Source organism: Neopelma chrysocephalum, unplaced genomic scaffold (assembly GCF_003984885.1).
Source record: "Neopelma chrysocephalum unplaced genomic scaffold, ASM398488v2 Primary Assembly neopelma1_122, whole genome shotgun sequence".
NCBI classification, from domain to species: Eukaryota; Metazoa; Chordata; class Aves; order Passeriformes; family Pipridae; genus Neopelma; species Neopelma chrysocephalum.
In genome coordinates, this window is record NW_020897784.1 from 427,792 (window position 1) to 495,247 (window position 67,456).

Below are 67,456 nucleotides of genomic sequence, written 5' to 3' on the forward strand. Positions count from 1 at the left end.
CCAGCACAGCCCTGTGCTAGCACAGGGGGGAGGCTGCACACGAGGGGATCAGAGGGACCTCGGGGGTCCCCCCGCAGCCCCTGCCCGCGCCCCGCTCGCCCGCCCTCCTCCTCGGCTTCCAGGGCAGATGTTCCTCCTGGAGATCCCCGCTAGATGGGCCCCGCGGCCTTGCGGGAGAGGCTCTTCTGCACAGGCAGCAGCGGGAATGCGGCTCCTGGCTTTCGCTTAGGGTTTAGAGTGGGAGCGAGGGTAAGGGAGAAGTGCGAACACACGTGGACCTGCCTCACAAGGAGACAGGGCTGGACTTCGCAGCAGAAATTCTTTGACTTTGCACAAAATGCAAGAGTGGTGTAGGAGGGGGCATATTCCTAATTTAACCCTAGTGGAAGGTGCCCCTGCCCATGGCAGGGGAGTTGGGACAAGATGATCTTAAAGGTTCCTGCTAACCCAAACCATTCCGTGATTCTATGAACCCCTTTAAGCCGAGGTCACCCTCCTCCAAAGTGCAGCAAAACTGGCTGGAGCAGCTGCAGGAGTTGCTCTCCCATGGGCAGGGATCAGCTCGCTCTCTGGTCACTCCCTCCTGGCCCTCAGCACAGCTGGCTGCACACCTGGGAAGTCGTTTCCCTCCCCAGTGGAATGGGGAGCAAAGCAAAATGGGGAACAAAGCAAAGGAGAGGAAGCTGTGAGGGAAGCAGCGTGGTGCCCAGCACCCTGGGATGCACGGGGTCGAGTGGGTCAGTCCCACCAGCTGTAACATCTGTAGGACCATTTACTGTGGGACATTAATGCAAGTAATTAGATCGCTGCAGTTATTTTGCTGACAGTCTAGGAAACACCAGGAAAACCCCCAGGAACAACACTTCCTCCTGCTTCAGTCCCCTGCTGTGAAAGGTGCTGATAACTTGCCTCTCTCCTTGCCTCAGCTCAGGAGTTACTGTACCTATTCATGCCATTCATCCAGTTGGTCTTTCCCAAACCCAGCTTGACTTGCCAGGACACAATCCAGCCCAGGCTTGTGGGGTTCCTGCATCCCCTGGCATCCTCCATATCCTGTGTGCAGGACTTACCCCTGCAAGGCTGAGCAAGGGGTTGTTTGAGTGACCGGTGTCAGCCAAGGGTTTCCTCTGTGCCTCCAGAAAAACAAACCACAGCAGTTTTTGGACTTACCACGATTTCATAGAGCTCTGAGACTGGGGTCTTCAGTCAGTGAAATGGACCCAGCCCCAAAGGCCAGTGATCACATGGTCTGGGGCTTGGGTGAGCTGTGTGCACCAAGTGAAGGTGAAATCCTGCAGAGAGGGGGCTGATCGGATTGGGGGGCAAACTGTCTTTGGGAACCGGCCAGAGCTGGGTTCTCCATCTCACCCCTAACAGTGTGATTCAGTAAATGCACATTGCTTCCCAGTGCAGGCCAGGAAAGCCAGGGGAAAGCCTGGGGAACTGGGGAGAGAGCTGACGTGGGACACAGGCACTTCTCTCTCGGGGACCGTGTGCCCAGCGCTGGGCAGCCCGTCCCACCCCCAGCCCAGGCAGCGGCACGCAAAGCACTCACCCGGCTCCCCATGTGTTGGGTAAAGAGGCAACAGCTGCAGGGGCCCTTCTGCTGCCTCAGGAGCTGGGACAGCACCCAGAGCCAGGCCGGGATCTAAATTTAACCTCGTGCTGTGTGTGTTTGGACATGCGAGTGCAGGCTCCAGCCCCCAGTCCCCCACCGCCTGCCCCGTCGCACGGAGGAGACGGGGACCCAGCGGGGCTCCAGCTGGCTGGGACCTGAGGAAGAGGGGCTCGGCCGTGGGGCAGGAGGGGCAGAAACGGCTGGGGGAGCAACACCATGGAGCCTGCTTCTCCCCAGGATGACATGAAGAAGAGGCAACAGAAGGAGAAGTCCAAGAAGCCGGTGCCGCCAGTAGCCCCTCGGCCCCCCAGGGCTCTGTTCTGCCTGACCCTGGAGAACCCGCTGCGGAAGGCCTGCATCAGCATCGTGGAGTGGAAGTATCCTCTGGCTGCAGGCACCTGGGAGCACATGTGTGTGTGCCTGTGAGCAGGGTGCTGGGTGTGGGTGCTGGGCATCAGGAGAGCTGTCAACCTGCTTCAAGCCCGTGCTGGGTGTCTCATCGGGTCTGTAAAAGGCAGCAAGGCGCTCAGGGAGCCCTGGTAGGATGTGTTGGCTGTGCAAATTGGGGCATGAGTAGGCTGGTGGGGAGAGCTGGGGCTGAGGAGTGGGTCAGGCCACGGGGACCTTCGGTGGGGTGGTGCAGGGACAGGCAGGGACAGCCTGGGGAGAAGGGACAGAACATGCTGTGTGCTGGGGAGAAACGGGACAGCTCGCTGGGAGGGGAGGGCATTTGGTGCGTGAGGAGGGGTTTGGTGGGTGAGGAGGGGGCACAGTGCCCATCCTGGGGTGGGGATGGGGTCAGGCTGGGGGAGCTGAGGGTGGAGCTGGGTCACAGGTCACCTGGGGAGAGAGGTTTGGGGTGGGTAACGAGACCCTGGCAGGTTGCTTGGGATGACTCTTTGTGTGTGTCACCTCCTGCCTGATCCCACAGCTGTGCTCTGCACTGAGGGGGGGCCTGGCCAGTATCCCCCATATCCTTGCTGACACCATTGCCCTCTCAGCTCCCCTTCCCACCCCTCCCTGGCACTCCTGTCACAGGGTGAAGGCTTTTGTGGGTGATACTGCTCAGAGGGAGAGTCCCTCTGTGTGTCTTTGACTAAATGGAGGGATGGGGTTTGGGTGTTGCTTTTTGATCTTTTCACTGGGGCATTGTAGCTCAAAAATACCAAAATGCCATATTTCTGCCATGCATCCAGGAATTATTGCTTTGTTCACCTATATTTTGTGTAAGGGAAGAAAACAGGAAATGAAACACTTTGATTTCAGCAAAACATTCAGGCTCAAGCAAAATGATGGACTCTGGGAAATGGAATCAAGTTCTTCCACCATGATTTTCTCATTTCAGTTGCCGAAACTTATCTGTGTGTTCCTGGCCTTGGTGGGATGATCCCAGCCCTGGCCAGACTTTACTCCTCTTGGAGGTGGCTTGGTCATCTTAGGCTGGCTGTGTTGCTGTGCACACAGTGCTATGGGGACACCAAAACCATGCCCAGGGAGTGGCTGGCAGGTATGAGGGCATGCTCACAGCTCTGCTGGTGCTGGAGTTTGAGCCCTTGTTCCTTTACTGCAAAGGGACTCTCTGTCCCCTCTCCTTCAAAGGAGCAGGGGCAGAGCCAAAATTGGGGAATTCTCATTTTCTGTTTCTCTAGAAAAAGAACTGGGCTGTTCTACGAGCCCGTGGAAGGGAACTGTGCCTGTGTCTTAAATAGGCACTGAGTAGGGAAGAAACTTCTGCATCCTCCCAAGTGGCAGGGGAAGAGCTGGAAATAGGACTTACATCTTCCAGCTCGGTCCAACACATTCCTCCCCCTGGGCCAGCACATGCCAGAGCCAGTGCATAGCACACTGGGGGTCTTTCCCACATCAGTGCTCTGGAAGGGGAGAGGGGAGGGGAGAGGTGGGTGTCCCACCAGAAAGGTGGCACGTGCAGGTGGTTCTGACCTGTGCAGGACAAATGGTCCAGGGAATCAGGTTTCTCCAGCGCCCTGGCTGTATTTATACCCCGATCACCTGGCTGCCCTCGCTCAGGGATCAGGGTGTGCGAGGCACGGCAGGGTCGTTCCAGTTCCTGGGGGTTGTTGTGGTCTGCGGGGCCAGGCAGGCTGCCAAGGGGAGATTAGCTGTGACCATCTTCTGTGGGGATACCTGGCCCCCGGGTTCAGCCATTGCTGCTGAATAGCTGCTGCTATCAGAGCACAAAGCTGAGCCACAGCACTGGGACAGGGTCTTTTTCAGGCAGTTGGAGGGCGGGGAGTGTCGCTCCACTCAGCCCAGGGCGGGTGAAAGCCAGACTGGCTTGAAGCAGAGTGGGTTTTATGCTGAAATTTACTCACATCTCAAAAAACATGTTTGTTAGAACAAGAAAATCTGTGTGTTCTGCAGCTTAATGGGTATTGTGTGCACAACAGCTAGTCCAGCACCTCGACAGTTATTGGGACATGTGATGTCACCCAGGAGTTCCAGGTCATTTTGCAAGCAGGAGGACTTCAAGGCAGATGGGTGAGGAGCCTGGGGACCCTGGGGGACCACAGAGCTGCAAGACACCAAGGCCTAATTCCCTCTGCAAGGGAGATATGGGGACCCTTGAATGCTTTGTGGTGGGAGACTGTTGGAGAGGAAGAAATGAGATTGCAGGACAAGTGGATGAGGGGGATGCTGAGGCTCTGGCTCAGTGGCAGGAGGCAGAGACACTGTGCCTGGTGACACTACATGCCTCTCTTTTTGGTTAAGTCTGTCCCACTGCATTTCTACCTAATAACAGTGCCAGACTCACAGAGTCATAAGCAACAAGTGGATTCCAGCTCCAGTTACAATTGAGGTCACCCTTCAAGGAGAGCTCGTCTCACCCTGTCCGAGCAGGCAGGGAACCTTCCAACCCCCGGGCTCTCCCCCAGTGCCTGGAACACAAAGGAGAGCAGCTTTTCCATCTGACTTCAGTTTTTAAAGTGTCATCAGGTTGATGGATAGAAAAGTTCAGAAAAGGAAAAAAGCCTGAGGTGACACCTGGCAGCACTCAGCCAGCTCAGCAGGCTGGTATGGATACAATGCTCCCCCAGGTGCCCCTTGCCCTGTGATGCTGGATTGGACACTGGTGTGGCCACCACAGCCCAAGGCAGGCCTCAGGGAAGGATCCTGGGGAAACAGAGAGTGGGGGTCCCTGGAGTGAGAGTCTGACTGCAAATAAGGTCCTGAAGCCAGAGTTTGAGCTCTCTGGGGGCTTTAGGAAGGTGGTAGCTGGAGCTTGATTGTGAGGTTTCAGTGGCCCAAGCAGAGCAGTGACAGCAGCAGGAGCCTGGGAGTGACCAAGACCCAGGGTCTTCACAGGGAAGTAGCAAGTCACCCCATTTGTTCTGAGATGTCATGGGGCCCAAACAGCACAGTTCCACCTTGAAGGGAGTGGCACAGTCTTCAGGCTGAGCACTGTTCACTCCCAGCCCCTGGCACTCCCGGGGACAGCCACAGAAGCACTGCCTGCACTGGTGCAGTGAGGCTGTAGGGACACCTGGGGATGTTCTGCTGGAGGAGACCCTGCCCCTGGATACCTGCCAGTCAGGGACACACAGCCCACCTGAGACCTGAGCAGCAGGTGCTGCTCTGCAGTGTCTCCCTCATGGATGCTGAGTGCAGAGGGAGCCAGGGCCAGCACGCTCCAGAGGGGGATGCTTTGGTTCAAGGCCTACGTTATGCAAAAGGGTCCTGACCCTTCAGGATGATTTATTGAAGGATGAGGAGGGGGAAGCTGCCAGCTCTCCCATCCCTTTGTTATTCCTCCAGAGCAGCCTTTTGGTTTGTGCTCCCTCCCTGTGTGTCCTGTGCCAAAGCTGCCCCTCTGGGCTGTCTCCCAGCCCTGCAGCACCCGAGGGTGAGCTGAGGGTGAGCTCTGAGTGCTCTCTCTGTGCTCTGCCCTGGAGGGAGGTCGGTTCCCCACACACACCCAGGCAGGGCAGGGTTGCACCTGCTGTTTCTTTCCTGTCTCCTCTCCTTAACACTTCCTCTCAGACCCTTCGAGATCATCATCCTCCTCACCATCTTTGCCAACTGTGTTGCCCTGGCCATTTACCTGCCCATGCCTGAAGATGACACCAACGTCGCCAACTCCAGTCTGGTAAGGGACAGCCCTTTCTACTGTCCTGGGCAGCTGAGGGCTCCTTTTGAGGGCTCTGCAGGCTCTGCAGGGCTGGTCTCTTGCTGTGACATGGGTGCAAGGTGGGCAATACCTGTGGTGAGGGCACCTGGGGCTGCAGTCAGACAGTGCTGGTCCAGCCAGAGCTGCTGCAGAGTCAGAGGGAGGCAGTGTGGGGGGAGAAGTGACTGCAAAATGGGTTTTCAGAGGGGCTGAAACCGCCTCTGGGTTGAGATCAAAGGCAGCAGAGTGAGTGAAGTGCACAGGAAGGAAGAATTGATGCCAATGAAAGAAAAAAATTCCCTCTGTTGTTTTTCATTGTGGCACTTTGAAAAGGAAACACCCTGTTCCAGAAAGGCTCAGATGGTTTGTTTCAGCATTTATGCAATAAATTTTTCTGACCTTTCCTTTCAAAACTGTATTTTAGTTTTGTTACTTTATGAGGGAAAAAAAACCATTTCTGTTAAGCAGAAAGGTCACTCCAATCATTATTCTGTTTTTTTCCTCAGTCACTCCAGTTTGCCTGGAATATGTTGTTTTGATGTGGTACAAATCAATAGTTTGCTCTATTTTTGATTTGCCAGCCCTTTCCACTCTTCAGATCTCCACTGTGGTTCAATCCACATTGATTTCCATTGAGAGACTGAGTTTGGTGACTGAATCAAAACATCTAAATGCACCTTTTTAATGACATGTTCTCTCCTGCTGCTTTTGGGACTCCTCAGGGTAAATCCCCGTGGAGGGTTAATTCCTGGGGTGTTCTTTCATCCTCCTGGCCTGTCTGACCATCTTCCCTAATCCCTGTGGACTGAGGAACACTGGTTTTGGTTTCTTCCCTGGCCAAGGGGGCATAACATGGTTTGGAAGGTGCAGTTATCTCAGGTGAGAGGTTAAAGAGGCAAAGCAAAGCTGTGGCAGGTTGACCACGGGAAGCAGGAGATGAGGACAGTGGGGATGGGGAGAGGGTTTGGAATGTGGCTCAGACCAAGCACATGTGAGGGCAGAGCTGGGGGAAGCCCAGCAGTGGGTGGCACTGTGGCATGAGGGGGGGATGGAGTGGCACTGGCCTCACAGGGCTCCCAGACAGGGGCTGGTGCTGCCCGAGGACCACCAGCCTTTTCCATGAGTGCCAGGCAGGTGGGAAAGGACTGAGCTCTGTCATGTGTAAATGAAATCCCTTCTATTTCTACTTATTGTGTATTAGATTACTTATGTTATACCTTATTGGGGGATTTTTCAGCCTGTTGCCATGCCAACAGCCCTTGGTATCAGGAGCCTGGCAGCCCCAGGCTGCTCTTCTTTCATCCCTGCTTGTGTGTGTCCCTTTGTCACCAAGTTCTGGTGGCTTTGTGTGAGCAAACCCAGCTGAGAGCTGAGCCCCATCACCTGGGGCATCAGGCTGTGCTTGGCACGGGCCTGCAGGGAGCGAACAAAGGCTTGTTGAGGCATTTTTCCTGCAGCAGAGAGGTGCTGTGATGCATTTAATCTCTCCCTGACCCTTTTTGAATTGTCTCCGTTGCCCAGTCCTCTCTGGAGAGGGTCGAGTTTATATAAAAACCCTGAAATCATTGAGGAGGCAAAATGTGTGAGGGAAAACTGAGTCAGGGCAGCGAGGACATTGGCCCACAATGTTTGTGTAGAGCAGGATTGGGGCTCTAAAGCTGAGGGGCTCCAGCAAGCAGAGTCTCAGGAAGAGGGGATTCCTGGGAGACCTCTGCTGCCACTTCCTTCCTGCAAGGTTGGAAAATGTGGAGAGCTCTGTCTTTCCACAGCCAGCAAGGGAAGATTTGCAAACAGAGTTTGCACTAGGTTTGGAATTAGTCTCATGAAAGCTTGATTAATCAGAATTTACTTTGGGGGGTGAAAAAATGATATTTATTAATCTGTAAATCTTTTAAGAATCCATTTTTCTTTATCCTGGAAGAAATACAGTTGTTTAATTTCAACATATTTCATTATTATTCTTTTTAGATTAGATTTCTCCTGATCCAGAAGATTTTTTTTTTTGTAAAGCTGTTTTCACCTAATTTTGTCTCTTTCTAATGGAATCAAAATATTTTCTTCAACCCCGACAAAATTATTTTGAATTTTTGACTTGTTCAATAATTCACACCATTTATTTTCACTTTTACTCGAGTTTCCAGAATTATCAGTGAGTTTCCAATCTCACTGTTTTTCACTGGAAGCCTTGCTCCAGGAGCAAGCAGGTTCACAGTGTGTTTAGCAAGGTAGGTTATTCAGGGGGATTCACCCAAGAAAATACAGATGTCTGCATGTGAGCTGGTTGCCCATCCTCTATTTATTGACAATGGAGAAATAAAGGCAAATTTAGAGCAGAGTTTGTCTCCCAGGGCAGTTGGTCCTCTCCTGGGTGGTGTTTGACATGCTGCACACACTGAAATACGTGGTTTTTGTAGAATCATAAAATTATAGGATGGTTTCCATTGGAAGAGACCTTAAAGCTCATCTCATTCCACCCCCTGCCATGGCCAGGGACACCTTCCACTAGCCCAGGTTGCTCCAAGCCCTGTCCAACCTGGCCTTGGACACTTCCAGGGATGGGGCAGCCACAGCTTCTCTGGGCAACCTGTGCCAGGGCCTCCCCACCCTCACAGGGAAGAATTTCTTCCTAATATTTAATTTAAACCTACTCTCTGTCAGTTAAAGCCAACTCTCTTTTCAGTCTGAAGTTTTTCCCCACAAGTGCGACCCAAGGGTGACTGCTCAGAGGGAGGCCACCCTTTCAGAGCACCCAAAGCAGCTGTGCTGAGTCCCAGGGGCTTTATAAGAGCATCAGGTAGGACATGGGCCCAGTGAGTGGGGGACAGAGCTGGAGCTCAGGCCGTCAAGAAGACAATTTAAATAACACAGGTAATGTCCTCTGTGTAGGCACTCTGCTGGTATCACAGATAATGGCTTTATGTTTAGGTAGAATGAATGTTTGATGTCAAGGAGTATGCTTCTGAAAATCCCACCATTTTGGGTTGTATCTCAGCCCTGGGATTAAGGAATTTCTGTGTTTTAAAATGTGAACACAGCCTCAGGCACAATTCAGGGAATCAGGCCCGTGGGAACATGGGCATCTGATGTGGGGTCAGGAGTCCCACCCCTCCACCTGCTCTGGAGGGCTGTGACTGCCTGTGAGTCCTGTGGAACGTGTGTCACTCCAGGACTGTCTCATGAGCACTGAAAACAGCAATGTTTGGGCATCCCCACAGTCCTTGAGCAGAGATTGCTGGTCCAGTGCTGGCTTTGAAGAGCTGTTGGGGTCTGTGCCCGCAGGCTGGCACAGGACACTTGCTGCAGGAGAGTCCTGATTGCATGTGGCTTTCCTAGAGCCTGGGGTCACCCTTGAACTCCTGGAGTCCTCTAACAGCTGTGAGAACAGGGCACTGTACACCTGCATGCACTGACTCGATGCTTGGGACCACAGAAACTGCTGCTGCTCAGGTACCTGGCACCTGGAGGGGTGCAGATGCATCTGTATGAGCTGCCCCTGCCTCTGTCCTCCTCCTCATTCTGGGATGGGGCCGCTGGCAAGGGCTGGCACCCTGCCCAGCTTGTGGCTTTGCCACCTCTGTGGCCACCCTGGCATTTTGGGTAGGCAGATGAGCCAGGCTCCTCTCATCTCACCCTTCGGGGGGGCCAGCAGAGCTCACTGCTCACTCATCCTGAATGCCCCGCTCAGGTGGGACCCCACCCTGCAGTGCTGCCTCCAGCTCTGGAGTTCCCAGCAGGAGAAGGACACTGTGACCTGTTGGAGTGGGTCCAGAGAAGGCCACAAGGATGCTCCAAGGGCTGGAGCCCCTGTTCTGTGGAGACAGGCTGGGAGAGCTGTGGGTGTTCAGCCTGGAGAAGAGAAGGCTCTGAGGAGAAGACATATTGCAGTCTTCCAGTGCTTGAAGGGGGCTTACAAGAAAGATGGGGACAAACTTTTTAGCAGAGTCTGTTGCAATAGGACAGGGGGTGATGGTTTTAAACTGAAGGAGGGTAGATTTAGATTATCTATAAGAAAAAATTTTATACACTGAGGTTAGTGAGGCTCTGGCACAAGTTGCCCAGAAAAGCTGTGGCTGCTCCACCCCTGGAAGTGTTCAAGGCCACGTTGGACAGAGCCCTGAGCAACCTGGGCTAATGGAAGGTGTCCCTGCCTGTGGCAGGGGGTTGGACTAGGTGACCTGTAAAGGTCCCTTCCAATCCAAGCCAGTCTGTGATTCTGTGATTCTTTGAAGTCTGCAGCTGCACATAACACTGGGAGAATCCAGAGAGTGCCACGACCTGTCCCACTGACAGGCTGCACCACCTCAGCCCACTGATGAAGATACCAGTGGAGTGTCTTCCTGGCCAGGGGCCTGTCTCCTCTTGCTCTGGTGACACCAATGCCCACTTTACAGCCAGATGAGCTGGGGGAACTGGGCCCACAACTGTAGAACAAGTGATGGGGATCCCTCCAGCAAGCACTGATGGATTGCTGTATAGAACCTTTCTACTGGCCATGTCAAGAGTTTCCCTTGTACTACAGGGGCTACCCCAGCAGGACAGACCAGGATAATCCAGCTCCATGGATGTGGCCGTGTCTGCAGAGCACAGCACTGAGCTGGTGCCATGAGGGAATGAACCATTGTGCCTCCTCCCAGGCTGGGGGAGCATGGCCAGGGGCAGGGGGCTGCCTGCTGGCTCTTCCCTGGCCCAGGTTTGAACCTTGCTGGCCAGACCCAGTGGGCAAATCCCCTTGGAGCTGGCCAAGGCACTGTTCATCTGCCGTGGGCTTCTCGAAGAGACCCTCCAAGGAATGGCAAGTCACCTGATTCTGGGCAAGGAGTTTTCAGAGAAAGATCCTGATAGTCAGAGACCCTGAAGCCTGAGTCTGTCCTGCTGGAAAATCAGGGCATGGAATTGGCTTTGGCAGTGCTGGATCCTGGCACTCACCAGCCTCAGCAGCTGTAGCTTGCAGTGAGCTTGCAGTGAGCTTCCTTGTTTCTCCTCCTCTGTTTGCAGCTGGGGAGACACCCCACCACAGCAGTGGCTGCTGGAATGGCTCTGCAGCCTCTCTGTACCTGAAATGATCCTCATGACAGTTGTATTTGCATGGGGTTGCAAGGGCAGGCTTTGGGGAACAGCCCAGGTGGCATCTGTCATTGAGAAAGGGTGGGAGGTGAGCAGTGTTGAGTTGCCCTAGTGAAAACCTTAAAGACAGAGGCAGTGCCAAGGTCTTTGCTCTTCCCATGGCTGCCCCCAGATGCAAAAGGAACTGGTACTCCTGTGGGTGACAGTCATATGGGGGCACTTGGCACAGCCACTGCTTTTGAGTATGTTAATTGAGCAAGTAATGCTTCTGTCTGAGCCCTGACTCCAGCTTAAAAGGAGAAGATTTTCCATTTGGCAGGGCATGGGGACCTTGGGAAGAAGGTGTGTTTGCAGCCCTGCAGCATTCCCCTGGGGGAGACCCAGTCCTTGTTTGGTCTCAGAGACATGTTTCTGCTTTTCTGGAGGCAATTCCCTGGAGACCCCAAGCAGGGATGCTCCTTGCCCTTCAGGGGGTGTAGGCTGAAGAGAGAGACCATGGAACATCAGAAATATAAATAGCTTTATGCAACTGGCTGCTTCTGAGGGCTTTTAATCCCAGTGTGGAAGGGCCACTGGCAGCAAGGGCAGTGATGGCAGTGACAGGCAGAGCCAGATGGGCACAGGCAGCTCTTGGCTTCGCTCCAGGGACACATGAGCTGTCCTGGCTCTGCGTCTGCAGGGCCATGCCGAGCCCCTGCAGGGGGGGTGCCAGGTCCTGCCTGGAAGGGGGTGCAGCACCTCTGCCCAGTGAGACCCCAGGCCCATTTCTAGCAGCTCACTTTGCCAGGAAGATGTCTGGCCTCAATTCCCTGGGAGCTTCCCTAAGACCCCAGGCACAAGGGGAGCCTGGCGTGTCCCATGGGGACTGTGTGGGGTCTCCAGGATGGAGCCAGCGAGCCCTCAGCTGGAGAGGGTGAGGAGGTGTCAGTGCTGCCTGCAGGAGGAAGGTTGTGGTGGAGTGTGAGGGTGAGCAGCAGGGAGGAGAGCCAGAGAGGAGCAGTGCCCTGGGCCGGGCACCTTTGGGTGTGGGGTTGGGAAGCAGTGGCTGTGCTGGAGCAATTTGTAAGAACAGGTACCCACAGCTGCGGGGCAGGGTCCTGGCAGGGGGCCACTGAAGGGGTGAGGGGATGGTGCTGCAGGCCAGGAAGTGGCATGTGGTGACACAGCATGCCACCCCTCCTGCCCAGGGCAGCCACGGTGCTGCCTGGTGCTCATGGGGGATCACAGACGGGTTGGCAGCAGGGACTGATCCGGAGTCAGGCCGTGCACAGTGGGGACACCAGGGGAGGTGACAGTCTGCTCTAACAGAGCATCCTCTTCTGCTTGCCTTTGCAATCCCCAGGAGAAGATCGAATACGCCTTCCTGATCTTCTTTGCCATCGAGGCGATGCTCAAGATAATCGCCTATGGCTTTCTGTTCCACACGGACGCCTACCTCCGAAACGGCTGGAACGTGCTTGACTTTTCCATCATAACTCTAGGGTAAGGGAAAGATGGGAGGCTGCTGCTTGTTCAGCTTGTGTCAGGCCTGTTTCACAGCCCATCAGGGACACCATTTTTTCTAATGGCTGCAGGGGGCAACTCCTCGACTCAGTTTATGGCCTTCTCCCCTTTTCCTGCCCTGACATCCACTGAAATCCTCTCTAACTCCTGTTTCTTCCTGTCTGACTCCTTCATGCCTCTTAGATCTCCTTGCCCTGGAGAATGGGGGTGGCATGGGATCCTCCAGGGTTTGCACACAGGGGGTGGGAGGGCCCCAGCTCTCAGCAGTAGAGCTGTGCCTGGGAGCTGGACTTGGCCAAGCGCTGCTCCCTGGCTGAGGCCGAGCGCATCTGGGACTCTAAATCCTCTAGCTCAGATTTCTCGGTGTCTATTCTCATGCCCTTCTCTTTTTCCCTGTCCTTTCTTCTGCTTCTCCTCCTTCCTTCCCTGTGCCCTGGCTCTTTCAGGCTCGTCACCATGACCCTGGAGCAGGTCAATGCCAAGCAGGGAGGGACTTCGGGGGGCAAAGGCGGCTTTGACGTGAAGGCCCTGCGAGCGTTCCGTGTGCTGAGACCCCTGCGCCTGGTGTCTGGAGTGCCGAGTGGGTGCTGGGTGCCCTGGCCATCAGGAAGGGCTGGAGGGTGGATGGAACCCCTGGCCAGGGTGGGGGAGCCAAGGGATGGGCTTCTTGTCATTGCTGGATCAAGCCCACCCACAAAGCAGGTGTAGAGGAACCACAGGTTCTTGCTCGTCCCTACGACTGGCAGTTGTCAGCCCTGGGGATCTGCAGGTTGGCACACATCTAGCTGCCTCCATGGCTCAGTGTCAGCACCTTTGGATGGATGGTGTGAAAGGGGCCAGGACATTGCTCTAGTTTCTGAGGGCTGGGATCTCCTTCTTCTGTAACTCATGTGAGTACAGCCTGGATGAGTGCAGCAGAACAAATGGAGGGGCATGAAGCAGCCTCCAGCACTACCTGGCTCTGCTGAGCTCTTCCACGTGCTTGTATGGTGGGTAGAGAAAGGATTTCTTCCTTCAGAGATGTCAGTCCCACCCCACCAGGGCCTCTCTTCCCTTGGCACGGGACATTTCAAAGGCTGCTTGTCAGTGGGGCTGGCAGGGATGCAAGGTGCACACAAAGCTGTTTAGGAAGTGGTTGACCTCCTCTCCCTTCTGCTGTTGCAGGCCTTCAGGTCGTCCTGAACTCCATCATCAAGGCCATGGTGCCCCTGCTCCACATCGCCTTGCTGGTCCTCTTCATGATCATCATCTACGCCATCGTCGGGCAGGAGCTCTTCAAGGGCAGGATGCACAAGACCTGCTACTACCTCGGGACAGGTGGAGCTGTGTCGGGGGGGAAATTTGGCAGGGATGTCTCTGTGTGGCTGGTGGGACTGAAGGATGTTTGATACAGCACCCAGCTGGCTGTGAGGGGCTGGTGCAACGGGCCCCTTTTGCAAGGCTGCTGCTGGAAGGCGGGGTGTGGGGTGGGTGGAGGCTGCTCTGTTTGGCCTGACCTGCTGCTCACAGCGTGGCTTTGCCCCTCAGATGTGATTGCCACGGTGGGATCAGAGAAGCCAGCCCCGTGCACCAGCTCGGGCCACGGGCGGCACTGCTCCATCAACGGCACCGAGTGCCGCGGCGGCTGGCCAGGGCCCAACAACGGCATCACACACTTCGACAACTTTGGCTTTGCCATGCTCACTGTCTACCAGTGCATCACCATGGAGGGATGGACCGAAGTCCTCTACTGGGTAGGCTCCAGCGCCTGGGCTCGGTGCTCAGCTTGGCAGAGCTGATGCTGGCCTTGCCTCAGGGCAGGGAGTGCCCTCCTGGACACAGGACCCCATGGCGGGGCTCAGACTCCCTGCCAGTGAAAGACAACCTGCCCCACCAACCTTCTTGCTGTGATGCACATCCCAGAACACACCAGGCATGTCTCTGCATCCCTGCAGGCACTGCCTAAACTGTCCTTGCTGTTCAGGTGGACAGGAGACTGCTCCAGGTCCCACCTTTGTGAAGGGGTGTGGGCCAGGCACAGCAAAGGCTGGTGGGTGCCCCTGCAGCAAAGCCCCATGTTTCACAGTCCTTGGGAGACTGTCATGCTGAGGCTTGGGCTTGGGGCTGATGTTTAAATCTGCTCCCCACATGCTTGGGTCTGGCTTTACCTCTGCTAAAACCAGATACAGAGTTCTAAGCAGCCAGGGCTTGGAGCCAGATTTGTGTGCCACCCATCCCAAGCACTCCCTTCGGGGGGGCAAAGATCATGGAGGGTGTTGAGCGGCCCTAAGGGGACACAGCAGGAAGTGCCCTCAGAATGCTTCACCTGCATCTCTCCTTGCCAGGTAAATGATGCCATGGGGAATGAATGGCCCTGGATTTACTTTGTCAGCCTTATCTTGCTTGGCTCCTTCTTCGTGCTCAACCTGGTGCTGGGGGTGCTCAGTGGGTAAGTGTCACCCTACCCTTTCTCTTCCAGCAAAGGAGCTTTAACTGGTTTGAACTATACAAGGAAAAGCCTGGGAAAATTCTGATCCTTTTCTTCCCTCATTCCTCTCCCCTTTCTATTTTTGCATGCTTAGAGAACCTGATCAGTGAGTTACTTTTTTGTTAGTGTCCATGAGTGCCTGAGGTTTCAGCTCAACTCCCAGCACAGAAATCTTTTCCCTGTGGCACAAGCAACTGTCAGCAAGCCCAGCTTTGGAGCACATGGTTTGGGGATCGTGTTGTGTTCTGCCAGCACACCCAGCAAACAAAGCTGAGTGGGGAGCAGTCATCACCCCATGGCTGTGGGTCTGGACACTCCTCACTGGTACCCCCAGCTGCCATCCTGCTGTGAGCACACATGATTTGTGTGCTTATGGCCACCCTAAGGAGGGCTTCTTTAAAGAGTGTGAGGGATCCAAGAGAATGATTGTTAGTCTAATTAATGCTTCAGCAGTCTTGCAAATACACCAACGAGCTGTCGTCAGTCTGTTATAATGATTGTAGCACTTCAAGGCCAAACTCAATAAGTGCTAATTCCCCCAGTAGTACAGTTAAATACCTGAGATGTGATACTCAACCTACCGTGCATTGCTGTGTGGCAATTTTGTTTCTGGGAAGTGTGTGTTGTCCTTGGGAGTAAGGGGGGCTTTTCTCCTCAGGTCTGTGTAGGGTAAGAGTCTGTTTTATATGTTTCAGTCCTGCATGTGGAAGTGGATCACACTCATCTTCTCTATTAGTTCACAGGGTCAATTATACCCTAATTACTTGGATTGGTTAGGCCTCTTCTATGGCAAGCACCATACAACTGCAAGGTTAAAACAAACTGGATATTACTATAAATAAAACAGGTTTAAAAGCACAAGGTAGACCACAGGAACATGAGTCTTGTGTGGAGTTAGCTGTAACAGCAGGACAAGCTGGACTGTAGTCATCTGATCCTGGAGTAAGCTGTAGGCACAGCAAAGGTTCTGAAATATTTCTGCAAATATAGCAAAATTATGCTTGAGATCAGGAAAATTACTGTTATAGTGCCTGATACCTATTAACACATGGCAACACCAGCATGGCTGGGCAGCAGCCCTACAGTCCTTCCAGATAGCAGGAGAGAAAAGAATTTAATTGAAACAGAATGAGAAGAGAGGGCAAGGACATTGGCAAACCTGCCCTTTCCATGTTACCATGAAGAGTGTCCTGTTCACCTGCCATGTGATGAGCTCACCTTCCCCACATGGAGAGCTTGAGGCAGGTTTCTGCCCCCCCCGATGGGTGAGACCCCACTCTGATCCTTGGCAGGGCTGGGGAGCTGCCCCAGCCTCCAACATCTGGTGTCAGTTGGCTTTTCCAGCTGTAGGTCCCAAAGAGCAGCAGTGGTGGGGAAGAAACCTTGCCTGTCATCAGGCATCAGGTGATGGTCTTGCATTGTGGAGCAGAGCCAAGAAAGGGAAAAGTCACTGGAGCAGTCTAGGCAGGGGATTTCAGGATTTCAGCTTTCCACAAGGCCTGGCCTGGCACAGAGCTGTGGTACCTGACCTCCACCATGTCCCCTCCTGAGTCTCCCTCTGCTGCTTCCCTTGTCCCAGGGAGTTCACCAAGGAGCGGGAGAAGGCCAAGTCCCGGGGCACGTTCCAGAAGCTGCGGGAGAAGCAGCAGCTGGAGGAGGATCTGAAGGGCTACATGGACTGGATCACCCACGCTGAGGTCATGGACAGCGATCGGGCCCGGGGAGAAGGTACCAGCTCTGCTTGGTTACAGACCCTTAGTGGGAGGGTTGGGTTCCTAACACCATCCTAGAGAGGCAATGTGGAAACCTTTGGAGGAGTCACAAAGACTTGTTTTGCTTGAAAACCCATGAAACAAAAAGCTTTGACTTCTGGAGAACGGTTTCCTCCCTCTTTTTCTTTTTTCTTTCCCCAATCATTTTGTTGAATCTGACCCAAACTAGCAATATCTTGGTCCTGATGCTAAATCTACCCCTCAACTGCTGTATTTAATATTTGCAGACTACAAGCAAGGCCTGAGTCTCCTTTGGCAAAGAGGGACTTGAAATGGCCATGAGGAGCATGAGGAGTGTGTGCCCTTGGTGTGCAGGGACACAGGGTCATGAGCTCACACACCAACAGATGCATGAATTTCTTGCCATCACTTGAAAATTTCGAGGGATTAGAAGTGGCTCAGGAAAGGAGGTGGATATACAGGCATCTAGATGAAAGCTCAGCAATGCCTGGGGGGCTCTAGCACAGAGCTGCAGTGTCTGCCATGCCACCCTGCCTGGTGAAAGCACCTTTGGTGCCTCAAGCTGAGTGATCCATGTGTGCAAAGAGCTTTGGGAAACAATGGGACTGACAAAACACCTCTTCCACAGGCATGGCCTGTGTTCTTACAAACCCCTGTTGTTCAGCCTGTGCTCAGATCACAACTGGCCCCAGTTTTCTCTGTACTGGAGTCCCTGCTGCTGTCCCTGTCTGGGCTGCAGCTGCTCTTGCTGCAGGGCAGGTGCTCCTGGTGCCTCCTGCTTGGTTTGCTCCTGACCCTCAAAGCCTTCTGCCCAAACTTTAAATGCTGGCTCCCTGGGATGGCACTGCTTGAGTTCACTTCTGGTAGGGAAGCTCTTCCTGGTGTGCTCCTGGAGGAGGTTCCCTCCCACGTGTTCTTCCCAAGGGTTCCAAGAAAAGCATGGAATGTCATTCCCTCCTAGGTATGATGCCATCGGATGAAGGAGGGTCAGAGACAGAGAGCTTGTATGAAATCGAGGGCATGAACAAGTGGATTCTCTTCTTGTAAGTATGCTCTGGCTGAACCACCTGCTGCTCTGCACAGGGCCAGGCCTTCCTGGTCAGCCACTGGTTTCTGGGAGAGAGCCAGGGGGTGGGGCTCAGGTGAAGGTGCAAACATCAGGGCAGCAAACAGGGAATTTTGCTGTGGTGCTGGCAAAAAGCGCTTCAGGGTGAACATCTGCTGTGGGACCAGGCTCCAAGCATCCCCTCATGGCCCGTGCAGCACAGCAGGTAGTTTAGGAGCTGTGCCTGTAGCCCCCAACCAGAGGTGCTGAAACCCAAAATGAAGCCAGGAGGTGTTTGTGTGAATGAACTGCAGTGCCTGAGTGAATGCACTGAGTTCCAGGGGCAGGTTATGGTCCTCATCCCTTTTCAGGGAAGACCCCTGGGAGAGGGAGCAGGGGTGGATTTGCCCTGCAGGCACAGCCCAAGGATGTGGGGCTGGCCTGCTGGCTGGCCCTGCTGATCCTTTGCCGTCTCTCCAGCCGTCAGTGGAGGCGTTGGAACCGGATGTTTCGTAGGAGGTGCAGGGATGTGGTGAAGTCCAAGTTCTTCTACTGGCTTGTCATCCTGATGGTGGCACTGAACACCCTCTCCATCGCCTCTGAGCACCACATGCAGCCAGACTGGTTGACAGTTGTGCAAGGTAAGCAAAGAGCCTGAGAGAGAGGGAGGGCCCAGGATACCCTGCTGCCTGGAGACGTGTGAACTCTTTGCTGTGCATGCAAAGCCACACTGGCATGGCACAGAGGCTGTTAAACACACACACACACACACACACAGAGCCTGAACACAGTGTGTGTGCACCATCCTCACTTCACTGTCACACAGCTCACACCGAACATACACAGTGTGTGTGCTCTTAGGGACGTGAGTTTGCATGGGGAACACACAGAGAGTGTAGATTGTACCATAAACACACGTGGCAAACACTCATGCAGTGCAGCCACACTGCCTGCACCTCCACCCACACATACACACAGAGGCACATGGAGCACAGGGGTGCACACACGTGCACACACCCAGTCCACGTGCCCGCTGTGCACAGACATCACCCCTCTCCTCATCCTCCTCTCCTGTGTGCTCCCCGAAAAACAGCTTGATGGGCAGAGCAGCACGACCCTCCTTCCCTGCCTGCCCTGCCCGTGCTGGGATTGAGGTTGTATCTCCCTCCCCAGACAACTCCAACCGGCTGCTGCTCGCCCTCTTCGTGGCCGAGATGCTGCTGAAGATGTACGCGCTGGGGCTGCGCCAGTACTTCATGTCGCTCTTCAACCGCTTCGACTGCTTCGTGGTGTGCTCGGGGTTCCTGGAGATCATCCTGGTGGAGCTGGGCACCCTGTCCCCCCTCGGCATCTCCGTGCTGCGCTGCATCCGCCTCCTCCGCATCTTCAAGATCACCAGGTTGGGGAGGGAGCTCTGTGGGCACTGGCAGCTCACGGTGCCCCGGCATCACTCACGGTCCCTGGACAGCACTGGCCCTGTACCCATGGAGGGCTGCAGCTCAGAGCAGAGCTGGTAGCTCCTGGGTGGAGCAACGAGGCCAAGCTGGGGGTTTCTGTCTCCAGGACATGGTTTGTCTCTGGGAGTGGTGAGAACAGAGCTGAGGTCCCGCTCTACCTCTGGGTTCTGGGATGTTGTAAATGGGGGTGCCCCAGCCAGGGCTCCTGGCTTCTCTTTCTGGCCCCAACCAACTGTGTGTTCACCCCTCTTCCCACCCTGCCTGCTGGTGCCCTGTGCAGGCAGCAGTGTATCTTGCCTGTCACACCACAGCTGCAGCTTCATTGCTTCTTCCTGGGGCCTGGCTGGAGCAGTCCCAGTGCCCAGCCTGGGTCCAGAGTCCCTCTTGCTGGGCTGCTGGCACATCCCCTTGGGCCAGTTGGTCTGTTCCCTCTGCCTGCCTGTTCCTGCCCACAGCCTTCCCCACTCTTTCACCTCCCACACACTCCTGTCTCTCCTCTCCCCAGGTACTGGACATCACTGAGCAACTTGGTGGCCTCCCTGCTCAACTCAGTCCGCTCTATTGCCTCTCTGCTCCTCCTCCTCTTCCTCTTCATCATCGTTTTTGCCCTGCTGGGCATGCAGCTCTTTGGGGGCAAGTTTGATTTCGAGGACATGGAAGTGCGGCGCAGCACGTTCGACAACTTCCCCCAGGCCCTCATCAGTGTCTTCCAGGTTTGGGGCTGCAGGAAGGGCAGTGGGGGGCTGGAGGGCAGGGGACTGGGAGTCTCACCTGTCTCCAGGCAGGAGCTGGGTCTCAGGGGGATGTGGGTTTGTGGGGGTGATGTGGCTTTCAGACACGAGCAGGGAAATGCAACTGGAGTCAAAAGCAGTAGTTCAGGTTCAGGGCTGAGCAGGGAAGAGGGTTTGACCGTGGGAATGGAGGGGCTGTGAGGGTTTGGGACTGGAGCCAGAAGGGCAAGATTGGCCTGTTGGCTACTGCTGTGCTGTGCTGCAGAGGCTCTTGAGTCTGTATTGCTTCTCTACTCCCAGATCCTGACTGGAGAGGACTGGAATTCAATCATGTACGATGGGATCATGGCCTATGGGGGCCCGTCCTTTCCTGGCATGCTGGTCTGCATCTACTTCATCATCCTCTTCGTTTGTGGGAACTGTATCCTCTGTCTGCAAAGCCAGGCCCAGGCTCCCTGCACCCAGCCCCAGAGCTGCACAGGACTGGGAAGGGGAGAAGCTTCTGTCAGCATCCCAGGGCTTGCCTAAGGCTTTTCAGTTCTGAACAGCAGTGGAACAAACCATGGGCTTCAGGGCTTGCACTAGTGGTGGCTGAGGGCCGGGATGTGGAGGAAAGCACACCTGGAGGAGGTCTGGATGCCCAGCAGGCAGAGATTCAGTCAGAATGGGGGCAGCCAGCGCAGAGCTCAGTGCTCACAGGGTGCTGGTTAAAGATTCCCAACCAGGGTTACCTCAAGGGCTCAGCTCCAGGAAGAATTCTTAGGGCACCCTGGCCACTATGGACAGCTCTGGCCACATCCTCCAGCCAGGAACCAAGTCCGTGTCCTTAGCACTGTTCCTGCAGACATCCTCCTCAATGTCTTCCTGGCCATCGCGGTCGATAACCTGGCTGAGGCCGAGAGCCTGACTTTAGCCCAGAAGGCCAAAGCAGAGGAGCGCAAACGGCGGAAGATGTCCAGGTGAGCACTGCTGCCCCTGGCCATGGGAGCTCCCAAACCTGGTGCTTTGGTGGGAGGGGACAGAATGCCCCAGAGTTCACTTCCCGCTCTTCCCTCCTCTGCGCTCAGAGGTTACCCGGAGAAGTCTGAAGAGGAGAAGCAGATGCTGGCAAAGAAGCTGGAGCAGAAAGCAAAGGGAGAAGGGATTCCCACAACAGCCAAGGTCAGTGCTGGTGGGGCTGGGCCATGTAGAGCTCCTGAGGAGGGACCAGGCTCCTCCTCCCACCAGCCAGGATGGACAAAGGCTTGGAACCAGCCTGGATCTGGACTCTTGGCCAGAGTGTCTCCTCACCTTAGCATCCACTGGTGATGGGGGCTCTTGGTGACTGGGCCCAGGCAGGACACATTGCCTGGTGAAACAACTCCATTGCTGGGGATCCTTTTTCTCCAATTCATTTCCTTGGCCACAGCCAGTTCTCAGTGCCTGAGCTGGGCTGGTGCACGGCAGTGTGGGGGGGAGCAGAGCAAGGCAGAAGCATTCCAGATCTCCCTTATGTCCACACCAGCACCCCCAATATGCAAACACCTCTGTTCAGCTGTGCTGACTGTGTGCTGAGCTGCCTCTGAGAAGCATCTCACCAGCAACTACTTCCCCATCCACTTTCCAGAGATGCCCCATGGAAGCTCACCCAGGACTTGCTCCATATCTTATTCCACCCCTGGTATATTTGCACGGCCCCAGGCTCTTGCCCAGCAGACATTCCCATTTCCCATCCTCTTGGTGCTGCTCTTTGTTTTGATTGCAGCATCCCTGAGGTGTTTTCCCTCACCTGGCTCCAACCTGGGCCAGCACTTCATGTGCTTTTTTATGGGCCAAATGCAGAGATGCTGCTTGTCCCACATGGCTTCCAAGATGAGAGGGTCTGGCCAACTGGCACATGCAGCTGCATCTCCTCTTCTCTGTCTTTTCCTTGTTTCAGTTGAAAGTGGACGAATTTGAATCCAATGTCAACGAGATCAAAGACCCCTACCCTTCTGCAGACTTCCCAGGTAAGACTTGTCCTTGGCAGGGCAGCAGGAAAGATGAGGAGGCATTGCAGAGGGATGGTGTGTGAGGAGCAAAGAATGTGGTGACCCTCTGCCAGCCTCGGGGTACTGGGGTCCTTCTGGCAGAGATGCCAAATCAGGATCATGGGATTGGAAGATTGTCCATAAGGTCATATTCCCCCTCCCTCTCTCTATATATGATTCTTTCCTTTTCCCTCTTCACGGCCACCCCGCAGGTGATGATGAGGAAGATGAGCCTGAAATCCCCCTGAGTCCTCGGCCGCGTCCCCTTGCAGAGCTACAGCTGAAAGAGAAGGCTGTGCCCATGCCTGAAGCCAGCTCCTTCTTCATCTTCAGCCCAACCAACAAGTAGGCACTGCCCCTTCTCCCTGCCTTGTGAAACCAGGCCTGATCCAGGTGCCTCTGGCACTGACCCTTCCCAGTGGGGTCCTGTTTGTGTGTTTGTGCCAGCTCTGAAGGGAACCAGCTCATGGGGAAAAGTCTTCTGTGTGGATGGACTGACACAGATATCCCTCCATTCCTAGGGCCTTCCTGTCCTCAGGGTGTAGCCATAACCCTTCTCAAGGCTGCCATGGCCCTGATTGATCTCCTTCTGGCCTCTTGCAGCATCTCATGGCCTTTCTGTCCCTGGCAGGTTTCGGGTGCTGTGCCACAGAACTGTCAATGCCACCTGGTTCACCAACTTCATCCTGCTCTTCATCCTGCTCAGCAGCATCTCGCTGGCAGCTGAGGATCCCATCCGGGCTGAGTCCTTCCGCAACAAGGTGCCCTTGGAGATGTGGAGGGTTGGGATGGGTGGGGAAGACCTCGTGGAGTCCCCCAGGTCCCCAGTAAACAGGGACTTACTTGCCAGGTGCCATCCCTGGGCAGGTGGCTGTGATTCCAGCCCTGCCTCTGGGAGGGCAGTGCACTCTGGCAGAGGAGGCTGGATGTGTTTTCCGTTCAAGGTGCCTCTGGGACAAGTTTTTACTGCTCTGTGTCTCAGTTTATTTCTGGGTGAAGAGATCCACCTGGGAGTGGCATGCAAGATTACCTTGTTTTGAGCCTGTGGTGACTTATTTGGTATAGGGGTGTCCTGTGAGGTGGAAAACTGGGCCTCTGGTGCATTCAGTGCCTTGGAATGCTGCTTGTGGGAGCCGTGGCTCCAGCCCTGTGAGGCACAAATGAGTCTGGCAGGGACTGGGAGATCTCACATACAACCCCTTCCCAGCGCACTCAGTGTTTTTGGGGATCAGATGCTTTCAGGTGAATCAGGTCAAGCCTAACTCACCTTGAAAGGGAGAGCTTTGTCCCAGCTGCAGGCTGGATTTTTGCACTGGAGAAAAGCAGCAAAGCTGGGGGAAGTTCAGGAATCTTCTTGGCACTGGGTTTGCAGACTCAGTTGAGCTAGATGGGCTCCCCAGCCCACAGTGTGGACTCAAAACCACAATTCCAGGACGTTTGAACACACTGGAGCATCTCCCATCTCACTGAAATCTCATCCAGTTCTGGTGCTTCTGTCCCCAGATTCTCGGATACTTTGACATTGGTTTCACCTCCGTCTTTACAGTCGAAATCGTCTTGAAGGTGAGTCCTTCACCCCATGGGCATGGCCCAGCACATGGTTCTAGACTGCTCTGGCCATGGGCAGTCATGCACTTTGGGCACAAGCTGAGGGTGCCAGTGAGGAGAAACTGCTGGCTGATCCTCACATCTCCAGAGTTCATTCATGCAGTGTGGGTGGTGCGTGACCTGTCCCAGAGCCCTCTAGTGAGGTCAGGCAGCCAAGTCAGCTGTGCTGTGACGTGGGGACAGATCAGCCGTGGCACCAGCATTTTCATTCTGACACACCATTAAGAAAAACTTTGAGAAAGAGAAAGCAGTGGGAATCTGTGGAGAAAAACAGCAATCCAAGCCACTGCTGCATGTTGCTCCCACTCCAAATGTGTTTACTGTTCTCCTCTTTAATTTGCTGACTGACTGGGAGAGTTTTGTCTCCAGCCAGTGCAACACAGAGGATTTCCAGCTGAAGCCAACTTCCTGCCAGACTGCAGAGGTCCCCAAGGACAGGGTCCCCAAGCCATGGAGCTGTGAGGACCCCCTTGTGCACCCCAGGGCTGTGGAGGGACCGTGCACCTGAGCCCTGCCCGGCCTCTTTCCTAACTCCTTCTGCTCCCCAGATGACAACCTATGGTGCTTTCCTGCACAAAGGCTCCTTCTGCAGGAATTCCTTCAATATCCTTGACTTACTGGTGGTCGCTGTCTCCCTTATCTCCATGGGATTCGAGTAAGCACCTCCCCATGCCACGGAAGGGGCCCTGGTCTGTTCAGGCTGGCAGGGCAGCTGGGGGTGGTGGGTGGGGAAGGACCACTTGGCCCAAGGGCTGCCCATGTATTCATAACATCCTGCTTGGGGGGACAGGGCATGGACAGCTGGGAGACAGACAAACTCCTTGAGTGTCAAAGGTAAAGAAGATTTGGGTAGAAATTAAATTTTGTAGCTGCTTTCTCCAGCTGCAAGTGTCCCTTGGCCTTATGTGGGGTGATGGCCTAGTGACATCTGCTTTACTCTGCCATCCCTTTCCCCTCAGCCCTGGCTCCAGCCTGGCCTCTCTGGCTCCTTGGTTAGGCTGTGTCAGCCTGGCCCGGGCAGAGAAATTGTCCCAGCTCAGCTGTGCCTTCCTCCCCAGGTCCAGCACCATCTCTGTGGTGAAGATCCTGCGGGTGCTGAGGGTGCTGAGGCCCCTGCGAGCCATTAACAGGGCGAAGGGGCTGAAGGTGAGCAGGAGGCTGGGACTGGGGGCCCTCAGCCTGTGGCAGTCCCCCTGGGAGGTTTTGTGGCAGGCATTGGGCCCTGTTCCCAATTCCCACTGCCCACCTGTGGAAGGGCTCTGCCCAATCCCTCTGCCCTTGACAGGCTCCCACTCTTCCTGGGGCCCATCCCTGCAGTGGGAGGGTGAGGGACACAGAGCAGGGGGCCAAACAGAGGGTGTGGGACACAGAGCAGGGGCTCGCCCCAAACACGGTCACTTGTGCACTGTCCTCCACCTCTGCAGCACGTGGTCCAGTGCGTGTTTGTGGCCATCAAGACCATCGGTAACATCGTGGTTGTCACGACGTTGCTGCAGTTCATGTTTGCCTGCATCGGGGTCCAGCTCTTCAAGGTGAGTGGTGTCTCAGGTGGGCAGGAGGGACGTTCTGCTCGAGCACATCTTGGATATGCTCTCCTAGGCATCACCTTGGGGGTGGTGTCTGCCAGTAGTGGGGTCCCCCCAGTAAGGGGACCCAGCTGCACCAGCCCCCCTGGCAGAAGAGTGTGCAGTGAGGAGAGGGCAGAAAGCACTCAGGGTCCAGACAGCACCTGTAAAGGACCCAGCTGCCTCACCTCATTTAGTGCCTTGGTTTCCTCTTTCTGAGGCAGCGAGTGATTCTCACTAATTTCCTCTGTGCCTTGGATGCAAATAGTTTCCTTTTTCACAGCACCACTCCTGCTGTCTGGGCCTCAGCGGCTCCAAGGCAGAGCTGGCCCTGGCTGAGCTCAGCTTTGTTCTAATAACTGAGCTGAAATTCTCAGCTGATGTGGGGAGAGCTTTCAGGGCACTCTGCAGACTGAGCAGACCTGTCAGCTTTTAGTTAATCTCGGGTTACTGCTGTCTTCTCTATTTTCCAAATAGTTACTCCCAGATAGGATGAGCTAGGTAGGCCTCAACTTAGGGCCATGGAAGGGTTTTCCCCATCACTAGGCATCGTTTCTTGATCTCAGCCCAGGTCTGCCATGGCTCCTGAGCTGGGTTGTGTTGGCGGGCAGAGTGGGGAGGCCAGTGGTGGTGGGGGGCCAGGGCCAGAGTCTGCAGGGAGGTGGCAGGGCAGGGACTGACTGTGGGCAGGGTAAAAGTCAAAACTCCCCAGGGCTTCTGAAGTCACAGCAACACCAACAGCCACTTCTGGTCTCTGTTAAATGCAGGGCAAGTTCTACAGGTGCACAGACCCATCCAAGCTGACGGAGAAGGAGTGCAGGTAAGAGCTCTCTGCAGCTCCCAGCAGGGCAGTGGCCAGGGCTGGGAGCTGGGTGGGATGTAGTGGGGGCCGCTTGTGTCCCTGCATGGGGATGTTGCATCCAAAAAGAGGTCTCATGCTGTTCTCCCTCACCCTGGGGTGAATCAGGAACAAGCACAGGGCTGTCCTCCCCTCCCAGGGACTAAGGAGGCCCAGGCCAGCACTGCAGTGTGGACTGAGGGGGGCCCAGCCAGTGAGCACTGTGTCCCTTCTGCTGCAGGGGCCAGTTCATCAACTATGTGGACGCAGACCCCACGCAGATTGAGGTGCAGGAGCGAATGTGGGTGCACAGCAACTTCCACTTCAACAACGTCTTCTCAGCCATGATGTCGCTTTTCACGGTCTCCACCTTCGAGGGCTGGCCAGAGTGAGTCTGTGCCAAGGGAAGGTCTGTGCTGGGAGCAGGGCACTGCCACAGGCCTTGGCCAGGGTAAAGCAAGAAGAGCTGCCCAGGATGAGGAGCAGGGCCAGCCATCCTGGCAGTGGCTGTGGAGCTGGCAAGGTTATCCCAGCAACCCTGTCCTACCACTGTTGGGTTTGGCACGTCCCCAGAGCTCTCCATAACCTTCAAGAGGAGACATGGTCTTTCCCACCTCATTAGGATCTCTGTTTTCTCCCTTTCCCTGCTATAGGCTGCTGTACATGGCCATCGACACCAATGCTGAGGATGCAGGCCCTATCTACAACTACAGGATGGAGATTGCAATGTTCTTCATCATCTACATCATCCTCATTGCCTTCTTTATGATGAACATCTTTGTGGGCTTTGTCATTGTCACCTTCCAGGAGCAGGGGGAGAATGAGTACAAGAACTGTGAGCTGGACAAGAACCAGGTACTGGGACTGCTGGGGCAGAACAAGGAGGACCAGCCCTGCTGGGGCTGGCTGATTTGGATCAGCCCTTCTTTGTGGTGGCACTGCTGACTCAGATGAGTTGAACCTGCCCCTGGGTCTGTTTGCTGCTGGGGCAGGGCCAGCTGGACCCACAGCTGGCACAGAACAAACTTTCTGAGGGAAGGGCAGAGGGGACCAGAACAGGGAGTAGGCCTCCCTGGACAGGTAGGGTGCCCAGAGTGAGCTGGAGCAGAGGGTTGTGCCCAGTTCTGGGCTCCCCAGTACAAAAGCAACATGGATGTACTGGAGTGAGTCCAGCAAAGGGTCACTGAGATGATTGAGGGTCTGGAGCAACTGTCATATGAGGAGAGGCTGGGAGCTGAGTCTGGTGTTGAGAAGGGAAGGCTCATGGGGATCTTACCTATGGGTATAAATACCTAATGGGAAGGTACAGAGGAGATGGAGCCAGGCTCTTTTCAGTTGTGCCCAGTGACAGGACAAAAGGCACAAACTGAAGAATACAAGAAATTCCATTTAAGCATTTAAAAAGGCCCTTTTTTGTGGTAAAGGTGGTCAAGCACTGGAACAGGCTGCCCAGAGAGGCTGTGAAGTCTCCATTTTTGAAGGTACTCAAAAGCCAACTGTCTTGGGCAGCTGGCCCTGCTTTGGGCAGGGCACTGTGACTAGACCATCTCCAGAAGCACCTTCTGTGACCAGCCCTGCTGTGATGCTGTTGTGCTGTCACTCTGGCTGGGGACAGCAAGGCTGAAAGCAGCAGAGGCATTGGCAGAGGACGTGGGACATGCTGGGGAGGACACTGGGCAGGAGTGGCTGCTGGCCCAGGGGTGCTGTTGTGCTCCTGTGCTGAGGCAGTTTGAGCTCAGGGTGCTGGGGTGATGTGAGTCACACAGAAACCCAGCAGAGGTGGCCCTGGGCTGCTGGGGTGGGACAGGCCTGCTCACAGCCATCTCAGTGCCCCCTTCAGCCCTTACTCGTGCGATGTCTTCAGGATGCTCTTGACCAGCCCTGAGAGACCATGGGGAAGTGCCAGGATAAGGAGGCAGGCTCCGGGCTGGAGGGGTCAGGCCAAGGGCAACATGGCCATTTTTGGAGGCAAGAGGTGACTTTGGAAACTCGTCCCATGTCTGGGGTGTATTTGCAGGAAGCACAGCAGATTCAATGACCCGCTGCTGTACCCGGCCCATGAGGCTGGGCTGGAGGAGAAGGGGGATCCAGCTTGGGCCTGTGGGGGTGTGCAGTGGTGTTGGTGGTGCTGAGTGTGTGCCTGGGACACTGCCCTGTGCCCCGTGGTGGGCTCACAGCTCCTGCCTCCCTGCCCTCCCCAGCGCCAGTGTGTGCAGTACGCGCTCAAGGCTCGTCCGCTGCGCCGCTACATCCCCAAGAACCCCTACCAGTACCAGATCTGGTACGTGGTCACCTCCTCCTACTTTGAGTACCTCATGTTCTTCCTGATCCTGCTGAACACCATCTGCCTGGGCATGCAGGTGAGGGGCACAGTGCCCACCGTGGGGGGTTGGAGGGGTGTCTGTGGCAGCGGGTGGGCTGGCTCAGCCCTGCAGCCCCAAGGAGAGCTTCTGGTTAGGGGGGAGTTTGCTCATGGTGGGACTGGTGGCATGTGGGGATCCCAGAGAAGGGGCTGCAGGGGGGAAATTTCCTTTTTGCTGAGCCACAGGCCTGTCTGTGGGAGGGGGGTCTGCATGCAGCACACACCTCTGAGCTCACAGTGGAGGCTGGACCTGCCATCAGCTCACATGGCTCCTTCTGCCTTATCCTCAGCATTACAACCAGTCTCCAGAAATGAACCACGTCTCAGACATCCTCAATGTGGCCTTCACCATCCTCTTCACCCTGGAGATGATCCTCAAGCTCATGGCTTTTAAAGCCAAGGTGAGAGGAGGGCATGGTCAGCATGGAGGGCAGGAGGGGTCTCAGGCCAGGCCAGGGGGTTCACTTATCCTGCATTTCATGTTTCTGGAGTACAAGCACCCCCAGCCCTGCAGCTCCAGAGAGCTTCTCCTTGTGAGACCCTCGGGCATCTCCATGTGCAGGACCTGGAAGTTTCTAGAAGGAGTACTGCTTGTCAGGGCTACCCTTGCTAGCCAAACCTGACCCGGTCCCACTGGCCCTTGTTCCCATCCTCAGGGTCATGTCACTAGTGGGGTTATAGCTCTAGCCACCCTGGTCCACCTTCCTCATTTCACTCCATTGCAAGACAGGACCAGACAACTGAGCAGAGGATGCAAGGTCTGACCACCACCCCTTCTTGTGAGGGGCAGAGTCAGCAAGGATCCTTCTGGTACCCCTTCCTTTGGACTCCAGCATCTGTCTCCTCCTTGGCTTAAACCCTTGGATATTCACTCCTCTTCTCTGGCTCTTTCCTGACAGGGCTACTTCGGAGACCCCTGGAATGTCTTTGACTTCCTCATAGTGATTGGCAGCATCATCGATGTCATCCTCAGTGAGATTGATGTGAGTGTCAGGGGGCTGGGGCACGAGGGTGTCCCCACCCAGGACTGCACTGCAGCACCTGCCCTGGGACAAGGCAGGGGTGCTGGGGTAGTGTCCAGCTCTACAGGGTGCTGGTGCCCTCTCCTCTCTGCCTGCCCTGCTTGGTTCTCAGGAGGGACAAGCCAGGACCAGCCCATAGCATGAGTGAGTGGAGAGGGCCACAGCTGTGGCCCTTCGAGCCTTAAAGCACTGTTTGAACATCCCCAGCTGGCCAACATGTCACATTGCCCCCTCCCCTCTGGTCTCCTGGATCTGTAGGCACTGGGATCCTATGGAAAGCAGTCATTCAGGACTCAACCATGAGCAGCAGGCTGCATGCCAGCCCCTGCCCCCCTCACCCTGGCCAGGCAACCACACATCCAGCCTCAGATCAGTGCAGGTGGGAGGAAAAGGGTTCCCACAGCTCCCTGTCCCCACAGAACACTGCTAACCCATGGGGAGGATCAGATGCTTCAGATTTCAAGGCATTTGCTTGGTGTCCTCTTTGTGCCTTTACACAGTGGCCCGTCCACATACACAGCTGACAGTGTATGTGAGCCTGGGTGTCCTCCAGGCACCACTGCAGGAGCTCTGCACCATTTAACCTGTGGGGCTGGTGCCTCAGGCAGTGCCTGTACATTAAGGGCTGTGCTGGCAGCATTTTCAGAACAGTGCTAGGAAGCCAGCATGCCCCTGCCTTCCATAGCACTGGGACATCCACACCCGTGTCTGGCTCTGAAAATGCCCCCCTGCCCCGGGAGGTGTGTGCTGCTTCCAGCAGAGCTGATGGTAACTCCAGGAGCAGCTGTCAGATGGGGCAGGTGATGGATTCACCCTCTCCAGTGACTTGGCATGTGTCTCCTTGCAGGAGCTCCTTACTGGCTCCAGTGTGCTGCAGGGCTGGGTCTGGCAGAGCTGCTGCCCCTGCCACCCCTGCACAGGGTGACCTTCAGACCTTCTCTGTGCAGGGAGGTGAGAGTGTTCAGGGGCCTTTGGGGGCAGTCACCTTCTTATCTGGAGGGTGGTCCAGGCCTCACAGGGCTGGGATAAGCAAAAACCATCCGCCTTCCTCTCCTGTGACAGCCCTGTGCTCCTCTCTGCACAGACCTGCATGTTGGTACAGCCATCCTCTGGCCTCTGGGCTTCTCAGCCTTGATGAGCTCCCAGGTTTCATGCCAGTGCCAGTAGCTTTCATCTGTCACCATCTCCCCCAGGTCCCCATCCTTGCCCCCCAGCTCCCTGTACCTGTGACTTGGTTTCCTGTTGCCTGTTGGGCATCACTACACCCCTCCCCAGCCTGCTGTCACTCAGAACTGAAGTTCAAAGTGGGTGCTCAAGGCAGAGATTTTCAGTCCCTGGAGAGCAAGAGACCACTCGGCACAGATGCCAAAATCCTGCTGTGCTTGGCCATAGGTCTGTGGGCCCAGGACACAGGTCACAGGTGCCTGGAGGAGTCTGATGCCCTGACTGGGCTGGCAGAGACTGGCCCAGGGACTGTGCTCTGTGTGCCACAGCACCACTGACTGTAGGGTTGTATAGGGCCATGCAGAGAGCCAGGCAGAATTTCAAGAATGGTCCTGTGTGGGCTGAGCTTCCTGGGTCTTTTCCCCCAGGGCTGCACACAGGGGCACTAAGAGCACTGGTCTCCTTCCCCAGCCCCTCAAGGTCTCCCAGGACCTCTGTCACAAGGACCCTGCTCTGGCAGTGATCATTTATGTCCCCCAGGGCTGTCCCACCTGTCCTCCATGTGCTCCTTCCTCCATCCAGCCCACAGCTCTCCCAGCATCACCAAGTGTTTCTCAACCATCTGGTGGTGTGCAGGGGGATTGAGATTAGGATTAGGAGGCACAGCAAGGGGTTGGGGTGGGGACAACCTCACCTCCCCTTCCGGTAAGTCTCCTCCTTGCTCAGAGGTCAGTCCAAGGTGGGTCTGTCACCTCTGGTCCCCAGAAGCTGTTTGCAGCCATCAGAGCACCCCTCAGAGCTCTCCTGGGGGGCTGCAGTGCTCTCACAGCACGAGGCAGCAGTGCAGTGTGGGGGTGGTGGGTGACACTGAGCCACTCCTGGTGGCACCCAGGCACCCGACACCAGTTTGTGAAGTCTCTCCTCTCCTCTTCCCTCCCTTCCCTCCCCTCATCTCTCTCCATTCTGCCTCTCCTCCTCCTCCCTCACATCTTCCACTGTCAGGGTGAAGCAGGGCAGAGCTGTGCTGTTGGGAGCCCTCTGCTCCCCACCCCAGCCAGACCCTCACGGCTCTTCAGTCACTGAGTTCACAGGAATTTCACAGAATATTCTCAGTTGGAAAGGACCCACAAGGATCACCAAGGCCAGCTCTCGAGTGAATGACCCATACAGGGATCAAACCCACAACCTTGGTGTTATTAGCACCATGCTCTAACCAACTGAGCTAATCTCAGTCCCCCCAGATCCTGGGGGATATTGAGGGGTCTGAGGCAAGAGGGAAGTAGGGATGGGGACCCCTCTGAAAGGGCTACCCCAGACTCTGAAGTGTAGAGGACTGGAGAGCTCCTGCTGCTATGTCACTCCTGCCACTGCCTGCCCTGGAAGCTCAGCCCCTTGACAAGGGCCATCCCCTTCCATCTACCCAACCCTCCTTCAATTGCTGGGACCCCGGGAATGAGCCTGAGCTGTCCTGGGGCTGGACCACCCCATTGAGGGGCAGGGGTTGGTGACGAGTCCCGCTCCCCCAGAGTGTCCTGGGCCCTCTGCAGAGAGCAGAGTGTCTCTGGCTGGCTTTGAGGAGCCTCAGGGGGTTTTCCTACTGCCCATTTATGGGACTGCTGGTCTTGGTGCTCACTCCTGGCAAACCTGCACCAGTTTGGCCTCAGTGTCTGAGCTGCCCTGCTGGGGCAGCCCAGCTTGCTGTGGAGGAGCTGTGTGTTGGCTGAGTGGGTCAGCTTGCCTCCAGATCCATGGGCCTGGCCTAGAGATGTCCATGGGAGGCAGCAGAATTACTGAGGTTTGGACCAGCTTTCCTGGCCTGCACAGCCCTGCCCTAAATGTGTGTGTCACAGCAGGTGGGATGCACGGGGCACAGAGGTGGGTGAGTCCCTCATGGTCAGTGTGTTCCCCTGACCACCCACGTGCTGCCTCTGCTTGTCAACAGTCACATCACCTTGTCCATGACCCCAAGGGATGGTGGAGCTCTGCCTGCCCTTCCCCTGTGCCCTTCCTCTTCTCCCCAGTTTCCATCTTACCCTTTCTTCTGTCTGTCTTCTTGTGCAACTACCCATCCTTCCCTCCCTCCCTCCCTCTCTCCCTTTCCATCCTGCCTCACTTCTGCTGACTCTCTTGTTCTCTTGACAGACTATTCTTGCCCCCAGTGGTGGATTGTACTGCCTGGGCGGAGGCTGTGATGGCACTGTAAATATCAGCTGCACGTGCCTGCTGTGCATCCTGCTGCCCTGCTGCCCGTGGCCAGTGTTTGCATGTGTCCTGCATGTCACTGAGGCACACCACACCCAGCTGTTCTCTCTGGGGCACAGCTCTGCCTTTGCTGAGAGGGAACTGGGGTGACACACCAGCTACACAGACACCCCTTCCCACCCTAAGAGGTTCTGGGCTGTTCCCCAGTCCTCCTGGGCCCATCTGGTGGCCCAGCCCTGCCCTTTGCCATCCCACCCCCTGGCACTGCCATCTCAGAGGACCCATCAGAGGTGTCCCTGTAAGGCAGGAAAGCTGGCCTTGGGTCCTTCTGCCTATCACCCTGCCTCCATAAGCCTGAAGGGATGCAGCCTCTGGCACTGTTAGCCATGGCTAGAGGGGCAACCTCTGCACTGTGCCTTCCCCCAGAGCTGGCTGTGCCCCGTGGCTGCATCCTGATGTCCTGGGGGCTGCGTGGGCCAAGCTGAGATCACCAGGAGGGTGCAGTGGTGTGGGGGTGTCCTGGGTTGGCCCACAGGAGCTCCTGTAGGAGCTCTGAAAATGTGGAGGGGGCTGGCTGAGGGCTCCCACATGCTGGACCTTTTTCCCAGGGGTCACAGGGCCCCGGTGCTGGGAGTGCAGGCTGGTCTCCCCTGGGCACTGCCCAGATCCTGGCGGTGGGAATGTGGTGCACTGGGGATAATGGGATGTTCCTGACCACTGCACTCACTGGATGGGCTTGAGGCACCAGGAGAGAGAAAGGCAAAAGAAAGAGGTAGGAGAGGAGATGGGAGTTATCCAGTGCAGCCCTGGGAACTCACACGTGCCGTACTGGGGGAGGTGGAGCTGCAGGGAGGGGTGTTTGCAGCTGGATTTTGTTGCCCTGACGTAGCTGGGAGTGGGTGGGCTGCGTGATGGGAGTGAGGGGCATCCAGTGGCAGCAGTAAAGCTCTGGGAGGCTGAGGGGGCAGTGGGAAAAGTATCACAGGTGGTCACTGAGTCCAGATAGACAGTGCCAGGAGAGTCTGATCATGGCTGCTGGTGGCAGAGACTGGGGCTGAGGCTGTGCCATGCTGGAGCAATCAAGGTCACAGGTGACCAAGCCCTCAGCATCTCCAACCACCACTATCCTAGGTGCTCCCAGACAAAACCTGGTGCTGTCAGGCCAGGAGCCATGCCTGCTGGCTCCCTTCCTGCCTGACCACTCTGCCCTGAACCCCTGGGACATGGCTGTTCACCCCTCCAAGAGTGGGCCCACAGAGAGTAGGCATCACTGCATGTCAGGGTGACACTGGGCAGCACCCCCAGAGCCACCTGCCTTCAGTCCCTCCTTTGGTATGTGAAAATCCTGCTGGGACATTCTCAAAACAGCCCTTCTGTGTTTAAACAGCTGTCATTAACCCTTCCTGTGCCTGGTGCCCACCCTACACCTCACCCTACAAATATAGGACATGCTGGGTGAGAACCTGGTGGGACTGAGCCTGTCCCTGGTGGCCCTGTGACCCTCACAGCTCTCCCAGCCCATGTGGCAGCATGCCTGCATTCCTGCAGTGTCCCAGTGTCAGAGGTGTGAGTCAGGGGGGCTGGGGAGATGGGATCCTTGGGAAGGCTGGGGGGAAAAGTGCCTGCATATCCCCTTTGCAGCCTGATCCTCTGTGCAGGCAAGGGCTGTGGGGACCATGACTGGTGCCTGGGGGTGGGATCTCGTTACCCTTCCTCTCCCCAGGACCTGAACCCCCCCTTGAAACCCTGGAGGCTTCAGCACTCGCTGCCCTCCAGCTGCTGTGCTCTGCCTGCAGGACTCTGATGACAACTCCCGTGTCTCCATCACCTTCTTCCGACTGTTCCGGGTGATGCGGCTGGTGAAGCTGCTGAGCCGTGGGGAAGGTGTCAGGACCCTCCTGTGGACCTTCATCAAGTCCTTCCAGGTGTGTGAGGAGCAGTGCTCCCCTCTCAGACACACGTGCCCGGGGCTGGCAGCAATGGCTGATCCTCAGGCTGCAGGGTGAGCAGCCCATCCTCACCAGGCACAGGAGGAAGGCTCCAGTGCTGGCAGGCTGCTGCTTCCAGTCTGGGCTGGGGGTTTGTAGTTTGTAGGAGATCACTGCCCATGTGGGTGGGGTGTGGGGACTCCCTGGCTGACAGCACAGTGTGTCAGAGCTGGGCTGGGCACTGGAGCACCGGCCCAGGCCCCTCTGCCCTGGGCTCTGCACCAGGTGGGTACCTCAGGGTGTGCTGCAGCATCAGCTCACAGCCCTGATGTGGGCAGCTCCCTGAGCCCTGGGGTGTGCTCAGGTGCTCCTTTGGGAGCTGGCATTAGCCTCCCATGTGTGAGAACCACAGAGAGCAGCCAGCAGGAGGGTGGTTCGAGCAGCAGGTGAGCTGTCCCCTCCCCACATGAGGACATGGATGCTGGCCTTGTGCAGCAGCTCCAGAGCCAACCCCCTGTGTCTGGCTTGCCTTGGTGCTGGGCTGGTGTCTCACACAAGCCATGTCCCTTTGACACAGGCCCTGCCATACGTGGCCCTGCTGATCGTGATGCTTTTCTTCATCTATGCTGTGATCGGGATGCAGGTGAGAGGGGAATTGGTTTGAGCAGGTGCCCTGAACCTGATAGTACTTGGGGAGGTGGGACAGGGAGGGACTGGGTCCTCTGCCAGGCTCTCTTTGGGACTTTGCACATGATGGGACCAGCACATGATGGTTTATCCTGGTCTGCAGGGATGCTTGTCACCCCAGCAGCCTCCCATCCCCGGGAGCACTTTGGGAGTCAATGGCACAACCTGGACACACAGGCACCAGTCCTTGTGCTGGTTCATGAGGCCTCATTTCCTTGGCCCAGCTAAAGTGCAGTTGTAGTCAGTGTTGTTTTCAGCACAGGCAGGAATGTCCAAGTAGCTCCTGAGCCGCAGAGCACCCACAGCCTGGTCTCAGTCTCTGTTGTGGATGCCCAAAGCCATGTAAAGAAAAGAAAAAGGAGCTCAGGGACCAGAGGTGCTCTGGAGGGTGGTCAGTGCCTGAGAAAGGGTGCTGAGGACCTCACAATTGTGATTTACAGATGTTTGGGAAGATTGCCATGGTGGATGGGACACAGATCAACCGAAACAACAACTTTCAGACCTTTCCACAAGCTGTGCTGCTGCTCTTCAGGTCAGTCTTGTCTGTGAGCAGCTCCAGAAGCGAGCTGGGCTCTGAGCCAGTGGGAACCCCCAGCGTGGAGTGAGGGAGACCAGCATTTCTGCAGCTGATTTCTTTTTTGTCCCACAGAACGATCTCCTGCTGCAGTGGGAGCGTTTCAGGAGAAGCTGTGGGTTTGCCTGGTGTGGCTGGGCTGCAGAAGAGAGTGGCATTTTGGGGTTGCTATTCTGAATATTTCCTTCCCAGGCCGGATTTTGATTTGTTTATTGTGGGGAAATTCACAGGGAAGCAGGAGCTCAGCCCAAGGCCTTCCTTGACTCCAGACACTTCACTTTGAAGCTCTCAGTGGCCCCACAGCAGCAAGCCCAGAATCCTGACTGCTGCTTTCCCAGCAGCTCCTGTTCACCTGCACTCTGGGCTGGCCCCTGTCCTCCCCACAAGCCCAGCTCCTGCCCAGGCCAGGCAGGGACAGCAGGTATCCCCTGTCCCCAGGTGTGCCACCGGCGAGGCGTGGCAGGAGATCCTGCTGGACTGCAGCTACGGCCGGCGCTGCGACCCCGAGTCGGAGTACGCCGAGGGCGAGGAGTACACCTGTGGCACCGGCTTTGCCTACTTCTACTTCATCAGCTTCTACATGCTCTGTGCCTTCCTGGTATGCCAGCTCCCACGGGGCTCCCTTTGGCACCCCTGTCCTACCTGGGCAGCCCCGGTGTTGTCAGCCATGGGTCTCATGGGGTGGGCCCACAGCACCCTCCTCCTGGGGGCATTATCCCCCAGCCAACCCACCCAGCCATGCTATAAACTGGCACTGCACTCCTGGGGGACCCAGGATCCCCCTCTGGTTCCTTCCCACAGCCTCCACGTGCTGCCATCCAGATGTGTCTGTGTTGACCTTTGATGTGTCTGTGTTGACCTTTGCAAGGGTGGAGAGGGATGAGATGCCCTGTGCCTGCCCTTTCACATGACCTGCTTGAGCAGGAGGTCCCTCCCAGCATGGGAGACCCTCACTCTGCATCCCCTGATCCCAGGGGATCCCAAGCCCCTTCTGCCTCTGAACACATCTGCCCATGTTTTCATGGTACCTGCCGGCAGGTCCCTGCTCTAACTGGGTCCTTTCCACCCCTTCCTCTGCCCTCAGATCATTAACCTCTTCGTGGCTGTCATCATGGACAACTTTGACTACCTGACCCGGGACTGGTCCATCCTTGGGCCCCATCACCTGGACGAGTTCAAACGGATCTGGGCTGAGTACGACCCCGAGGCCAAGTGAGTGCTGGGGGGTGAGTGGCACAGACAGGGTGTTCATGGAGTGGGCTGACCTGAGACATGCGTGGCAGGGTAAGCTGTGGCACGGCCTAGGAGTTACATTCCAGCATCTCAGAGGTGGATGTGGACTTGCCAGAATATTCCAGGGCTCATACAAGGCTTGAGGATGTTTGGGAATACGACACTTTCAGTTCCCTCCTCATCCAGCTCTGGTGATGCTGCCAACTCTTCCCATGCCACTGCACACCTTTGCCTGCTGCCAGGTGCCATGGGGAGCAACTGCTTTCCTCAAGAGGAACATATGGAAGTGTAGGGGTTTGCCCACTGCAGGACCCCAGGGATGAGCCCCCGTAGCCCCTCCCCAAGCCACCGTGGGTCTGCCACCTCCCTGCTGATGTGGTGTGTTTCCTCTGCAGGGGGAGAATCAAACACTTGGATGTGGTGACTCTGCTGAGGCGTATCCAGCCTCCCCTGGGCTTTGGGAAGTTCTGCCCACACCGTGTAGCTTGTAAGGTAAGAGCCAAGGGAGTGACAGGGTGTGTGGGCACAGGGACACCTTCCCCAAGCTGTCCCCGTGTCCTCCCCAGGAGGCTGAGAATGACAGTCCAGGCAGTGTCCCAGTGCCATGGCTTGTACCCTGCTCTGGCCTCTCCTGTTTAATGGAGGGGGTTGTTTGAGGGGCAAGGATTGGTGCTGCTGACCTGCACGGAGTTGATATGGTTCAGGTTGCTGAGGATGAGGGAGGGCTTCCCTGTGCTCACCCCCCACCCCAAGGGGGTGGCACTGGTGGGCTGGGCTCTGCCTGGAGCCCTCAGCACAGGGGGACTGCCAAGCCACGCTGCAGGGCCCCACGTCCTCAGCTGGTGCAGGGGTGCCTGAGCACGTGGCCAGGTCAGCTGGGCTGTGGGAGCCTGTTCCCAAAGGCTGGTAGCACTGAGGGAGCGGGAACCCCTGACTCTGTTGACAGGAATACACTTTTCCTGGCTTAGCTCATCCTGGAATCCAGGGCCTGTGTGAGGCTCACGTGTGACATGCCTGGGCAGGGCCTCAGGCACTGGTGTAATTCCTGCTGGGTTTGGGGCAAATGCATCAAGAGATTTGATCCCCAGATCCCTCACAGCAGCCTGGAGCACATTTGGAAGGGGGGAGCACAGTGCAGAATGACTCCTGTCTCCCTGAGAGCAGCTTGGGGGGCTCAGCCTGGAGAAGAGGGGGCTCAGAGTAGACCTTCTTGCTCCCTACAACTCCCTGACAGAAGGTTGAAGCCAGGTGGGAGTTGGTCTCTTCTCTCAAGTAACAAGACAAGAGGAAACACCCTCAAGTTGCACCATGAGAGGTTTAGGTTGGATATTAGGGAAAATTTTTTCACCAAAAGATGGTCAGGCCCTGGCACAGGCTGCCCAGGGGAGTGATGAGTCACCTCTCTGGAGGGATTTAAAAGACACTTGAGTTGGATGTGGCACTTGGGATCATGATTTAGTGGTGGTCTGGGCAGCGCTGGAGGAATGGTTGGACTTGGTCTTAAAGGTCTTTTCCAGCCTAAGCAGTTCCATGATTCCATGATTTTCTCCCATGGCAGCCATGCCCCATGGGTTGGGTTGTTTCCCCTGTGGCTCTCCCTGACACTTGCTGTGGTTCAGCTGGCTTGGACAAGGGATGCCACTGCCTCTGGCCCCTGTGCTGCAGGGGTGGTGCAGAGCCCCTTGGCCTGGGCAGAGCAGGCAGGGCTGGGAGGGCCCCATGCCCTGAGCAGAGCCTCTGGCAGGACAGGCAGAGTGTCTGGGGGGCTGCCAGCCTGCTCTGCCCCCGGGGTCAGAGCTGTTGGTTTGCTGTGCAGCGCCTGGTGTGCATGAACATGCCCCTGAACAGCGACGGCACCGTCACCTTCAACGCCACCCTCTTTGCGCTGGTGAGGACAGCCCTCAAGATCAAGACAGAAGGTAAGTGGTGATCCTATCTGCCTCTATAGCCTGCCAGGGGACCCTCCTTGTGCTGCTGGGTGCAGGTTACACACCATTCCCCCACTGTCTGGGGACCTCAGGGCACTTGCCTGTGGGATCAGACCCTCAGCTCCATGCTGTTAATTCTCTCTTTGGACCAGAGCCCATGGTCCAGGCTCAGACCACAGCACTGCTCAGGCCGACCTGGAGGAGGTTATTAGCTGCAAGCACAAGTGTTGCAGCCCTGAGGAGTCAACCAGTGCCACCAGTGCCACCCAGAACAGCTCAGGAGTGGGGCTGGCCCAGCTCCCACCCTTTGAATTTAGCTGTGCTGGGGAGGAGTTGCTTTCACCCTTCCTTGCCAGCAGCGTGGTTTTCTGAGCCCTGCTGTGGGAAGGTGTCCCTCCAGCTTGTTTCCCTGCCTGTGGGTTGTGCCTGTCCCACGAGTGGCTCTGGGCTGGGCTGGCTGTGGCAGCAGGTGAGGCCAGGCAGTGTCTTCCACAGTGCAATGCATCCCTTTGGCTGGGGTGGGAACATGGCAGTCTGGGAGGAGCACGGGAGATCTTGGAGCACACATGGGGGCAGACTGGGATTGCAGGAATGGTGGAGCCTGTGGGAGCACCAAAGGTCAAAATCTTGAACATGAGAACAGAGACAGTGGCACTAACACTTCACCCATTGGCTGGGTCTGACTCACTCTATAGTTAAAGTATTTTGAGTAAAATCAAAGCCTTCCTCTTACAAAGCTCATTTTTTTTGTCTGGGGACACAGATGAACTGTCACACCCTGGAGGAGACTGGCCAGGTGTTCACACGCTTTGTCTTCACTCCTGTTCATTTCCCTGGGAATTAACTGCTCTGTCCTGCTTTCCTCACAGGTAACTTTGAACAGGCCAATGAGGAGCTCCGAACTATTATCAAAAAAATCTGGAAGCGAACGAGTATGAAACTCTTGGACCAGGTCATCCCACCTATTGGAGGTATGTCACCAGGTGGCACTTCCCAGAGGGACAGAGCAACTCCTGGTCAAGGTCTCACTGTTCTAAACACTTCAGACCTTGTGCCAGGTGGTATCATTGTGTTGGTTTCCTCCCTCCAGATGATGAGGTGACAGTGGGCAAATTCTACGCTACTTTCCTGATCCAAGAGCATTTCAGGAAGTTCATGAAGCGCCAGGAGGAGTATTATGGATACCGGCCCAAGAAGAACCCTGTGGAGATCCAGGTTGGTGTGTTGGTGGTGCCGGAGGGGTGACCCTTCCTGGGGGTAGGCAGAAAGTTCAGCAGGTCAGGGAAGAGGCTTCCCCCAGCCCGGGGAAGTCCAGGGTGACTCAGAGAGCTGCAGTGACACACAGGGACCCCTGTGCCTCAGGCTCTGGAAGTGAGGTGGCCCCAAGCAAACCAGCACTTAACTGGCCATGAGACCCCACTGCTGAGGGTGACTTTAGTGTCCAGAGTGCAGGTGACTCCGGAAGCAAAGAAGGGGTTTGACTCTCTGCCTCACTGACTCCAGTTGCTGAGAGGGCTTGGCAGGGTCTGGTGCCTCACCAAGTAGTTTTAAGACCTGGAAATTCCCACCACAGACCAATGTCCATGCCAAATGCTGCTCATCCAGGCCCTTATCCACCTGCTCTGCTCCAGTCCCAGGGCCCTCTCCCTCCTCTCCCCCTAGCAGTGCCTGGGGTTCTCTGTGTCTCTCTGCACAGCAGCCCTGAGGGGTGCTGGGGGAGGATTTATGTGCCTGGCCAGAGCAGCTGGGATGTCCTCAGCCTCTCCTGATTTTATAGGGAGGAAATCACCTGTAGAGATAAAAGACCAGGCCCCAAAGGTGCAAAGCAAGGAAAAGAGTCAGGTCCCAGGTCAGGGACAGGGGCACAGCCACCCCTTGGGCATCACCAGCCCAACCCTCTGTCAGGCTGCCCTTGGCATTCCCTTTTGTGGCACTGTGTGAGCCCAGAAGCTGTGGGGCAGCTGTGGGACAGCACGAGGCCAGAAGCTGTTTCACCAAGCCTTCCTGTCCCCTCCAGGCTGGGCTGAGGAGTATTGAAGAAGAAGCTGCTCCTGAAATCCATCGGGCCATTTCTGGGGACCTGACTGCCGAGGAGGAGCTGGAAAGGGCCATGGTGGAGGCTGCCTTGGAGGAAGGGATATACAGGGTGAGTGCCCTCAGGGCCACCCAGCTCTGATTTTGAAGTGGTGGTGGTGGGTCAGCATGGCTACTAACACTTGGGGACAGTCCACAGAGTGTGGACCACAAGGATGGATCAGCACTTCTTCCCTTTCTGTGAGCATCAGGACATCCTGGTTGTGTGATCCTGGGCAAAGCTGCTCTCTGCCTGGTTCACCTCTGTGAAAGGACCCTGCTCATGTGCCTGGCAGGGGTGTGCTGCATTTTTCACCAGCTGTTTTGGAGGTTCCCACTCACATCATCTGCCAGGCTAAGACAGGACACTGAGGTGTCACAGGAGCACATTCACTTCCCACACCCTGAGAAGCATCTCGGAGACAGCCCGGGCAACTGTGGGGTTGCAGGGCTGCACCCTCTTGCTGTGTCCAAAGATACAGCTCAGGCTGTCCCACAGAGGTGACAGGATTTGTCATGCTTGGGGCTGGCTCATGCCAGTGCTGCTGTATGGCCATCAACCCTCAGTGCCTCAATTTTTCCATCTGGGTTATAACTTTTGGAACTGTGTGGTCTCTGAGGCCTGAGCAGAGCGACTGCTGTTCCAACAGGCACCTCCACGTGTCTGCTCCCATGGGAATGGCCCCAGAGCAGCCTGGAGCTCCAGGCCTCCCCTGATGCCCTCCCTGTTGGTTGCAGAGGACAGGTGGCTTGTTTGGCCAGGTTGACAGCTTCATGGAGCCCAGCAGCCCCCTGCAGCCCCAGGTGGCCAGCCAGAGGCCCCTGCAGTTCACCGAGGTGGGCAGTGAGGACCTCGACTCCCCTGTGTTCCTTGATGACTTCCCCCAGGAGGGCAACACCAACATCAACAACGCCAACAGCAGCGACTGGCTGGAGGGGTAAGGGCTGGTCAGCTTTGGTGGGCAGGCAAGGAGGGCCAGAGCTGGCCATGCCAGTGGCTCCCCTGGGGCTGTCCTGCCAGCTGGCTGCACCCTGTCCTGCCCAGGGGCTCCTCATGGACAGGTAAGGGCTGGAGAAGTGGGGGAGGAGTTGAGCCCTGGCTGTGGAAGGGGACACAGGAACTTTGGGCAGCCCTTAGGGTGTGAGACGGGGACAAGACAAGGGGACAGGGAGAGCAGACACCCCATGCTGGTCCCCAGTCACCAGCCTGGCACTCCCAGAGGTGTCCTCTAACATGCAGGGTGGCTCCAGCACTCCCTAAATGCCCTTCTTGTCCTTCCCATCACTCCTTGGTCTCAGTGCCATGAGGATGGAGGCGGACAGCAGGGCTCCAGGGATTGCAGGAACCATCCCTTCCTTTTCTCTGCCAATCTCTGAGTGTCAAGGCCAGCTTGGGGCCAGCAGCACTGCCTGGGCACGGGTAGAAGGGGCAAAGATCACCAGTGTAAGAGGATGTACTTAGCCCTATTTCTTGGGGTCTTCACCCTATTCATGTGTCGTAGGCATCCCTCCAGGTCTGTCCCCCCAGGGTGGAGGAGGTGGGGAGGGCTGCACCCCTGGGCTCGGTGTGTGGTCCCCACTCAGGCTGACCCACCTGCCTGTCCTTGCCAGGGTGGAGTATGAGGACGAGGTGCTGAGGAAGACGGTACCAGCAGCACCCCGGCGTCGGGCACGGGGTGAGTCTTGGCTTCGTTTCTCTTCTGGGGGATCGGGACCAGCCCAGGGGCCAGAGCAGGGGGAAGAGTCTGATGTTTGGCAGGTGGGAGGAGGAGATGCAGACCCCAACAAGTTGGAGGTTTGCTGAGAGCCCTGAGCACAGCAGGACCTGTCTGGAGACCCATCTCCTTCCTTCCACCCTTTGGGGTGATGGAGCATGGAGACAGTGCCTCGGGTTGGGGGAGCACTGGCCACCCCCGGGCAACAGGGCCACAAGACCACGTTCATTTCCTCAAATTCTCCTTCCCAGCTGTGGGTGAGGAGCCAGCACAGGCAGGGGGCAGGCACTGGGACTTTGGGTGGTGCTGAACTCTGGTGAGCCCGTTCCCAGCTCTGCATGGTAGTGGTGTCCTTGCTCTTGTACCCATCTGATGTCCCTACCTTTCCCTTCTGCAGAGCACAACCCCCCCATACCCATGGAGAGGCTGAGCAGGAGGCGAAGGGCCACCTCTGGGGGTCCCTCATCGCTGGGGCCACTCCTGCTCCCCCAGCAGGTAAAAGGGGTGATGTATGTCCAGAGGCAGTGATGTGGGGCACGTGGGTGAACCTCCCTCCCATCCTGGGAAAGGCTGTCACAGCCATGCTGGGAAGGGCTCCTCATGTGAATCCAGCCTTGCTAGAGCTTTTCTTTTGGATCAGCCTGGGGATGGAGCTGGGCCCCAACCCCACTGCTGTAGCAGTCACTTGGGGCTCCTCCAAGCTGGGACAGCTTGAAGCAGCATCCCTGTGGCTCCCCAGCTGCCTTCAGAGCCAGGGCAGGCAGAAGGGGTGCGTCAGGTTTGCTCCCCTGGCTGCCCTTTGCTGGCCACAGTGCCTCATGCCTGGCTGGTGCCAGGGCAGGGAGTCAGGGATGGTTCCCAGCTCTCTGCCCACATGGCCCTGCTGGTCCCATTGTTGGGGTGCCCTGGACACAGGAGCTCCAGCAGGATGGCAGTGCCTGGCCAGGCACTGGACAGGGACAGGGGACAGAACCTGCAGCCCCCACACTATCACAGCAGAGATCTTCCCTGGGCAGTGTCCCAGCCCAGGCTGCAGCTCTGTTCTCCTCTCACCCAGCTGCCCAGAGAGGATGGCACTGCGACAGCAACAGCATCCAGCTCAGGGTTCCAGCAGGGAGAGAGTGGTGAGCCAAGCACATCCTCCACCCCAGCCATCACCTTCCTCATTCAGGAGGTAAGGCAAGGGCACGGTCTGGCGGAGGGAAGGGCAGGGATGGCAGGAATTCCAAGGATACCGTGTTCAGGCCCCGATGGGAGGTTGGGGGGGCAAAGCTTAGCTCCAAGGGTGAGCAGCAGGTATGTGCCAGCACAGGGGGCAGCAGGGAGGAGGGGAGGGCAGGGGCTTGCAGTGGGGCAGCTGCCCAGGCCGAGCACCCACGGGCTGTGACCTTGTCCTCTGCACAGGCTCTGATCTCTGGGGGCCTTCCGGGTCTGGCCCGTGACTCGTCGTTTGTAGCAGTGACCAGGGACGAGATGGCAGCCAGCAGCCAGCTGGGGATGGATGAAGTGGAGAGAGCAGCCGTGGAGCTGCTGAAGGGAAGACAAACACTGCAGGGCACAAAAACTTGCTCTGCCCCCCGGGACACCTCAGCCACGTCACCAGCCAGCTCCCCAGGGCTCAGGGCAGCCCAGTCCCAAAAGACCTTCACTGCCCACGGGCCTGTGAGCCACCTGCCAAAGTAGCCCAGCAGGCACGGTCCTGTCAGGGGCCCGCAGGGGGTGCTGGGGCAGAGCCGCACTGCTCCCCTGCTCTGCCTGCGGTCCTGGGGGGCTCTGGCCAGCTGCAGGAGTATTTTTGGGACAGGTCTCTGGGATGCTGGTGCAGGACAGGACAATGTTGTGCCAGCGGGCTCTTGCAAGAGCTGGACAGGTCATTAAAGTGTTCCTGCTGTGTGACCCTGTGGATCCCCTGTCCCCTCCTTCCTCTGCCCCCCTGCCCACACAGCCTGTGCCCACAGATGCTCACTGCCCAGGCAGGGGACAGGGCTGCAAATGTGAGACCACGTTGAACCATTCACGTGGCAGCCTCCAGTCCAAGCTCTGGGGGTCTCCTGGTATCCCAGCAGCTGGACCCTGCGGCCTCCTGCCTGCAGCTGAGCCTGGCCTGTGAGGAGGAGGAGATCTGTCACAGGCTGGGCAGCAAAATGGGGCCTGGGGGCTTCTTGGCTCCCTATCCCAGCTGGGTGCAAAACAGGATGGGGCAGAGGCATGAGAGCATGTCCAAGCTGAGGCACCAGCCCTGGGGCTGGCCAAGAGGAGAGCTGGACACTGCAATGCCATTTCTGCCTCTCCCACTATCTCCAGGCACCGCTCTTGGGGTCGGGCATCCCTCGCTCAGCCTGGTGTGTGGGAACGTCTCATTCATCCTGTGACATCCCCACGGCTCAGCAGGGCACGGGCCAGGAGGGTGTGGGGGCACAGTGCTTGCTGCCTGTTCCTGCCAGTGCTCCCAGTGCTCCCTGTTCCTGCCAGTGCTCCCAGTGCTCCCAGTGCTCCCTGTTCCTGCCAGTGCTCCCAGTGCTGCCTGCTGAGCAGCAGCTGAGGCTGTTCCTCTCTGGGGCTGTGCAGGGGTTTGTGTTACAGACTGCAGTGCCCCCCATGGGGTCTGGGTTCTGAGCACTGGGGCAGCCCCATCTCCCAGCCCAGCTCTTTGCTGGGATCTGGCTCCCGAGGGCTCCCAGCCAAGCAGAACTGGAAACCGGGAGGGTTCTTCCTCACCTAATATATATTAAAATGCAGTGAGCGGATGGGTCCCGGGGGAGGAGCCGATCAATGAGCCAGCCTGCTCCCCAGCACGGCTTTTATTTGTTAACTCAATCAAGGGAACCGGCTGTCTCTGAGCTCCAGCTGCAGCTGAGCACCAGAGCCAGTCTGGTGCTGGGCCATGGCAGAGCAGCTTCCCCCTGTGCCGTGCAGCCAGCAGGGATGGACGGTGCGAGGGCAGCTGCTGCATCCCTTCCTCTTGCTTCCTTGCCCTGGGGCAGGACCTACATCCCTCACACTCACCTCCCTTCCTCCCCACACACACACCTTGCTGAGGAAGGGCAGTGTGGCTCTACCAGGGGATGTCAAGGACATGTTATGGGTGACGAGATGAGTGGTCAAGGTTTCCTAGTGGGTTTAGGGAGGTGTGGCACTGCATGTTCCACTTGCCAAGTCAGGTGGGCGCTCACTGGGGGCTCTAAACATGAAGGGTGACACTGTGGTGGGGACATACGGTGGTGGTGGGGCCTCTGCACCCTCTCCTAGGGTCTGGGGCTGCATGGGAGGCGTGTTTTTGGTGTGTCTTCTTTGAGTTGATTCTAGCTGAACAGATGTGATAGCACAGATGTGATTTGTGGCACAGCTGGCACATGGAGTAGGCACATGGAGTAGGAAGAGAGGCACAGCAACATCATGGCACAGTCACTGCCCCTCTCTGCTTGGAGCTTCAGTGGGGAAGAGTCCAGCCTCTGAAAAATGAGCAGTTCAGGGAGGGAAGCACACCCTGGACCAGGTGTCCTTGCAAACATGGGACAAAGGAAGAGGAATACCAGCTCCTCACATCCTTGCAGGAGAACAGACAGGCCATGTCCTGCTCATCCCCACGCTGCTGTACCAGCATAAGGTGCCCTGGAACTCACCCATCCCAGCAGGTGCTGAGAAGCTTCCACAGGGTGCAGAGATGGCACCTTGGGAGCCTTGGAAGGAGCACAAGTGGACAGGGTGAAGGAACAGTGCTGTTGAGGTGAAGGTACCCAGACCCCAGAGCACAGGGCAGGTGCTGGGCTCTGTCATCCACCAGGGCTGGTGTGTCCTGGCTGTCCCTCTCCCAGGACACAGTCTGGATTCCTCAAAGGAAACCTCTGTATGCCTCAGTTTGCCCTCGGGTTCCATTGCTATTTGCCCTGACATTGACACCAACCTGCAGAGCTGAGGGTCCCCTGTAGGTCTCTCACCTGCTGGGAGATGCTTTCTCCTGCTGAGCCAGGGCCTGGCCGTGTCCCCAGGCAGTGTGTCCAACTGCAATCAGCCCCAGCAAAGTTAATGCAACTCAGGGATGCTGTAACAGGGGCTCCTTGAGCTCCCCAGTGCTTGCCTGAGCCCAGTCCTGCTCCCTGATGGCCTCTGTATGTGTCTCCCTCACCAAACTCCCGAGACCAGCTCATAGGATGGGGCCAGTGGCCCTGTGGGCAGTGTCCTCTGCTGTGTGTGTGTGAGCCCCACAGCCTTGCAGTACAGACTGTGCACGCTGGAGAGCTGTACTGGCACCTGGGCACTGTGGCACTGTGCTGTCATGCCATCAGCCTCGTCCCCTGTCCTCTTGGGATGGGCTCTCGCCTTTGGGCAGCCCCCAGGGTCACCAGCCCCCAGTCCCAGTGGGTCTGGTAAGAGCACCCAGCTCACCCCTGACCTGCTCTGGCTCCTGCTGCTCCATGGTGTCGCCCCTCAACACCACAGAGCTCTGGGACGGGATCCAGTGGAGCCATGGAAGTGTCTGAGTGATGCCAACCATGTCGGAACATGCCATCCGGTGCAGCCCGGAACAGCCCTGGCACAGCCCCGATAAACCCCGGAACAGCCCAGAGCAGCCCCAGGACTGCCCCGGTACAGCTCCGGTACCCGCGGAACAGCCCCCGTACAGCCCTGGGACAGCCCCGATACATTCTGGAACAGCCCGGAGCAGCCCCGGTACAACTCCGGTACACCCGGGGCAGACCCGGTACAGCTCTAGTACACCCGGAAAAACCCTGGTACAGCCCCGGTACAGCCAGAGCAGCTCCGATACAGCCGGAACAGCCCCGGTACACGCGGAGCAGCCCCGGTACAGCTCTGGTACAGCCCCGATAAATTCTGGAACAGCCCAGAGCAGCCCCAGTACTGCTCCAGTACAGCCCGGAGCAGCCTCGGTACACCCGGGGCAGCCCCGGTACAGCCCCGGTACACCCGGAAAAATCCTGGTACAGCCCCGGTACAGCCGGAACAGCCCCGGAACACCCGAAGCAGCCCCTGTAGGCGGCAGCGATGACTGACGGGTGCGAGTGGAGTGTAACAGACCGTATGAGAGCGAGTGCGGCCCCGGCCCCGGCCCCGGCCCCGTCCGTGTGTCCGTGCGCGCACACGCCGCCCGCCCGCGTGCTCGCGCCTCGGGTTTTGGGGGCGCGGCCCCGGCTCGGCCCCGCCCCGCACCTGGGCCGGCCCCGCCCCCCCGCCCCGCGGATGCTCCCGGGTAGCGGCGGCCGCGGTGGCGGGGCCATGGCGACCCCGGACAGCTGCGTCAAGGTGGCCGTGAGGTGAGCGCGGGGCTCGGCGCTGCCGGCGCGGGGAGGGCTGCGCATCCCCGGGGGTGGGCGCGGGGAGCTCGGCGCGCCCCGGGACCGATGCCCGACCGGCGGCGCGGGCGCTACAGCCGCGGGTGCGAGGCGGCGGTTGGCGGGTGCCCCTCCCGGGGCAGTGAGACCCCCCACCCTCTACCCCGAGCCGGGTTCTGCCGCATCCCGCACCCCCCCGCCGCTCTCTCTCAGCACCGTTTCGGGGTGTCTCCCCCCCTCTCCCCACCGGCTCCCGCGTCGCGCAGCCCCGCGCTGCTCTCCACCCCTCCCCGGCATCCCCCGGCCCCTCCACCGGCAGAGCCGCCTGGCACCCAGCCTGGGCAGCTCCCGGCTGCGGCGCGGGTGGCTTTGGATCCCCCCCCCGAGGTGTCACCGGGATGCCGGGGGGTGGGGTGGGGGTCCCTGGGTGGTGGGAGAACGATGCGGCATTTCGGTGTCTTTGTGCTGGGAACAATGCGCCTCCAAACCCGCACCTCGCAGAGGGAGCTGCCGGCGGCCTCCGAACCCGCCGGGGCTCGGGGGGCATTGCCTTGGCCCTGCCTGGGCAGAGCGGGAGCACAAAAGATGCTGCTGGTGCAGCGGCGGTGATGGAGGGAGAGCGGGTGGGTGTGGGGCTGGGTGTGTGTTGTGCATGCGGGTGTGCGGGGCTGTGTGCGTGTGTACACGCGTGTGTGTGTGTGCACCAGGACGCCTCCCAGCTCCTCTGCCCCTCCAGCCTGTCCGCCCAGGGAGCAGCCGGAGGGGATTTTCTGCCGTGCTCCTCTGGGGAAGCCGGGGGTTGAGGCCAGGCTGTGGCTGTGAAGGATGGGGGAGCTGCAGGAGGAGTGACGGCAGCCCTGCTGCGTGTGCTGCTGGGGTGCCTGCACAGGGGCAGGGTGGGCTGTGCCAAGACGGAGTGTCCGTGCCAGGACATTGACCCGGGAACCCAGTGATGCCGGCGCTGGGGGTGGAGATTTCCTCCTGGCCAGACTGTTCCCCTCTTCGCGCTGCGTTTGTCTCGGGATGATGCCTTTTAACATCGTGCGGGAGGTGGGGTGGGTGCCGCTCGGGATGGCGGCTGTGGGGTCGTTTCTGCTGGGCTCTCCTAATCCCTCAGGGGTCTGCCAGCAGTGGGGTCCTAGGCTGGCTGGTGCTCGGGGAAAGGATTGCAGCCGGGAGGTGGTTGGGATATGCAGCATTGCAGTGGGACTGGAGTGTCCATGGTGAGGAACCGGGGAGAGGAGAGAGGTCCAGCCCTCTCCTGTCCCTTCCTTGAGGGAGTGAGACAGCATCCCACTCAGTGAGCTGGTGGGAGCCAGGCAGCTGGCGCGATGTGGTGGTGGAGGTGAGTTGGGAGGACAAAGGAGCAGAGCTGAGAGCGAGGAGGCTGCCAGACAAAGCCGGCAGGTCGCAGCGCCATGCAGGAAGGTGGCTCCGAGGCTGGGCTGAGTGTGCAAGGGCTGAGTGTGCAAGGGCCGAGATGCTCTCCCTGTGGACCACCCGCCTTTTCTGCCACACCAGCCCTGGGGGACTGGGGTTGGGTCCCCTCCTGTCTTGGGCTGGGAGCAGAGTGAGATTTTCCTTTGTGAGCGCTGGTGACACCCTGCCGGTGGAGCAGCCGGGCTGCAGGAGTCTCCAAGACCCCCCACCCTTGGAGCAAACCTGCCCTAGATCTGCCTCCCTTGGCCATCGGAGCGTGGAGGGGATTGAATGCCTCTGGGGTGCGGCAGGACACGGATCAAAGCTCTCCTTTTGTCCCTTCATAATAACGTGAATGGGCCAGCTGTGCCATTTCTTCAGGGTCTGTGTGTCTGTGCTGCTGGTGGGAGTGAGGTGGGACCTGGGGAAGGGGCAGGGACACTGGGAGGCGATGGGGATGTTGGAGGAAGGCACTGTGGGCTGATGGGGTCAAAAGACTGGGGCTGGTCCAGCTGATGTCAAGAGGTGCCACAGGCCACCAGGACCCATCTCTGTGGTCCCAGGGTGGGGAGCCCTCAGGGTGGGAGGAATGGGGACAGTGGAACAGGAGTGCTGGAGCTGTGCACCCCAGTTCTTGCTGATTCTCTTGGCCTGGCAGGAGGAGGCAGGAGTGGTGTTTCACTGTCGACCTCACAGGTTCCCATCTTCCCCTTGAGACCCCCATCTGCCCCGTTTGCACTGGGAGTCCAGAGAATCCAGTTTCTGAGCCAGGTATTGAAGTGCAGGGGCATTATTTAGGCTTTCTGCATGCCAGGAGGGAAATGGCCAGTACCTGCAGCAGCGCTGCTGTCAGCAGAGGGAAATGCAGGCCCAGCAGCTGCTCCTGGCCCAGGGGCTGATTTGTCCCTGTACCTTGTACCTGCAGCTCAGACCTGCACTGTCTGCAAGGGCAGGGCTGGGTCCTGCCCTGGCCGCCGCCTTCCCCGCCAGCAGGGTCTGCCTTCGCTTGCCCCTTAGCCTGGAGTCTGACTTGTGGCTCCATGGGCGCGGCTGAGCTTTGCTGGCTCTGGTGGATGCCGTGGGGAGGAACCACGGGCAGGAACCGCCGGGGCCGAGCTGCCGGCGGCGCTGGGGCTGGTGCCCGCCTGCCCCGCGCCGGGGTAACGGTGTCAGCAGGAAGCTGCCGCCTGCCGCGATGGTGCTGAGTAGGGGGGCCTGGGGACCCACACTCCTCAGGCAGCAACTGCCGCTTCCTTCTGTAGGTGACCTTCAAAAGGGTGGCTGTGGTGCAGCCAGCGCGGCAGCTCCCCGCTCCTTGCCCTCTGTCCAGGAGCACAGCCTTGATTTGAGGCTTGTGCCGGGGATTTAAGGCCTGTGCCTTCAGGCTCAGCAGCCCCCCTCGCCACAGCCCCCTCCAGGCTTGCAGTCAGGTGGTGGCAGCTCTGGCAGCTGCAGTGAGCTGGGGACGGGGCTCCCCGTGCCGGCTGCAGGAAGCGGAGCTCAGCCCTGTTGGGCGCACGAGCAGTTTTGCAGTGTCAGGAAGGGCTGATGGCTCCTATTGACCCCAGAGGCCATTAAACTCCTTGGCTGGAGGCCTGAGCAGCCTGTCTGGCTGCAGAGCTGCTCCCTGAGGGCACCTCCAAACTGGCCAGCTCATCGGAGGGAGAGTGGCATCCCCCGTGCCAGAGCTGCCCGTGGCTCTGAGCACGCGTGGCCGGCTGCGGAGACGCAGGAAACGGAGCTTGTGAAATTGGGGAAGGAAGTTGAGTCGGATTTCAAGTTTATTTAAACCCTGCAACCTCCAGTGCTCTGCTGCTCTCGGAGACACTCCTGCTGCGATGCTTTGTGCTCCACGAGGGCAGTCCTGTGCTGGCTTCTGCCCCAGGGAGTGACCTCCAACTCCTCCTTGGGAAGGAGGACTGGGCAGACTCGTGTGCCCATCACCGTGCACCCTGTGGGGGCCTCGGCTGAGGGACTGAGCTGGGAAAGGCCAGGTGGTGGGATCAGCTGGGCTCTAGCCCTGCTAGAGTCCTGGCATCTCTGCCTGCCGGGATGCTTTCTGTGAATCTGAAGTCTCCAGCACCAGCTGGGGTCAGTCCCCGAGGAGGTGGATGTGTTGTAGCCCTTTCAGACCATCTCTTCTGTGACAGATTTGGGTCCAGCTGGAGAGGTGGTCTCAACCCAACTTGTGCCAGGCCAGTGTCCATGCTGTCCAAGGGCTCCAGTGGGAGAGGTGAGGGTACAGCTTGGTACCTGCTGCCCACCTGCTGCTCTGGCAGCTCTGAGCCCCTTCGGTGTGGTCCCAGGGGGACACTGTGGAGCAGCGCATGGGACACTGTCTCTTGCCAAGTCTGGCTGGTGTTGGGCTGGCTTTGCTCAGATGTCACAGGGCCATGCAGGGAGAGATAAGGCAATCCCACCCCAAGGCACGTGATGTGCCAGGCTCCTGTGGGATGAGGCTAACAGCCCATCCTGGTGTGGGGCACAGCCCCAGGGTGCTCTGTCTCCCATCTGCAGGGGCTGGGAGCAGCCCTGATCCCAGGAAGGAAAGATCTCAGGAGGCTGCTTTATCCTGAGGGTGCTGGACAGGCAGAGCATCCCCAGCCCCTTTTTCCATTCTTTGCCCCTAATGAGGGCAGCTCAGCCCTGGCAGTGGCCCTCCCCCCTCCCTCCTCCCCCTTCCCCCCCTTCCCTTCCCCCCCGCCATCCTGTGCCTGTTTTGCTGCAGGGCTGAGCCCATCTGAGTGAGCTGCTGCTCTTTGCTTTCACTTTGGGTATTCTCAGCCTTCTGCGGCTCTGGGGGGAGGTGGTGCCTATTCTGGGGAGCAACAGGACCGTGTAGCACCCTCCAGTCTGTAGGGTGCTGTTGGGGGCCGTGGCAGGCTCTGGGAGGGCAGTGCTGAGCCCAGGTGTGTGGGCACAGGGGGTTCTGTGCCTGGCTCCAGTCAGGCACTCGATGTCTTTTACAGTGGAAATGTTAGAAAGGGGACAGAACCTTGCGAGGGGGGAGCAGGGCTGCACCCCGTGGTCCCACCAGATGTGCCATCGCTCGCAGCAAAGCGGCTTGAGGAGGGTTTTGGTGCCTGCACACATCACCCATTGGCAGGGGATTTAACTGAATGCCACGGGAGCCTCAGGATCTTGGGAGGCCGGGGCTGGATTAGCCAGCTGCAGCCTCAGCAGTGAAACTGGAGGCAGGAGAAAATTGCAGGAGATGAAGCCCCAAACAAAGCTGTCAGGAACATGGTTCCTGGCCCCGGGAGAGGGAAGGCGATACCCCCGTGAGCCCTGTGTGAACCAGCCCTGGCCGGTGGCTGTCCTGCTGTTCCTGCTGGCGGGGGGTCGGCCCTGGTGGTCCCACGGGGTTGTTTCCTGCTGGAGGCTGTCAAAACACTCCATGCTGCTGGTTAAACAGGCAGCAGATTTGGGATGTGGTGGATTGTGAGGGCAGCTGCTGCTGGAATCTGCTGCAGGAGATCATCGTGCTGGGAGTGACTGTGCACCCAGGTCAGTTGCTGATGGGTTTTCCTTTGGCTTGGTGGGAGGGAAGGGGACTGGCCTGCCTGCCACCCCTTCCCCCTCTGGGCAGAGCAGGAGCTGGTCCAGCTCTGCCCTGGCATGTCCCCATATCCCCACTGGCTCTGCACTGCTGTGTGTCTGGGGGCTGCCTCATCCTGCTTGGGATCTGCCCCTCTGCTCTTTCCATGTGGATGCCACACAGTCATCACCCCCGTTTCCAAGTGAGGGTTCAGGGCTGAGCCCGAGGTCTCAGGGATCCCAGTGGAATCCCTTCCCCTACTCTGCAGCTCCCTGGAGCCTGACATGGCAGGGAAGATTTCCTGTCACAACTTGCTGTAGTGGAGCCTGGCCCCAAGCTCCCCTGTCCCTCCATGCAATGGAACCGAGCAGGGCTGAGGCCATCTCTGTCCACTGCCCATGCCTGGCTTTGTTTGGCAGAGTGGGATGTCTCCATGCCTGCTCTGGTCTGGGAGGGGAAAGGCTGGAGCTGAGCTCCTCCTCCTTGTCTTCCTTTGCCCTCCAAGCACTGAGTTCCCTGGCCCAATGTTGCAGGGTTGGGAAGTACAGCCTGGCCCCTCCTGTTGTGAGGTGGTTTCTTAGTCCGTGGTGCTGTGGTCTCTGCTCATCCATTATTTCAGGCTGCACCTGGCTGAGGGAGACATTAGGGCAAAACATTCCCTGTTCCCTGCCCAGCCAGAGGACCAGGTTTGCTCCTGGGTGCTTTGCAGCATCCCCCATCCTGCTGGCCAAGGGCTTGGCATTTATTTATTTTTTGGGGAGGGGCTGGAGAAGCACCTCTTTTGTGCCACCTACTCCCCTGTCTTGTGGGCAAGTTGCTCTGATGTCCCCTGTGGGCTCTGGGTCTGCAGTACCTTCTGCCAAGATGGGGTTGTTGTTTTCCCAGTGGCAATTGGAGCGTGCAGGGTGGCTGCCAGCACGCCAGCTCTAGGGAAGCCTTATCTCCAGCATGGGTGCACCAGTACTGGGGTGGAACTGGGGCGTGGGGACCTCACAGGGACTCCTGAGAAAGGGAGGGAGCCTTTGGATGTGCTTCACTGGCTTGGGAGGAAGTGGGAGCCTCAACACTGGGGTGCAGAGTTGGGTGGGGGTGTCTGTCTGGCTGTCTCCATTGGACCCGTGACATTCCTGTGCCTCAGGGGTCAGGCTGATGGCCCATCAGGCCCAGGGTCTCCTGGTGAATGACGATTTCCTTTCCCTCTCTCTGAATTGCTGAAGCTGCTGCTCACCCCATGGGCTGTTCCTGCTGGAGGGAGCAGGGCCCTGCTGGGGCACGTGTCACGTTGTGTGTGCTGCCACACGTGTGCTTCCCACCCTGCCCGGGAGGGGCACTGCCTGGGGTTTTGGGACACTGCAGCCCTTTACAAGTGACTGTCCTGGGTCTGTTGTTTGCAAACATCCTCGTGCTGTTCCCCTTGGGCAGGTCCTGCACGGAGCGATGGCGTGGCCAGTCGCTTATGGGGGATCTGGGGAGATCCCAAACTCAGTGTGTTCCTGCTCCCCTCTAGGCTGGGCAGAGCATGACCCTGTGCATCCCCCAGGCCCTGCTGGTCTGTGCCCACTGCCACGGGCTGGGTGTCCCCAGTGCTGGCCCTGTGCAGGCAGCACATCCCTCCTCCCTGCCCTAGACGGGTCTCAGCTCAGAGCAGATGGTGCAACTCAGCGCCACGTGCTCCTGCCAGAGCTAATGAGCAGCACATGGTGCCTGCCAGGGCCTGATTTAAAGGTTTCTCTAAGCCTGGGAAAATCTGGAGTGGGAGGATTAGGAGGAGCCCGTGGGGTTCTTGGGTCCAAGGTGGCGGGGTTTGCCCTGCAGGGGAGCAGGCTGGGTGGTATTGGGGCAGCTTCCTTGGGGGATGGATGTGGGGTGAAGGCACGTCCCCCCCGAGAGCTGTGCCCAGTGAGGCTCTGGGTGCACCCCAGCTCTGTGGGGTGTCCCCAGGCTGCCCAGGAGCTCTGTCTTGCCCCAGTGCTGGTCCAGATGTGCTGGCTGTGGCACCCTGTGCCTTGGCAGGGTTTGACTGGGGCACAGTGGCACAGGTGGCTCTGTGCTGTGCTCACTCCTGCTGGGAGGTGCCTGGCTATATTTCTTAATTGGAACGTTTTCCGACCAGACCTGGCAGTCCCCAGGGAGCCTGATTCAATTTTCTCTGATTGCTGAGCCACTTCCCTGCCACAATAATTAAATGCTGAACTTTGTCTTGGTTTGGGTCCAATGTAACCTGTGTGCAAAGAGCCAGCCCTTGGCAGCCAGCCCTCTCCTGGGACCCTGTGCTCAGGGGGGATGAAGCTGGGGGATCCCTTTGTGGGCAAGGGGGCAGATCCCCCTGTGGGATTTGGGCCTGGGGCAGCTGCTGGCTCCTGGGGGGTGTGGGCAGCCTGCAGTGTTGGCCTGGAGACGTGGGAAAACCTGGAACACTTTGTTCTGATCCTGTCCTGGGGAGCTGCTTGGCCAAGCTGAGTGCCCCACACACTGCCATGCCGTGCCCCATGTGCCACACACCGCCTTGCCTGTTGGCTCTGTGATGCCTGGGGTGTCCTTGACTCCTGAGGTGGGCTGGGGGAGCACAGGAAGATGTGGGAGCTGCCCCTTCTGGCTGCCCTGTGCTGTTTGGTGGGATTACAGGGCAGCAGCAAAGTGTGGAGGACAGGTTTGGGGCAGAGGAGAGCGAAGTGGGCAGGGAGCAGAGGTGGCAGCCAGGCTGGCAGAGGGGCTGTGTGTGAGGCTGGGCGGTTGGGAAGGTGCCCCTGCAGTTCTGGGGGGGCTGGAGGGAGCTGGTAACAGGGGGAGCAGATATGGGGCCATGGGGGGAGTGGGGATGGGAGCAGGGCAGGCACGGGTGATGTGGGGATGGGAGTGGGCTGAATGCAAGGGGAGGGGAAGGGGGGTGAGTGCAGGTGATGTGGGGAGTGGGGTGTTGTGGGACAGGAGCGGGGTGAACACAGGTGATGTCAGGAATGGGGATGGGAGCAGAATGAATGCAGGCAATGTGGGGAGAGGAGCCAGGTGCTGTCTGGGCTTGCCCAGCCCACCTGTCCTGGCAGGCTCATCCTGCTGAGCTGTGCCCTGGTGGGGTCTGCCAGCTCCAGCCTCTACCAGCCCTTGGTGGCTGATGGCCGTGGCTGGATGAGGCGCAGTGCCCAGCCCCTCACCACCACTGCAGTGGGCAGCCTTGCCCCTTGCAGAAAAGGTGGACAGGAGGTAGTGGCTCCAAGCCTCCGGGGCCTGGCACAGAGAAGGAAAATCCCGTGGAACTCATCCATCCGCCGCTCCCTGGCTCTGCTCCCTGGGAAACCAGCCCTGCCTGGCTGGGCAGCCTCCTTGGGAGGGGAGAGGCTCCTTGTAGGGTCTGCAGGCAGCCTCCCTGCCTCGCAGAGAGGTCTCGGAGAGACAGGAGCTCCCAGTGACCTCCTAGTCTGTGCAGCCTGCAGCCCCCTGCCAGCACTGGGAAATGTTGGGAGGGGTGTGTGTCCTCAGGCTCCCTGGGAGCTGGAACAGCCCCTGTGTGACGTGGGTGATGGGTCTGGGGGAGGCTGGGTCCCTGTGCCCACCCTCTCCTGTGAGCCATGCTGAGTGGGATGGCCAAGGGAGATGGGATGGCTGCCGTGCCCCAGGGCAGCTGTGTCTCAGCAGGATGCTGTGGCCTGGCATATGCCTAGCCATGGGTGCAGGCAGTTTGGTGGGGGCCAAAGGATGCTCTGAGCCCCTTGGGACTGCCACAGTAGTGGGCTGGGAGGGTGGAAGCTGAGACATTTGGGTGAGGAGGACATGTCAGCCAAACTGTGCCGCCTTGTGCGAGGAGACAGCGTCCCCTCAGAGTACAGGAGCCTGGTGGTGTCTGTGGTGTGTGCAGCCCTGAAGTGGGGACACTGGCTGTGCCCCATATGGTCAGTCCCATCCCCGTGCCTCTTGCAGGGCTCGAGATGCTGGGATGGGCAGGTGCCTCCCCAGGAGGCTGCTCTTGTTGGGGTCAGGGACTCCTGAGCTGACCCTGCCTGTGGAGCTGCCTCACAGTGCCCACTTGGCTCCCAGCCCCTCTCCGCTCCCGCCAGCCAAGCCTGGCATAGGGCAGTGGTGCAGAACAACTCGCCCTTTGTGCCTGCCGGAGCTGCTGCCCCTCGGGGTGCAGGACCCGCTCCCCCCTTCCTCCCAGATGCTCGGTGTCCCTGGCGGCCCCGCCGTGGAGACGCGCTTTCAGAGCCTGCCAGCCCGGCGGGGACGGGAAGGGGAGCGATGGAGAGGCTCCAGCCGAGGTCCCCTTTGTGTCCCTGTGCCGGCTGCAGCTCTCCTGGCACAGATGTCGCTTGTGCTGCCGCGTTTGGATGCTGATGCTGGATGAGGCTCCTGCTGCGCCGCCCGTCATCGCCCCAGCGATGGCTGCTGGTTGGGGAGGGATGTTTTCCACCCCTGCAGGCTCCTCTGTTTGTCTGTTCATCCATCTGCCTCCTGCCTGGTGTGCCGGGTGCCTGGGAAGGTTTTCTTGGCAGGAGCACTTGGCTGGGACCGTGCAGCCCTGTCCTGGTGCTCCGTCCCTTGTCACCGTCCCTTCGCAGGGAGCTGAGGGTGGGGTGGAGCGCGGTGGTGGTTGGTACCACTGTGCTCCTGCTGGCTCTCTCCTGCCCGGGGTGTTGCCTGTGCTGAGGTCAGTTTATCCATATGGGTGGGAGGGAGATGGGGGTGGTGCTGAGCACCCTTCTGGTCCCAGGACAGCCTGTGTCCTCCCCACGCTGGCTTTGGGCAAGAGCCATCACCAGTGCCAGCGTGGGGCCGCTGGGCACAGGCTACCTGGGAGAGCTGGAGGGTGTCAAGGCAGCACCCTGCTGGTGAAGTGCTGCTTAATTTTGGCTGCTGCTTAGCAGGGATGTCCCTAATTGCCACATAACCCCAGGAGCCTGTGCCGTGGACTCCCAGGGGGGCAGCAGGGATCTCAGTGGTGTCCCAGCCCTTCTGGCCACGGCACCCTGGTGTGCTTGGTTTTGCAGTGGGTCCTGGTGGTTGGCACGAGCTGTCCTCCTGGCTGGTGGCCCACGACCAGGCGCAGAGCAGGTTGGGTGGCTGTGTCCAGAGGCAGGTGAGGGAGCAGTTCCGTCGTCCACGGGTTGGGCCCTGACAGCGTCACACCCAGTTCTTGTGGACATGGTTTAGTGGTGAACACGGCAGTGCTGGGAGAATGGTTGGACTGGTGATCTTAGAGGGTTTTTTCAACCTAAACAATTCCATGATTCTCTGTTTGGTGGAGGTATTGTGGTGCCTGGGCATGACCTGAACAACACATGAGCCCAACCAGGGTCTCACGTTGCCTGGTGCCCAGTGTGGTGATGTGCTTCCTGGGAGGGCAGGGAGGGGACACCCTGGTGTGGGAGTGCTGGGGCAGTTGAACACAGGGGAGCAGGAGGAGCAGCTGCACTGGCCTAGAGAAACCCTCTGTGATGTCTCCTGGTGGCCACATAAGACCCCCATGATGCTGTGGGGAGTGGGGCAGACATTGGTGTTGGTGTTTGGACACTGGAACAGCCCCGCATGGCCAGGCTGGAGGTGGGTTCCTAAATGCCCTGTGGAAAGTTAATATGCACACACCCCTCCAGTGCTGCTGCTCATCCTCTTACCAACTCCCCTTGGAGGTATTTAATCCCCTGGGAGGAGTGGGGAGGGGGCAGAGAGAGAAAGAAATATTTTGCTGGAAACCTGCTCTCATTTTTCCCGAGAGGAAAAAGAATTCCCAAGCATACTGTGGTTCCAGTTTGCTCCTCTGCCCATTCCTTGGGGCTGCAGTTGCTGTGCGTGTCTGGGGTGGGGGTGGCGGAACCACATCATCTTGGTCCAAAAGTAATTAAAAGTCGGGGATAATTTTCCTGGAGGAGGGTGGGACCTGGGAAGGCGACAGGAGCGAGTCTGGGACTGAGCACATCAGAAACTGCTTTTTTATTGTGGCTGCTGAGCTAAATATATCCAGGGAGGCGCAGAGCTGTTCCCACGCGTCTGCTGTGCAGGGTGAGGGGGTGAAGAGGTGCTCCCTTTGCTGCCTGTCCCCGACAGGGACACCCTGTGCCCCCAAACACGGCCCAGGGGTTTGCCTCCCCCCGGGCTTTGCTTACCTCTGGGCAAGGATCGGTGGCTCCTGCATGAAACTGTGCCAGGGGAGGTTTAAGCTGCTTGTCAGGAAAAGGTTCTTCCCCCAGAGGGTGGTCGGGCACTGAACAGGCTCCCCAGGGCAGTGGTCACGGACCCAAGGCTGCCAGAGCTCAGGGAGTGTTTGAACAATGCTCTCAGGGACAGGGTGGGATTTTGGGGTGTCCTGTGCAGGGCCAGGAGTTGGACTGGATGGTCCTTGTGGGTCCCTTCCAGCTCGGGAGATTCCATGATTCTGAGTCCCACTCCACACCGCGGCGGCTCAGGTCGTGATGTGGCTTGCCAGGGATGCGGTTTGGAGGAATTAATAGCTGTGTTTATGGAGCACCCGGGGAGGGGAGCTGTGCAGTCATTAGCACTGGGGAGAGCTATTTGCATGGCGCTTGGTTCCAAACCCCCTCTTTCCCTAAGAGCCCTCTGGGAGTCCCCAGCTTCCTGCAGCTGGTGAACCCACCGGCAGCCGGAGCTGTGCAGCCCCGAGGCGGAGCGGGGTCTGTGCGGCTCCAGCCGCTCTGCTCCCACGTTTCTCGGCAGTGGTTGAACGCGGTGGGTGGGATGAGGCGGGTGGGTCCTGCTCTCTGCCCGAGCCAGGAGCCAGCCCAGCCCAGCCTGTCCCTGTCCCGTCGGCGGGTCCAGGGCTGGGGACAGCCCGTGGGCTGGGCAGGGGTTTGGTGCAGACGGTGGGTTTGGCGCTGGGACTGTCTCGTCGTGTTTTTGCATTTTCGCATTTCAAGCCTTTGTAGTTGCAGTTTGATCTGCCTGTGTTGGGAGCAAACGAGGCTGTGCTGCAGCCCGGCTGCCCACCCCTGCCCTGGCAGGATGCAGGAGCTGAAGCATCCCCTGCCCTGTTTGCTTCATGCCACAGGCAGAGGTGCTGCCCATCCCCTGCCAGCAGCAGCCATGGTTCCAGCATGGATTGTAGAATGTCCTGAGCTGGAAGGGACCCACAAGGATCATCCAGCCCAGCTCCTGGTTCTGCACAAGACACTCCAGCAGTCTCACCGTGTGCCTGAGAGCACTGTCCAAACACTCCTTGAGCTCTGGCAGCCTTGGTGCTGTGCCCACTGCCCTGAGGAGCCTGTTCAGTGCCCAACCACCCTCTGGGGGAAGAAACTGTTCCTAATATTCAGCTTAAACCTCCCATGACACAGTTTCATGCCTTTCCCTCAGGTCCTACCACTGGTCACAGAGAGCAGAGGTTGGTGCTGCCCCTCCTGAGGAAGTTGCAGACCCCAAGGAGGTCTGACCTCAGGCTCTTCCTCTCCAGCTGAACAAGCCAAGTGACCTCAACCACTTCTCATATGGCCCCTCTAGGCCCTTTCCCATCCTCATGTCCCTCCTTTGGACACTCTCTAATACCTTTACATTCTTTTTATATTGCAGTGCCCAAAACTGCACACAGTGCTCAAGGTGAGGCTACACCAGTGCAGGGCAACAGGGGACAGCTCTGTGCCCTTGACCAGCTGGCTGTGCTGGACTGGACGCACCCCAGGGCACGTTGGTGCCCGGCACAGGCTGTGCTCACGTCCTGGGGACCAGACTGGTGCCCCCCAAGAACGGGGTGAGCCGTGAGGCTGCCCTCAGCCTGCTTCTCTTCCCACAGGATCCGTCCCCAGCTGCCCAAAGAGAAGATAGAGGGATGTCACATCTGCACCTCGGTGACACCTGGCGAGCCCCAGGTGCTACTGGGGAAGGACAAGGCCTTCACCTACGACTTTGTCTTTGACCTGGACACGTGGCAGGAGCGGATCTACACCACCTGTATGGGGAAGCTCATCGAGGGCTGCTTTGAGGGCTACAATGCCACGGTGCTGGCATACGGGCAGGTATGGGCCCTGCCCACTCTTGAGGGCTCTGGCCTCAACGCTGTGCCCTCCAGCAGCACTGGGGACACTGAGAGGGCACTCGCAGAGCTTCAGGAAAGTGTGGGAGGGTGTGAGTTTCTGGGTGTGGAGAGGGCAGAGTTATCCCTGGCTCGGGAGAGCTGGGGCAGTGGGGGGTGGCCATGGGTGGGAGGAGAGGGCGGCAGGGCTGGGGTAGGAGTCGGTGTGGTGGTGGGGATCAGAGCGGCTCAGCAAGGGCGTCTGGGGAGCCTGGAGCGGCAGGGGGGCAGTGGGGGGTGCATTAGGCAGAGCTGAGCCTGGGAGGGCACGGCCAGCTCTCCCCTCACTGTCTCTGCACAGACTGGCGCGGGGAAGACGTACACCATGGGCACCGGCTTCGACATGAGCATCTCCGAGGAGGAGCAGGGCATCATCCCGCGGGCCATCGGCCACCTCTTCAGCGGCATCGAGGAGCGCAAGCGCGCGGCGCAGAGCCAGGGCGTGGCAGCACCCGAGTTCAAAGTCAGCGCCCAGTTCCTGGAGGTGAGTGACAGGAGCTCTGGGGGACACCGTGGCCCTGCCCTGTCCTTCTCTGCTCCCATGTCTTGAGTCCATGTCCTGACTGCTCCCGGGCGGGCGTGGGACCGGGCGTGCGTGCGGGTGCAGTGGGGACTCAAAGCACCTGGATGTTGTTGGCTTCAGGATGGCTACAAACTGGGTAGAGGGAGTCCCCCCATGGGAAAGGGGCCTATGGCTTGGTCCTCTGGGGATTCAGGGGCTCTGGACTGTCTTACCCCTGTTTGAGGTCCAGGATAGCAGGATACCTGCTGCCCTGTGTCTGGACCGGTGTTGCCAGTGAAACAGGGAGAGAAGAAAGTGGCCACTCTTGGGAGGATTTGAGGAAGGGCTGTGCTATTTCCCATGTCCTTTGTTGCACCTTTGACCTTGAGAGTGTTTCAATGCATCCTCTCTCGCCTCTCTTCTGGCTTCTCCAATTCAAAAGCCTCTTCTATTAACTGCTTCCTTCCCTGGAGAAGTTTGTGCTGGGAAGCCCATGGACCTTGTGTGTTGGCAGCAGTTTCCCTGGGGGCTGCTCCTGTGGTGAAGGAGCAAAGAGGTGTGAGTGGGAACTGGTTTAATGCCCCAGTGAGAAAGCACAGAGTGCTGTTGAGCAAAGCTGAGCTCCTGAGCAAGCTTCATCTGGTTGGGGTCCTGAGCTGGGGTGCTGTGATCTTGCTTCCAGGTGGCTTTGTTGACCATCACATCTGGGTGTCCTCAGATGCTGATGGTCTGGAGAGGGGAAGCAGTGCCCAAAGTCACCTCCTTGCTGGAGAAATCCTTCCCACTTAGGTCTTCACCTGCAGAGCCCTTGTTAGGTCCCACGTTGTTGCTGTTGTGTCCTTCCCTTCCCATCACTTGGCCTATCCAAGCTCCTGGCTGCCTTTCCAATTGTGTTCAGCTCGTGAGGCTCCTCTCTGGGGATCCTGTGGGCTGGGGTGGAAATGGGGACAGTTTCCTGCCTGTCCTGGGTGGCCTGTTTGCTGGGATTGGGACACTGGAAGGATGGATGCCTCCAGTGCTGCCTCTGGACCAGGCCATCCTAGGAAACATCTCTGCAGACTCGAGGGTGACAGAGCAGTGGCCCTGCATGGGGTCACACAACTGCCATGGGCATTTCCTGTAGTCTTTCCCTCTCTCCATCACCTCTGACCCTGGTTGGTTTGGCTCTCAGACTCAGATGTTTGTCCAGTGGCTGCGGGGGAGGGTGGGAACAAGGATTCCTCTGCTTTGTTTCAAAGCTGCTCACCAGGGAAATTGGCAGCCCCGGGGTGGGGGGATCTTCCAGCTGAGGGGGCTTGAAGGCTCCCCAAGGGCTCTGTTACAAGTGGGGAGAATAAAACCTGCTGCCTGGTGACCCAGTGACCAAGGTTGTCGGTCCACCCTGGCAGCATGGACATTGAACCAGGAGCTCTTGAGCCACTGTGCCAAGCCCTGTCCTGCAGCCACCCTCATCCAGGTGACACAGGGAGGGTTCTGTGGTGATAATGGCTCTGCTGTGCCAGCCTGGGCGTGTGGCCACATCAGGCACTGGTCACCAACCCACTTTCCCAGCAGGGGCACAGGACTTGTCCCGGCTGATCCCTGTCCTGTGACTCTGCTCCTGGGAGAAGGTTTAAACGCTCACGGAGCCCAGTTGCACCTGGGGCAGCCAGGGAGGGATTAGCCTGATCCGTCCTGCTGGCCAGGAACCTGCAGTCCTTGGGTGACCCTGCTCTCTGCACTGGGATGTGAGTGCAAGAGGGTGATGCTGAGTGGTGGTGGCGAGGGGACAGATGGGCAGGGGTGTCCCCCCACCCCAGGGTGAGAAAGGATGCTGCAGGGTCAAGATATGGATGGGGGCATCCTCTGTCAGCTCTGGGGCTGCAGGGTTTTCCCTGCTTGTCCAGCACTCCCTGGTCCCCCTTATCTCCTTTCCACCTGGCAGAGATGACCTCAGGGAGTCGTGATGGGAGTGGGGCTCTGCTGGCTCATGTGGCTGGGGCTCCTCAGGTGAGCCAGGAAAGTCAGGGGGATGTGTAGCTCACGGGTGTCTCCTCAGGCTCTGGAGGCAGGGCTCTGAAAATGTCCCTTTCCTGCAGAGCTGCTTGTGTGTGGGCCAGGGACAGGACAGGACTGGGCAGCAGGAACCAACCCAGAGTGCAGCTCAGAGCTTTGTGGGGCAGACAGGCATGTGGATGCACACCTGCACACAGGTGTGCTCACACACCCCGTTCCTCCAGGCATCCCATCCCAGCTGGTGCCTGCACAGGCAGTTCAGAGCTCGCCTGTGCATCATGTAACCCCGTGCAGTGCTCCAGACTGAGGGCAGAGCAACTGGAAAGCTCCTGGTGGGCAAGGAAAGGACCTGGGGGTGCTTGAACATGAGCCAGCAGTGTGTCCAGGTGGGCAGGAAGGCCAATGGCATCTTGGCTTGTACCAGCCATAGTGTGACCAGCAGGACCAGGGCAGTGGCCGTGCCCCTGGGCTGGACAGTGGTGAGGCCCCACCTCAAATCCTGGGTGCAGTTTTGGGCCCCTCATGACAAGAAGGACATTGAGGGGCTGGAGTGTGTCCAGAGAAGGGAATGGAGCTGGGGAAGGGTCTGGAGCACCAGTCTGATGAGGAGTGGCTGGAGGAGCTGGGGGGGCTCAGCCTGGAGAAAAGGAGGCTCAGAGGGACCTTCTCACTCTCTGCAACTCCCTGACAGGAGGGTGGAGCCAGTGGGTGTTGGGTTCTTCTCCCAAGTAAGAAAGGACAAGAGGAAATGGCCTCAAGTTGCACCAGGGGAGGTTTAGATTGGCTGTCAGGGAAAACTTCTTCCCTGAAAGGGTGATCAGGTGCTGTCACAGGTTGCCCAGGGCAGTGGTGGAGTCACCATCCCTGGAAGGGTTCAAAAGATGTGTGGGTGTGGCACTTGGGGACATGGTTTAGTGGTGACCACGGCAGTGCTGGGGGAACAGTTGGACTCAATAATCTTAGAGGGCTTTTCCAACCTGAAGGATTCCAGGATTCTGTGCATCATCTCCTCTCTGCATGCACAGGCTTGTACCTCCTCTCCTACGCCTGCACACACACACCAGCTCCCTGCTCAGCCTTGCACACACACGTGAGCAGACGTGCAGCCCCAGTTCTGGGGGGTGGCAGAGGGCACCTCCCACCAGCCCTGCTGTGCCAGGCTTGAGCAGCCTCCTGCTTCCCCCTGCTCACCCCACTCAGCTCTACAACGAGGAGATCCTGGACCTGTTCGACAGCGCCCGCGACCCCGACGCGCGGCACCGCAAATCCAACATCAAAATCCACGAGGATGCCAGCGGGAGCATCTACACCACGGGGGTCACGTCGCGCCTCATCAGCTCGCAGGACGAGGTGGGTGTGGGGCGGGCAGGCGTGGAGCAGGGGTGGCAGCTGGGTGCCACTGGCCAGGGGTGTGCTGTGTGGGGACATCTCGGCAAGGGGAGATCTCTCCAAGGGTGGGATGGTGCAGGCCCAAGGGGGTTCTGGGAGAGGTTGGTGTGTCCACTGGGCTGCACAGGGTCTGTCCTGGCTCCCTACAAAGGTGCTTCAAGGTTTCCTTCCCTGCCTGGTGTCATTGCAGCTGATCCAGTGCCTAAAACAGGGAGCTCTTTCCCGCACCACCGCCAGCACCCAGATGAACGTGCAGAGCTCCCGGTCCCACGCCATCTTCACCATTCACCTGTGCCAGACCAGAGTGTGTGCCCGCCCGGAGCTGGTGAGACATGCTGCTGCCTCATAGCCAGGCTGTTCCTGGGCCCCATACCCAGGCAATGCGTGGAGGTCCCTTGGGAAGGGGAAAGGGTTTGAAATCTGTCTTCTTTCCAGTCGTAGCCAGTGTTAGGATTTAATGGGAGCTGAGGGTGAGCTGATCCAAGGCAGTGATGATCTGGCCCAGGGATGGCTCAGAGCAAGCTGGTGTTGGAGCCCTGTCTCCATCCCCAAGGGGCTGGATGTGCAGGGAGAATGCTCAGGCTCTTGCTGACATCTGGGTGCAGCCAAGGCAGCTTCTGCCCGCTCCGGGTCTGCGGTGGTGACCCTTCCTGTGTCCCTGGCTGCAGGTGAACGGGGAGGTGACCGGCCTCCTGGATGGATCCCAGCCCGCCACTGAGTACGAGACCTTGACAGCCAAGTTTCACTTTGTGGACCTGGCTGGCTCAGAGAGGCTGAAGCGGACGGGAGCAACCGGCGAGAGGGCGAAGGAAGGGATCTCCATCAACTGCGGGCTGGTATGACCCTGAGCCTGGCACCGGCGGGCAGGGGGAGCAGGGAGGCAGAGCCTGCCTGGGGGAGCCTGTGACACTTCTGGGTCCTGCCCGGAGCTGCTCTGCACTGTTGGGGTGCTGCTGTCTCGACTGGGGTTCGTGCTGCCCGGCCCTGAGGGCAGGAATATTCACAGTGCCAGTGGTGAGAGCACAGCTCTATTGCCAAGGGCAGGGCTGTGGGGGGCGTGCAGCTGGGCACAGGGGTGCAAGTCCCAAAAGTGTGAGGTCTGCTAATTTGAGCTAAAAAGACCACTCTAGGGCTCGATGTTGCTTCTCAGTGCAGCATGGGAGAAAGGCACAGGCCAGGGAAGAGGGGGGAAGGTGAGACTGGCAAGGGAAGCCCCCCGCCTCCCCCTTGTGCAGCCCAAACCTGTGTCACAGCACATGCCCTAGGCCTGACATGCTGGCTGTGTGGCAGCTGTATGCTCAGCTAGGGCTGAGTTTGGGGGCCTTCCCTTTGTGTTGGTAGCTGGCCTTGGGGAATGTCATTAGTGCCCTTGGAGACCAGAGCAAGAAGGTCGTGCACGTGCCCTACCGCGACTCCAAACTCACCCGCCTGCTGCAGGATTCCCTCGGGGGCAACAGGTAAGGGGGTCCCAGGTGGGGGCTGAGCTTGGGGCTGGGGCTGCAGGGACTGTCCCTCTGCAGATGGGGCTGAGGGGCTCTGGAGCCATGCAGGAGCTATTTCATTACTCCTGTGGGTGCCCAGTGGGCAGAGGATGCCTTTTTCCAGGCATGGCATGACTTTGCAGATGTAAAGACCTTGGCTCCTCATCAGTCCAAGGTGCAATTGGCAGCTTTGGCAGAATCAGCTGATGCAAAACCCTTCTGAGCCCTCACAGATCTGGGACTTGGCAGGTGCTGGTGCCCTGCATGGGGGGGATTGAATTCCCTGCCTCTTCTCCAAAGAACCAGTTCTTCCCTGGCAATCCCAGAATGGGTGGGCTGATCAGAGGGAGCTGCCTTTGCTCAGTGCTGTGTGATGTGGTGCTTCAATGGTCTTGTGGCTCCTCTGGCTCTGGGAGGGATGAACCCATTTTATACCTTAGTTATAAAACATAAATGGCTCCCTATCCAGGATGGGTGTCTGGGGGCATGTGGGCTGTGCTGGGTCCTGGCTTTCTCACTGCTGAGCTGCTACAGGGTGGGAGGGACTGGCTTTCACCCTGCCCTTGCATCCCCAAGCCAAACCATCATGATTGCCTGTGTGAGCCCCTCTGACCGGGACTTCATGGAGACCCTGAACACGCTCAAATACGCCAACCGGGCTCGCAACATCAAGAACAAAGTGGTGGTGAACCAGGACAAGACAAGCCAGCAGATCAGTGCCCTGCGGGCCGAGATCGCCCGCCTGCAGATGGAACTGATGGAGTACAAGGCAGTGAGTGGTCCTGTGCCCCACCCTAACCCTACCCTGGCCAGCCATGGAGCTCCTCACTCACTGCCCCACCAGTGGGATGGGGGAGAGAAATGGGAGAGTAACAGAAAACTCGTGGGTTGAGGTACAGGCAGTTTGATAAGTAAAGCAAACCAAGGAACTCATTGCCCATGTCCCATCACAGGGAGATGCTCAGCCATCCCCAGCACAGCAGGGCTCTGTCAGGTGTAATGGTGACTTGGGATGACACTCCAAACATCCCCCCCTTCCTCCTCCTTCCCCCAGCTTTATATGCTGAGCACGACATCCTATGGTCTGGGATATCCCTGTGGTCAGGGGGGAAGAGCTGTCCCAGCTGTGTTCCCCCAGCTTCTTGTACACCCTTGGCCTAATGCTGGTGGGGCAGGGT

The 67,456-nt window shown here is 58.2% G+C and overlaps 2 protein-coding genes across 6 annotated transcripts in view; both read left to right on the forward strand.

Moving 5' to 3' along the window:
• Positions 1-1,834: 1,834 nt before the first annotated feature.
• On the forward strand, positions 1,835-44,548 carry CACNA1S (calcium voltage-gated channel subunit alpha1 S). The gene is made up of 44 exons (XM_027697692.1): positions 1,835-1,995; positions 5,618-5,723; positions 12,151-12,290; positions 12,758-12,891; positions 13,476-13,628; positions 13,839-14,044; positions 14,636-14,739; positions 16,358-16,506; positions 17,473-17,554; positions 18,037-18,197; positions 18,730-18,955; positions 19,519-19,726; positions 20,045-20,165; positions 20,589-20,703; positions 20,812-20,905; positions 21,663-21,732; positions 21,966-22,098; positions 22,385-22,514; positions 23,257-23,316; positions 23,910-24,016; positions 24,420-24,507; positions 24,786-24,893; positions 25,694-25,746; positions 26,006-26,152; positions 26,418-26,619; positions 27,966-28,124; positions 28,417-28,527; positions 29,026-29,109; positions 32,455-32,511; positions 34,311-34,439; positions 35,020-35,085; positions 35,570-35,661; positions 36,142-36,301; positions 36,788-36,915; positions 37,332-37,428; positions 38,753-38,855; positions 39,734-39,835; positions 39,955-40,079; positions 40,882-41,010; positions 41,676-41,875; positions 42,549-42,613; positions 43,050-43,147; positions 43,710-43,826; positions 44,057-44,548. Exons 1-44 carry the CDS (start codon positions 1,835-1,837, stop codon positions 44,333-44,335), a joined length of 5,559 nt encoding a protein of 1,852 aa, XP_027553493.1. The 3' UTR covers positions 44,336-44,548.
• A 3,298-nt stretch (positions 44,549-47,846) lies between these two features.
• The window catches only part of KIF21B (kinesin family member 21B), a 39,658-nt gene continuing 20,048 nt past the window's right edge, over positions 47,847-67,456 (forward strand). For all 5 annotated transcript variants that reach the window (XR_003536571.1, XM_027697696.1, XM_027697697.1 and 2 more), the window contains exons 1-8: positions 47,847-47,925; positions 60,633-60,855; positions 61,213-61,395; positions 64,609-64,758; positions 64,988-65,122; positions 65,466-65,633; positions 66,139-66,254; positions 66,855-67,050. Coding sequence is in view for 4 of the 5 variants with exons in the window: in XM_027697696.1 (XP_027553497.1) it covers positions 47,852-47,925; positions 60,633-60,855; positions 61,213-61,395; positions 64,609-64,758; positions 64,988-65,122; positions 65,466-65,633; positions 66,139-66,254; positions 66,855-67,050 (1,245 nt within the window). In the remaining variant the exon portion in view is untranslated. The remainder of the gene's footprint in view (positions 47,926-60,632; positions 60,856-61,212; positions 61,396-64,608; positions 64,759-64,987; positions 65,123-65,465; positions 65,634-66,138; positions 66,255-66,854; positions 67,051-67,456) is intronic.

Excerpts from the sequence above, each read along its gene's own strand:
- CACNA1S (XM_027697692.1), top strand. The coding sequence starts at position 1,835 with ATGGAGCCTGCTTCTCCCCAGGATGACATGAAGAAGAGGCAACAGAAG. Across the intron at positions 12,892-13,475 it reads CCTGGTGTCTGGAGTGCCGA|GCCTTCAGGTCGTCCTGAAC; the intron begins GTGGGTGCTGGG and ends CTGCTGTTGCAG. Across the intron at positions 29,110-32,454 it reads TCATCCTCAGTGAGATTGAT|ACTATTCTTGCCCCCAGTGG; the intron begins GTGAGTGTCAGG and ends TTCTCTTGACAG.